Source organism: Tyto alba, unplaced genomic scaffold, assembly GCF_018691265.1.
Source record: "Tyto alba isolate M040663 unplaced genomic scaffold, T.alba_DEE_v4.0 Super-Scaffold_9, whole genome shotgun sequence".
In the NCBI taxonomy this organism is placed as follows: domain Eukaryota; kingdom Metazoa; phylum Chordata; class Aves; order Strigiformes; family Tytonidae; genus Tyto; species Tyto alba.
Genome location: NW_024881330.1, coordinates 32,308,473 through 32,380,303, shown reverse-complemented (window position 1 = coordinate 32,380,303; position 71,831 = coordinate 32,308,473). Strand labels below are relative to the sequence as shown.

Here is a 71,831-nt window from a genome sequence, read left to right as displayed (position 1 = left end):
CTGCAGACCATATCCTTTCTAAGATATGATGGCTGGTATGTTGTAGAACATTTTTTCTTCATACAGTGTAAAGAGGAAGGTAACTTGACTGTCAACACCATACACTGCCCAATTAAACATAATTATAGTAATATGTGTGAGATCTGTTGGAGGAATTCTTCATGGTTTGAATGCTTTCAGAGACATGACAGAGGATATTTAGAAAATAAAACATTTACAAGGCCAGTAGACAGCAGAAAGTGTGCACAGATATTGCAAAAACCTGATGCACACCATGCTTCTGGTTCATTTTCTGGTTTACTGGTTTATTTTTAAGAATAGGGTAGGACAGTTAGGTTTATTCTGCAAGGACATGTCTTACTGCTTCTGTGAATACCTTTCCTCAGACTTTCCCAGCCTGGTTCTTCTTTCTGAAGTGTCATTAGCAACTCCAGTTCCAGAAATGCTGAGCTTTATCTCCAGTCCTGCTGGTCACAGAATGTATTACCTTTCTGCTCCATCTGGGACTGGACCTCTCCAACAGCACACAGGCTTTGACTTTCTGTTGCAGCCCCTTGGTAGGTCTGAAGCAGCCAGACATCCCAGACTGAAGCATCTTCCAAGAACTGTACAGTCAAGTCAGAATTTTGTTTTCCTGAATAATTATAGATGAATTTTCTCTCTTTTACACTTCACCTTGTCCCACTTCATGTTTTAAGTCGTGCAAGCCTGAGTTATGAAGTGAGGGACTTTTCTTTAAGAGTTTCAGAAAGCCATTTGTAGTCATCTTTTCTGTAGTTACATAGCAGATGGGTGCAGCATAGCATACCAAGCTATGAAGTCACATAGCAGATGGATGCCTATTAAGGCAATCACAGATCATGAAAGTCTCTTCTTCCTCTTTTTTAAGAAAAACATTTATTTTCAAGGTTTTCAAGCATTTTGCTTGACTGTATTGCACTAAGGAAAGAACGTGTACAAAGCTTCTCCTGTAAGCCGTTGCTCTGCACCCAAAACAATCACGCATTACACTTGTGGGGACCTGAGTAGGAAGGAGAGGCAGCACTGCTGGTCAGGGAGAATTTCCTCTCTGGGCAGAAGCTCTCAGGCACCAGAGGACCCCACAGTCACTGTGCCTGTACAGGCTTTACTGTTAGCACTTTTATAAAGTCTCAATTGAAAGAAGAGGCTACCACACTGAGAGATCTGTTCTCCTCACACTTCTTGACCAAGTCACAGGCTAAGAAATTTAGAAGGACTAATGACAAAGCTATAATAAATGACTACAGTTATGGTAACTGTAATTGGTGATATATGCTTTTCAGCACCCTTTAGTGAGATTTGGATAGAGAATGATAAACCTCACTAAGTAATTAAATCTTACTGGTTAATTAAACAATGTAGAAACAGGAGAAGACTATGTAGCAATCCCTTTATGCATAACTAAAGAGCTCTGGGAGTGAATGCCTTTGTTGTTTAATATAATAATAGCTTGCATAAGCAGTACTGTAACAGGGCCTGCCCAGAATGTTAGGAGGGTTGTTAGGTAAACAGCACTACTATTTTTGAAATGGCATTTGACCACATCACTGTTTCACTTTCTACTCCTACTTACAAGTTTCCTAACTAAGCTGAACCTTCACAACCATAGGAATTCATACTTGAATAAAGCATAGGGGCACTTTTGCACAACTCCTTCAGGCAAAATCCTCTTTGAAATGAAGGAGAGGTTTGCATGGTAACTATAAGAAAGAATAATATAAGAAACTCTAAGAATGTGAGGTCGGATCTCAGTCTGATGGTTTTGGAAGCACATAGTGAGCATATGAAAGGATAAAAGAGAGCTTTAGCATCTACTATTAACAAAGGGTCACATTTTTTCTACACCAATTATGTGGGTGTAACCTCCTTAGTCAGAAAATCAAGCATTAAGGTCAACACCTTTTTAAAACCAGTATCACTCTTTCAGTTATTATTAAGGGAAAAGAAAAATCGCATCTTGTAAAATGAAAGGCAGAGCCAAATTATAGAACAATATTTGCATTCACCTCTTTAGACAGTGAAATATATATATAAAAAAAAAAAAAACTATAGCAAATATATTTACCAAACCCCACAGCATTTCTGTATTAGTCACAATATGTATATAAACATATTTGGTTCTTTTGTACAGAGCTAACATAATGACATTTAAAAAAAGAGCAAACAATAAAAAAAAAAAAAAGATTTCTCAGTCTTTTTTTTTGCCCTGTAAGCAGACAAATGAATAACCATAAACAGAATGATCAAAACATATAAAACTGATATTTTTCATCTACTTTCAATCATGGAGAAAAATCTACACCCTATTATTATTAATACTCCTGGAATGATGAAGTTACTGTGAGAAAAAGGCAGAATAAACTTGTTTTATTGTTCTGATACTCGATGACAGTGCATGCCCATATTGAGTCACCTAGTGTTGCTTCATGGTTGGACAGGACTTTTCAGCCTTTATTATTTAGCATCCAGCTGGACCAGGAAGTGCTTCCATTCACAAAAATGCTTTATACTCTTCTTTTAAATGAACTATAGCTAAAAATGAGTACTGGAAAAGGAAGAATCTTTCTTTCTGAAAATTAAGCCAAAATAGTTTCCTTGCCAAGTCCTACAATCATCTTGCATCATTTCCTACACCTGTAGAAAGCTTTGTTTCTGTCATTATCACTCCCCAAAGAATTACTGTAGCAGGATAAGGACATCAGTCACCTGTATCACAGCAGCATACAAATTCAGCCTCTGCTGCTTTCATAGTGTTTTAATGATCTGCAGGAGTAATGGAGATGTTTCATAACTAAACAATGTTTTCTATTAAAATGGTGTTTTCTTAAACTGGGAATGGCTGGAATTTTCGAGATGCAAACACAAACAGCATGATGGGATCTGGAAAGAAATATATTCTCTTAAGCAAACAAAAAAGAGAAGGATTTGCTTTGCAGGGTTTGCATATCCTATTTTGATAGTAAGCACAGGTGTCCAAATTCACAGTGTAAATAGGAACAATGCAGAGCTCCTGTAAATTCATGTATCAAGTAGAATACTGCATGCTGATCCATATCTCCATAGATATAAACAGGGACCTCAGCCCTTCTACTAGAACTGAAAAATCTGTTATGTACAAAAATAGCTACACAGTAATTGCACATCATTGGCAAGAAAAAACCAATTACCTCAAAGAATGTCAGTGGCAGCATTTGCTTCCAATTTTGTTTCTGTTTATGGCAAAAATAATAATCATTTTGTTAGCTATTACCAGATGTTTATGCATCAAGCATATTAACTGAACTGGCATATACACAACTACAGGATAAAATACACAAAAGATGACTGATTAAGATAATGGATGATTAAACACATCAGCTGATGGAAATGACATTTGAGATTTCTATGGAGGACTTACAGGGAAACACGAAATTGGGAAGAGCTAAAATGGTAGTTCAAATTCAAGGCCCAAAGTCCAAGAAGTTTGGGGTCTGAATGTAGGGAAACCGAAAGACCTAAGAGAAATCTACTCATCCATAATACACTGTAGTTCTAACATGGAAATACTAATGCAAGGGGATTTTCAGACTCTGCCAGGAACTGTGCTGAACTTGTATGCTTGGTATGAATTACAGAATCACAGGATGGTTGCGGTCAGAGGGGACCGCTGGAGGTCATCTGGTCCGATCCCCCTGCTCAAGCAGAGTCATGTAGAGTCAGTTGCTCAGGACCGTGTCCAGATGGGTTTTTAATATCTCCAAGGATGGAGACTCCCCAGTCTCTCCGGGCAACCTGTGCCAGTGCTTGGTCATCCTCACAGTGAAAAAGTGTTTCCTGATGTTCAGAGGGAACCTCCTGTGTTTCAGTTTGTGCCCATTACCCCTTCTCCTGTCACTGGGTACCACTGAAAAGAGCCGGGCTCCATCCTCTTTGCGCACTCCCTTCAGGTATTTATATACATTAATGAGATCCCCCTGGACTTTCTCTTCTCCAGGCTGAACTGTCCCAGCTCTCTCAGCCTTTCCTTGTAGCAGAGGTGCTCCAGTCCCTTCATCATCTTCATGAGCCTTCACTGGAAGGCCCAGTATGTCCATGTCTCTCTTGTACTGGGGAGTGCAGAACAGGACTCAGCTCTCCAGCTGTGGCCTCACCAGTGCCGAGTGGAGGGGCAGGATCACCTGCCCCTGACTTGCTGGCAATGCTTTGTTTAATGCAGCCCAGGACACCATTTGCCCTCTCTGCCATAAGAGCAAATGCACCAAGCCTTGAAGTAACTTCAAGTTGTAGGACTGGTCAGTAAGGACGGTATGACTATGTTTAAATATGGGCTAAAGGTTCACAGAGTGCTGACTGGTAAGACACAAAGCGAGCTTGCTTTATAGTGACTCAGCCACGATGCCCGAAGCAAAACTCTGCATTTGTCTTCATGTACTGCATGCACTTTAAAGCCCATTTAGTCACCTATTTGTCTGAAGTGCAAATAACCCTACCTCCCAAAGCCTGTACGAACAGCATCCATCTATCCCAACTACATGTGGTGACTTTGCCTGACATTGGACAGACCTGAAAACTTGGGGTACTTTGAGATGCCCAATAATAGCCTTTTATAAGGTCAAATCACATCTGTATGCAACTTTAGCTTCAGTTAGTTTGCAGGAGAAAGTAAGTACAAGTAGTCAAGTCTCTACTGTCTCTGCTCTACCAAATTTTGCTTATGGTGTATAAATTGTATACAAGGGATAATATAGATATAGTCATCCAAGCCAGATCAGAGATGCAAATGTGAAACTGGCCTCATTTGGTTCTGCTTGCAGTACAGAAATCAGCAAGGGCAATAATAACCAGAGGGAAGCAATAACCAGGAACAGAAACTGAGGTGGCAGGAGGAATTTTTGTGAGCAAAATTTTTGAAAGAAAATTGGAAAATTTGAACATAGGATATAGGAAATAGCACAATCCGAAAGATCCAGGGAAAGTCAAGCCGTGAAAGGAACACAACATACTGATTTTAAGGTATTCAGAGAAGTAATGGAATTCAGGGGGTTTTCTACTTGAACTGTCAGTTGCAAGACATTGCTAAACAATGTTTTTCTGTTCTATTGCTAATGAATTTAGGTCCACAAAAAGCAAGAATTTCATAGTGGTTGAAAATGAATGAAGTGGTCCCTAGAACCAGAGGGAGGCAGAGCTACAGGGAAGAGGATACTGTATTGCAAATTTTTCAGATGCTGTAACAAGTCAGTATCCTAGAGCTGTAAAAGACCTGTGCTCGTTTAGTAGCGGTTAGATACACACAAAAATCACATTCAAAAATGCAAACTTGGACTTGAAGCTCAGTTTGATTTCCTTGTTTCTCCTGTTCAGTTTTAACTAGACCTTTCAAAGAATCAATTCTCCAGAAGTATTTAAAGAAAAATCAAAGGAAGGAATCAATAAGGAGGGAGGAAAACAGCAGTGTCTGCCAGCAAAACAGCCCTTTTTCTCTCTCATTGCTACCTATGGTTGACCTCTGAATAACTCCTTTGGATTTTAATTTACAATACTTGGCATCATCTGATACATTTAAGATCTAAATGGCCTTCCGAAATGGGCATAAAAAGCTACTGAACAGAGCACTTAAAACATGAGCTAAAGACTAAGAAGAGGCACATAAGAGCTCTGGATGCACACATACAAAATAGAAAATATTTATATGAGGAATTTTGCCCTGCTCATTTTATCTTAACCTTATTTTATATATTATCTGTTGATAAAATAAAATTGAATCCCATTTAAAATTAACAACCTCCTTGAGAATAACATTAAAGTGATATAAGAATAAAAAAGCCTCACCATATTGCAGTCATATAGAGTGTTGTAATCAGTGTGGAACACCATCTTCTCAAAATCTCCTTTGGTACCGTGTATTAAATGAAAGCCAAACTCACATATTTAAATTTTTATTTGGCAAGCATTTAGCTTTCTTCATGCAAAAGGAAGATGATTGTGAGTAAGAGTCAGGAGACACAATTTCAGCCCTTCATTCTGCTTGTGATTTTTTGTGTGATTACAGTTCCCCTTTCCATGTCTTATGCTGCCTGTGTCAGTAGCACTTTAAGATCAAAAGTTTTCCTTAATTGCTGGCTATTATTTTCATAAGTCATAGCTTCTATATCCAAATAGGTTTTTTTTTTAGATTGAATATTTTAGAACAAATATCAACTTAATTCAGGCTCTGAGTTCAAATTGTGTCTCATACTATAGGATAAAAGCAGAAACCTTAATTTAATTTCAGTTTTGAGACCTATGTATGTAAATCTTTTAAATCAATACGAGATTTCATGTTTAAACAAAAGAGTTTGTAACATTAAGCTATGTCTAATCAAATACTCTCCAGTGAATCAAATAATCACAGATTTTTGCACTTCTACATGTTACAGTGTCCTGATTAGGGTTGGAATAGAGTTAATGTTTCTTTTTGGTAACTAGAATAGTGCTGTGTTTTAGATTCAGCATGGGGTTTGGTATGAGAAGAATGCTGATAGCACACTGATGTTTTCAGCTGCTGCTGAGATTTCAAGGACTCTCTGACTCCCCAAGTCCTGCCCGTGCACAAGGGCACAAGAAGCAGGGAGGGAGCACGGACAGAACACCAGACCCAAACTGGCCAATGAAATATTCCGTATCCTGGAACATCATGCTCACTATATAGAGGAGAAGTGGTGGGGAAGGAGCTCTCTCTCTCTCTCTCTGTCTTGCTTCCAGGATTGTGACTGCAGGATCTTGGTATTTCGGGATTGCTGGCCGGGAATGGGCTGGGTATTGGTCAGCGGGTGGTGAGCAATTGCGTTGTGCATTGCTTGTTTATATTTTCTATTACTGTCATTGTTTACATTTTATTACCATTATTAAACTGTTTCTATCTCAACCTGCAAGTCTCCCTTTACTCCTCCAATTCCCTCCCCCATTCCCAGTTTGGGGGGGGAGAGTGGGTGAGCGGCTGCATGGTGTTTGGCTGCTGACCAGGCTCAAACCATGCCATACAGATTGATCAAATAACACAAAGTATTTAAGAATATATTGTGAAAATTATTCTGAGCTAGTATGTGTCCCCTCTATTTCTGATTCCTATGATTAAAAATGGAAGTATGCCACAGCCCAGTTGTTGAATTAGTTCAGTATGATGCTATCAGGTTGATGGGCCCATTCCTCAAAGTGAAAACATTGACTAATATTTATGTGTTTAGATTTTGTTACTTTATAAAAACTTCACACCAGATGGTAAATTCAAATTAAAAAAATAAAATGAACATTTTATTAGTTCTTTATATTAAAATTTACAGTAATTATTAAAGTAATTCACAGGCAATTATTCATCACCATAAGCATTGTTTTACAATCTAGTCCATGCCAAGTGTGTCAAGACTCTTCCAAAATTATTCACATGAATCTGGAAGTATCAGTGGAATTGTATCATACAGTAAAATTAATTTTTTATCCAAACATCTATTAGCAAAGCCAACTTGTACAGAGAAAGCCATCTCAGACTTGCTCAGACTGAGAGCCACCACATTTACCATAATAACTTTCAGTTTGCTGATAATGCTCGGTATCCTGATCTATACCTAAGAAGCCATTTATTGCAATACCCTTTTGAGTTGGGTTTTAAAGAGGCTGAAGAGCCAATTTTCACTCTGCACCATAAGCAGATGTAATCACTGGTATTTCTTAATACTGGAAAACAACATGGTGCATGTGGATATCTGGCAACTGGAAAAAAAAATCACAGATTATGAGACAGAGGGAATTCTCACCATGGCAGTGCAATGCTACTGGTAAGAGAAGATAGAGGGAGAAAGGTCAAAGACACATATAGAGTGAGGTTATGTCTTTGGAAGGAAAAATACTAAGAAACAATCACTGGGAGATCAGCCATAACTAGAACAGGCCTGAAGAATTCATTGATTGGGCTCTTTCTGTTTAACTTAAGGAAAGCACATCCATATTAATGACACGGGTTAAATTAAGTAAAACACTCATCTAAAACTAAATGAAACTTTAATGTTTTCCTTTGCTATGTAAAATATGCACTGTACTATGCAAAAATGCTTTGTTTTAAGAAGGATTTTTACTACCATATCCATGACTACATATTCCCAAAGAGAAAAACTGCAAATGTGCAAATTTAGTCACATCTCACAAGGCGATAAGGGATGATACGCACTGCATAATCTGTCTAAGTTTTTGTCCAAGAATAGAGGAATCACAAGATCACATTCTGGGACAGAAAATGGCAGAAGCTGAGTACCTTAAGTGATAAATGAAAAATACAACCAATATGTCAAAATATTTTATTCTGAAATAAAATCTAAGTTCAGCCCATAAACTGTACTCTTTCTATAATTTCATATAACCTTTTCCTCTGCATAGTGAAGAAAAACACTATAAAATAACAAGTTATTACAAATATAGATTAAATTGTAATGCCTTTTTAATTTCTCAGTTAAAGAAAAAATCTCCTAGAAGGGTGAAACCACCTCATCACATCCACAGGACCATGGTACATATGCACCATTTTAATTTTAATTGCCATACAAGGCATTCAGAGAATTCTGGAAGAGTAGAATACTTCACCATCTATGTGGTCCATTTGTTTGTATAATACATAGATGCAACCAATTTTTACGTGCCTATCCAGCAAAGTCTGTCTTCTAAGCAAGCACTTACGAAAGAAAAACACACAAAGTGCTTTGGGGAACTCCCTCATATAAAACGGCTTTGCAAAATTAGGTTTGTCGTATTGCTTTGTCTCTCACTAATCTCTCAGTTCTGTTTTGTGCCGTGCCTTAGAAAACAAGATCATGTCCTAAACCAACAAGCTGAAGAGTGGATGCATGTTGGAAATGAAACAAATAGTGCAGAGGATTTACTAAAAATCAATCTATTTGGTTTACATATTCTGTATTCTGATTTTCCCACTCATTTTTAAGAACCACCCTGCTAGTAGAGCTGTGAAAACTAACACCCCAGCATTTGAAGGCTGTTATATAGGTTGCAAATGGCAATATATGGAAATAAGAAAGCAGCAGAGGTACTACATGATGTGAAACTTTAACTATGTCTCTAATCAGGACTTGGAAGAAGATTATATAGAAAAACTATGTGTATTTTGTAATTTGAAAGTTCAGCATAAACATTCAGAGTCATAAAAGACCAGAATTTCATGCTCAATGCATAAATTTGGAATTACCAAATTAGTTTTGCAAAGTAAATACAACTTCTTCAGATAGAAAGGTGCAGCTGGAGCAGTGAGGGGGTGATACACAGGCAATTCTGTTTTAAAAGAGAAAATGTAAGCAAATATGTAAGATGCAATGAATATGTAAGCAAAGAACTTGATAATCCTTCTGTTTCTTCAATCCTGAAACTTCAGCTTCTCAGTACTGGCTTTACAGATACCACAAGCATAGCTTAGTTCACAGAAGAAAGCTGTTATCCTACCTAGAGGAGATTGACACCATACCCTGAACAAGAAGGATTTGCTCTTGCTCTCTTCTGGAGCTCTGGCTTCTCCCCTCTGCTCTGGGCAGTGTGGGGTACTTTGAGGAGCGGAAAAAGGCTGATGGGAGAACATGTCTGGCAGAAGCACTAATAATTAGGGAAACCAACTTCTCCAGAAGTTCCTACTGTTCTAACAGTTTAGCTATTTTCCACAGCTGCTATTTTGGTTTGGTCTCTAAATATTCATCTATCCAGGGCAGCAAAATGTCAGGATTTCTTGAAAACACTAGGAAGAAGAAAGGGTAACGTGCAACAGTTAATATTTCAGCCAGACTGAAAAGCAACAAATAGGAATACCTGCTTTCCTCATTTTGTCCCTTCTATTTTTGAAATGGCTATTAAAAAAAACACGAAAGCATTTGAGCTCATTAAAAAAAAAAAAAAAAAAAAAAGTGCTCCTGTGAGACTTGTATAATGGAGCCATTGGAGCCATTACGGTTTCGTATAGCACCTTAGAGACAGCACAACCCAATCCTACACACAAGGCTGTGTTTTAAGTGCTGGGGTTTTGTGCTTCTGGATCAGAAAAAGAAGAGGTATTTTAATGGTCATGGGATATTTATAAACAAACAAACAACAAAAACAGAGATCAGGAAGGATATTTAACATCAGAGATGGGAGATTAGAAACCTGCAGTCTTTTTGCAAATCTTCAGGCTTATGGCTGGAGAAAAAACTCCATATTTTGTCATTGTATTCAACAGGCTGAGCTGGAGTGACTCTCAATTTTATCTGCTCTTTAAATCAACACAATCTACCAATGGAAGTGTCTCTTCTGTCTTCCCCGAAGACCCTGGCTATCCATTCTGATTTTGATGCAGATATTCTTTCCTGTGCTGGCACAGCTGTTCACATACCCAGAAAGATGCATAGATCAGACAGGGGGATGCTGGAGCTGGGTTAAGTTCCCAAATCACCTCAGCACATGAACATCTGGGCCAGCACAACAAGGAGGAGAAGGATGTCAGAGTGAAGAGCTGAGAATCCATGGTCAGCGGGGGACAACTGGTTTTGATGACAATGATGGTTTACTGAGCAAGAAGGTATGGCGTTACACCAGCAGTAGAGTGTCCAATGGAGAAAACAGTCTTTCTTTTGTTGTTTGGTATCCAACAGAAGAATTACAGACCTGGATAAAGTCCCAGTCCATGGCCTCCTCCCATTACTGGCTACTTGGTTTGAGAAAATATATCTAGCAGCATGGCATCCTAGAATTTCAGCTGTTATTTATCTGTGTTTTGGGCATTATTACATCATATTTGCTCTAATACTCCCAGTTTAAAATCAGCTTCATAAATTGAGCAATTCATGTTTGGAGAGAACAAAAACTGTTCACGCCAGCACTGCTTCACCAATTTCCATCATGGCCTCTGGTCCTGTTCTGTTTAATCTGGGAGTCCCACAGCAAACAAAACTATAAAAGTGTACTGAAAAAAAAAACCTCGGTTGCTGAAAAGATCAATAACAAAATCACAATACTCCTATCCTGAATATAAACTGGGACTATAACCCACAAAAGAACAAAAGACACTCTTGTAGTAATTCAATTGAGGAATTATTCTAGTAGGAGAGTAATCATTCTTGTCTGTAGTCCTCAATTAGTGTTAATTGTAAGAAGAAGCTTATTAGGAATATTTAAATTTTAAAGTACCCCTGTGCAAGTACATCTGAATTCCCAGTAGCAAGATATAGTGCAAAGTGTATTAATTAAAATGCCACTTTGGGAAATCCTTCTTTATCCAATGCTCATTATTAACATGAAAGATAGTTAACAGGTTTTGATTTTCTCTAAAAATTTTAGTCATCATGACAGGGATTCAAATGGTGAAGAAGAGCATTTGAAATGTTAATGAAATTCTGATCATTTTATAGGACTTAGTCCTTTTATGACAGTTCTGCACCAAACGAAGGATATTCACAGCTTCACAAAGGTCCAGGGCAATGTATTGTCAAACTCTGGATCCCAGCATCACTTTCTAAAGTGACTAATGGTTTGGATCGCTTCAGTTCAGGAGTTTTTCAATACTGATATATACAGTAAGCTGTATTTATTCCACAGCTTCTATTGGCCTGTCTGAACTGTTTATAAGACACATAGTCCATTTCCCACAGCAGCCCTCCTTACCTGAAGTGACTGTTGGCCATATTAATACTTCTAAATGCCAGAATCCTCTCCTCATTGCATTTTACTAACTGTATCCTGTGATCAGTATGTGTCCTTCAAACGATGCAAACCCAGGTATCTATCACATGAGGAGCTGCAGGACAAACAGGCCTTACACACAGGAGATGGCTCAAGTTCACTGTGTGACCAGTCATGCTCTGCCAGTCATGAGCATCACACCCAGGGAGACAACCTGACGTGTCAGTAACACACCTGGGACCTGTAAGTACAGTCCTCCAGTTCTGCAAGAGGCCTTGACAGATCCTGGCAGAAAGATTTTCTATCACTGCTTCTCTGCGTTTTGAAATTCAAGACCCTTTCAAACCATGATTCCAGCTCTCTAGGCACTTCTGAAAATGCTGAACTACGCAACCAAAGACCCAGACTCAGCTGTAACTTTTATCTATGCCCACAAACCCTGGGGAAAATGGCTCTTTGTAATTTATTACAAACATGTAACTTAACAATCACAACTTATCCTTGTGGGCAGGCTCCTCCTTTTTACCAACTAAAACTGAAAACCCATCTTTTTACCAGCCAGCAGAAAGAGACCTGCATCTTTTTGGAAACCGTGTCTGAATCTTAGATGGCACTGCTACACTCCTGCTTAATGTCTGAGCTTACTGTGGGTTAACTTTTACCTCTATTCTTTGGAATTCCTTCTGGAATTTGGTCAAGGATAGTCACGTCTATGTTAGTGTTTCCATTTAAATTATTTAAAACAAGCGTGAGCAAGGAAGATGTGACTTTTGCATTCAGGGCCATAATTTCTTGGTTCTTCTCAGAGACACTGAAGATTGCAAACAGAATATGTTCAGACTGTATTACTCTTTAGAGGCAAAAAATTCCTACCATCATTACTGCCTCTGCAAAACAACTGATATGGAAAAGGAGCTAAATATATACTGGTGACTACAAGCTTACCATAACATAGCAAATGTAACATAAGATGCATCAGTAGAAATATTCTCAGCAGAGGTGAAGAACTCTTAAGTGATTCAGTAAGATCACCTCTGAGGGACAGTGTAAGATTCTGAACATGTATGAAATACGGACTAACACGAAATAGGTGCAAACAAAGGGTACCATGATGTCTATGGAAATGGAAAGCATGGTTTCTGAGGACAGTCCAGAAGAGCTCTATTTTCTTTAGGCTAACAAGCCAAATACTGAAACAGAATGCATGCTAATTGCTCATAAATACATCAGAGGTAAACAATAAGGAAAATATTTAAGCCAGAAATCAAATTTGGCATAAACATGCATGCTGCAAAGTAGTAATTAATAAAATTAGCATCAAATTTGGATTAAAAAATCCTAAATGTTATGTGAATGTCACTGCAGAACAGACTTGCATTTGAAGTAGTGGGTCTATAGCAGAATAACACAGATTTGGGTTTTTCTTTTGGTATGGAGCTAGGATAAATTTATGAAGTCATTCTGTTACAACCTGGACTGGGAAGCCCAGGGAGTCCTAAAAGTTCTATGATCCCCTTGGGTTAAATTAAGGTGAAATGACACCAAACAACTAGTTAAAATGTTTTACTTGCGGTAGAAACAACTTAAACCTGGAAAAGGATAGTAAGCAATGTGGCCTCTTACTGATAAATCTGTAAGAAATAAAAACAAAAGAAGAAAATAAAAGGAAAGGAGAGGAAGAGAGAGAAGAGAGTCTGGTTCACCAGTCAGGTTCCAGTGGTGTATCAGGTCTGGTTATCTTGGATGGTGGGTGTACACACAGCAAAGTTTTCTGTCAGCTTTTAAGTTCATCTTTACCATCTGATTAGCACACTAGACCATAAGAGGCAGGTGCTCCACTAACCCATTTCCATGAGAGATGAGGAAAAGGTGGAGTATGGGTTCTGCACATGCATTGAGGGGGAATGGGGTGCACTAACCCTCTCGTCAATTGAGTCTGTGGTCATGCTCACACCCCCTCCCCCCCACTCCCTTTTATTTTTTCCTTAGTTTTTGCTTGGGTCCACCTGGTGATGATTATTTATCTATCTTATCAATCCCTTAACCCGAACACATGGTTTCGCTCAGTCCACGTTTCCTTCCTTTAAGGATTATCTAAGGAGTTTGGCAATACAGCCACCAGGGAGTGAAGCTGTGCATCCTTTGATACACTCCGTGCTTCCTTGGGCAGCATTCCTTAGACTAATCACTAAGGCCACAGCTTGTGGCCTTAGTTTTCTGTGTTGATGAATGTTTGAGGCATTCATTCCTTCAGTTCCTTACACATTCATGTAAGCACAGCACATACGGTAATAGAGGACTAGCCCCGTTTCACACACGGACACCACAATTAAAAGGCAGTTACTTTTCAGCATCAGGAGTCTTTTAAGGTATGCTGTCCATTTGCATAGTTACTCAATGAATGTTCATACACCAGCCACAAGAGCCAGGAGCACCTTTTAGCTTTGCAGCAGAATGGTCACTTGCCCAGTTGTTTTATAAGCCAGCTTCTACTTCTTTCACTTCTTAGATGAGTAATGGAATGACAAAAAAATGGCACCCTTGCAGAGCCCAACTAAGCATTAAGTCTGTTTTCAGTACAGGATTCAGCCTGAAGAAATGTAGAGTAGGATTTGACTACTCTAATGCAGGTGTTGACTATTTACTTGTCTCTCATCCTGAAGCGCACTGCATTTGGCCAGGTGGATTGACACCTCAATCCCGTAGACTATATTAAATACAGGAACAAATCTCTATAGGCTATACTGGGAAACTTGACAGGTTGCTCAGACGTGAGTACCACGTTGTATACACTTGGAGATGGCTGAGCTGAAGTTATCTCCTGCCCCAGTTTTTAACAAAAATAACCACAGATTTCAAAGAGAAACAACAAACCAAACCAAAATGCTCCTCTAATGTGAAACCCTTCACTAAATTGAGAACACAAGGTAAAAAATATGTTCGTTTTCCTTACAAAGTACTTGCCTGCTGAGAGATGAAATCATCCTATGCCTCTGAGTTTGCAGTCCAAGTACAGAAATACCATGCAAGGCAGTGCGCTTCTGATACACTGCCCTAGTGGTTAAACAGCAAATACTGTCTAGCTCCAGGGTCATTTAAATTTTATGTCAGATATAATGAATAATTTGCAAAGTTTAGGACTCTGCAAGATGGTGGCAAACTAGTTCCTTCTAGCATGGCCTGTAATTTTATAAGCATAAGTTCTATACATCAAAGACAACTTGAAATGTATTTTTTGTATTCTTCTAAACTACCTAGAAAAATTGCAGCTAGAATTGCCATATATATTCAAATTTTTGGTCTCAAAGGATGGTTTTAATCATATATTAATCATGGTTTCCATGCTGGCTGTTTGGCATGCAACATCTGGATCTATTTGTCCCATGCTAAGGGGATGCAGAGAAGACATGATCATCTCGGATTTAATTTAGATTTTATGTATTTGTCTTGCTTTCTCTGAGTTGTATTCCCAGATGCAGTGTGATTAGGACAGTAACTGTGATTCTATGGACAAGCAAATCTGCATCAACCAACTCGTCTTGAATAAGCAGAGAAATTATTTGCACGTGCCTGTAAAGGCAGTAGTTTCTGTAAGATTTATTGCAGTTTATATAGAAAAACTTTATTTGCTGCTCACAGTATATTGCTACAAGGAAGACAAATAAAAGATCTTAAGAATTAATTCTAAAATAATGTATGGAAGAAAAAAAATCTTGAAATGCTTTTGTTGCTAAAAATGTGGAAAGCTCTTGTAAAAGGAACGGAAGAATTTCAGTATTCCTCAGAATCATTAGTCAACGGCAATTTAGCAATAGTTTTCCCAAACCATCCATTACTCAAATGTTACCCTGTAACAGGAGATACCCTCGGATACTGATTTTACATTAGCATCTCTTTCACTTCAGGAGATACCGGGAGGGAAAAAGGGCGAGGAATCCATTGCTTGCCGTTATTTTCAGGACACGAACCCGAAAACCATTTTTGGTGTTTTTCCTGCGACTGCCCGTAGCGTTCCTGCAAGCAAGGGGGCACCCGCTCCAGCCCCCCCCCCCCCCACACCGCGCTGCCCCCCGGCCCCGCGGCCGCGGGCCCCGCCGCCACCTCAGGGCCCCCCGCGCCCACGCAGCGGCGGGCGGCTCTGCTCCCTTTTCAGCAGCGCGGTTACTTCTTCCCCACGCGTCGCAGCGCAGCCTCAGCGTTACGGGCTGCGCGACGTGTCCGGGCGTACCCGAGTTGCGCTGCGACTGGTTCTTGCGGGAAGATGCTGAGCCAGCGCCCCGCGCCCTCGAGGAGGACCGGGGGCACCGCCACGGGCGGCTGCCGGGAGGGGGCGGGGGGGAACACACGGCGCAGTACCCACGAGGGAGGCCGGCCCGCCCCACCCGGGTCCGTGTCCGTGCCTGTGAGGGGCCGCCCGGCCCCGCCCGCCCGCGCCGCCCGGCCAATGGGAGCGGCGGTTGTTAGCGGGCCGGGAGGTGGCGGCGTTGCCACAGCAGCGGCGGCGGCGGGGCGGGCGGTGGCGGCGGTTGGGGCGCGCCATGGAGGGGCTGGAAGGTGAGGGGCAGCGGGGGGGGGGGGGGGGGGTGTGTGTGTGTTTGGGGGGGGGTCTCCCCTCCCTTCACCGAGGGCCGCCGGCGGGCGCCTGGAGCGGGCTGAGCCTTGTCGCGTCGCGCCATTGTGCTGTGGCGGGGCGTGCGCGGGCGGCGGCCCGGGCGCCGCCTTCCCCGTTCTCGGAGCCCTCTGAGGCGGCTCCGCGGGCGCGGATGCTGGAGGGGTGTGGGGGGGGGGGGCGGGGAGTGCCGCAGAAGGGGGACAGCGTGCTTTTGGGTCAGCGAACAAAGGCGGGAGGCGGCGGGGCCCTGCGCGGAGCCCGGGGGGGGGGGGCCGTGGGGCGGGCAGGGCCGGCCTCGCTGCGCTTTGTTTGGGGCGCTGCCCGGCGCCGGCGGCCGAGCTGCGGGGTTGGGGCCGGTTCCCGCCGGCCCCTTCTTGCCGCATCCGAGCTGGGACGGCGGGGAGGCTGCTCGGTGATCCGCCGCGGGCAGCGGGTGTGCCGGGGTGGGCACGGCACCCAGTCCTGCGGACATCCTTGCTAGGCATCCTGGTTTGGGTTTTTTTGTGCAGACGGATGGCTGAGGTGGGTGTTAGGACACCCTTATAATGCTGTGGAAGTGATCAGTGCAGTGAAGACTAGGTGTGTATTTGCTGACAGAGTATTTGCAACTTTATCCTGTGCTGGTTGTGTTAATGAAAATAGGATTGCCCTCCAGAGTATCCATCATAGGATAGGTATCAGGTTGGAATTTATGAAGTTAAGGCTTGTTATCTGATCGTTTCGGTAGGCCTGTCATTGCTGTGTTTTGCAAGCTGCTTTATCTGCATTACTTAAGAAAAAATACAGACCTGTTCTGAGGAAGTATCACAAAAAGGTCATTAAGTCCTCCATGCTCTGATTCACTAGAGGTAACTGAGTGCTTAAATAGGGGTGAGAACAAAATAGCCTTTGTTCTTTATCCTTTCTATCACATAGTTCTCACTGAATACCTGTCTTCTGTCTTCAGTAGATTTTACAGGCATTGGACTCTGTTCTTATGCCTAGTGACTTCAGCAAGACTAAATTTGGACAACGTGATTTGGCATTAAAATCCCAAGAGGTTCTCTTTTATTTGATTTGCTATGCTTTGCTCACTACTAATGCCTTTTAAATTTGAAAGGTGGTGTTCAGTGTTTATCAAATAATGCTTTATCAGGCACTCTTGACTTGTGACAATCCTGTGGCAATCGTATGTTGCCTGTCCAGAAGGGGAAAGCTTGCTGAAATTTTGAGTCAGTTATGTGTTTGACTGCAGTTGGGACTGCATATCAGCTGCAGCCCATCCATCAATTGATTTGGATGTGAGCTAATTTAGCAAGGCCAACTATGCCAGCTGTGTTGTGTAAGCTCCAGCACCTTCATAGCAGAGGGTGGGAAGAAAGCAGATCTATGGATAACAACAGGAGGGGGGAAAACCACGTCATTCTTGCAGTAGAATTTGTCCAACTTCTGCCTTTGCTGGAAATACTTTACATTTTGTTTGTATTTCAGTAGGCATTGGGAGTGGTGGGAGGAAGAATTGCTAAATCATAGGTAAAATCTCATGTTTAGTCTGTGAACCATTTCTTGAAAGTACTTTCAAAAGCTAGAGCTTATCAAAGAATTTTTCCATGATGTGAAATATTCCTTCTGGTTATACAAGATTAATTTGGAAACAGCAGAAGTTATAAGCTATTTCTAAAAACTAATGCCCTTGCATTGTGAACATTCATATCCCACACTGTTACCCTGTATCCTTGAATGCTAAAATTCTTGAAAGTGAAGAATACAGGATTGTGCATTTTTGTGGGTCACTTTGTGCTGTGTTGTTCTTTCTCAAAACAAATTGACACAACATAAAATACCTTTTTTTTTCTTTTTTCTTCAAAACATTGGAAGCAAGTGGTTTTGCTTTTATTTACAGTTTTTCTGTTTAAGCTGTCTATCTTGATGCACATTAGGTTAGGCTCAGATGAAGTTTCTGTAGGAAGGTGTCCCCAAGACAGGAAAAATGCTGACAAAACCAATAACAATAATAAATTATTTCATTGGATATTACTCTTTTCCAGTCAATGCTCCACTGGCAGCCCAGAAGAACGTTAGTGGTTGCCATTTTAGATTACACTTGTGTTTAAAAGCACAGTTGCACAGTCATATCCATTCAACATTGAAGCATGGGCAGCTTCTGAAGTCTGGCTCATCCTGCTCCCACTCTCGGTTGGTTCTCAGCAAAATCGATTCTCAGAGCTGATTTGTACAGCAGGTCCTGGCAGTTGTGTGTGAGGGGTGCGATTATGGTGGAGGGCAGGACTGGCATCAGTCTATTGGTCTATTTTTATGACTGTGGAAGACCCCCCACAGAAGCTGGTGCTTTGCTTTTCTTAAGCTCGGCATTAGAGATGAAAGATCTGTTTTATTTCTATAAGCATGCTATTAATAAGAAAGAACTCTACCCAGTTTACAGGGCTTCTTTACATAACGTGGAGAGTTGAATGTGTATTAGTTGGCTTGTGGAGCTGCATTAAGTGACATTTAAAAAGCTGAATAATATTTCCAGTGTTGCAGTTGCATTTTCTCACTATGTGCAAATTTAAATGTTCAGTGAAATGTCAAAGTAGGTTTCTGTGGACTTAAATAGCAATAAAAGTAAATTTTAGAAGAAGCTTTTAAGTCTTGATTTATTTTAGTTGCATATCAGTATTGTTATATTACTAGATTGAAACTGAAAGCAAAATTTACAACTTCAAAGTTTTGTGAAAGGAATCAGGGCACACTTGTCAATACAAGTGACAAATTTGATGTTAAATCCAAAGTCACTAGGTCAGCATTTGTTACTTTGCAGCCTGTGTGCTGTTTGGCTGGTTTTCAGTGTTCGTTTCATTTACTGGTAAAAATACTTAGAGCAGTAGACTGTCTGTGCCTGAAAATATAGTGATCTCTCAGATGAGTTTAGAAATCTGTTCCCAAGTAGTCCACCATGTGCTGAATCTCAGGACCATTTTTGATGGATTAACACGCGCTTGTTGCTTTCACTGCTGAATGGCAAGAAAAAAGCTGTCACATCGGCATGGTTTTTTGCTGTTTTGCTTGAAGAAGATGGAGGAGGGGATCCAAGCACTGAATTCCTGACTAGATTTAAGCTGGAGCAGTCCAATGGTGGCATTTGATCGGCTTCTCTCGAGTCTGTTGTTTTTTCTGGGAGGGTGCCGGCAACAGCTGCTTGAGCCGACGGAGTGCTGCTTCCCACACTTGTTCACAGCCCAACCCAGCGGGTCAGGACTGCTGCTGCTGGGAGAGTAAAGGGCAGAGGGGCAGCTGTGTCCGAGGGCAAAAGTCCAGCTCTCTGTGGTAGGTAATGGCAGCGTTTACCCAGCCCCAGCGTTCTCCTTCAGCCTGCGCTTTGGCAGCCGGGGAAGGCTGGTTGTGGTTGGAAGGGGATGGGTGGCTGCTCGCTCAGGAAATAGCCTGCAGTCTCAAACCCAGAGCTTTCCCTTGCACATGCCAAGCAGGGACTACTGTGATTAAGCGTTTAGACTCAGAGCAGTGTGGGTGTGCCCTCGAGGTCTCCTAAGGCTTGCTATATAGCATCTTCGGCTGAGAGCTGAGATCTCTGCTGTAATAACATTTGTCCCCGGACCCTTTACTGGCACTGATAATGTCTGAGACACCCCACTCCACCTCAAACAGTGCAAGCATTCTAGTTTGGGCGTTTATTTTAGTAACATAACTGTTGAAAGCAAGTGCTTATGCTTGCTTTGACAGAATTTCTGCATAAGCTAATGCCCAGTCTTTTTTTTTTTTTCCCCCTAATAGTGTAGAAAATTATGTATGTTTTGAAAACAAAGAATAATATTAACATGAGGCTTCCTTTCCCTTTAGTGTTCATCGTTTTGCCTCACAGCATGCATATGGAGTGGCTTCCTTACTTTGGCAGCCATTTTCTTAAGCTCCTTTTGAGAGAGCCTCCTGCCTTTTTGGAACACTTCAGGTTTTTTGTTTGGTTTTGGTTTGTTTGAGGTTTTTTTAGGTATCTTATCTGTCCAACAGAAGGAAGAATTAATTTTATGGTACTGTTCTTAAATCAGCAAGTTGGAAACTATTAAAGGTTGAAATGCAAAACTAATATTAATTTGTATTCTTTTGAAGAAGTTGTTTGTCTCCAGCAGCCATTAAAACACAATGATAAATATGACATTGCATTTAGCTGCTGTGTTTTGCTAGACATATTTGCACCTCTGTTAAATGATCCAATTTTGACATTTAATACACTATATAATTGTAGTCAATGTATTTATTTTTTTAAAGGCAATTATGTTTTTATTTTTTGATTAATGTTCATGTTTTGGTGAAGAAATTGAAGTTAAATGTTTTACTTGAAAAATTCTGAAAACTAAGTTTAGGCTGATGTGATAGGGGAAGTGTACTATCAAAATGGGTTTCACCTTTAAGGGAAAGGAAGTAATACGTGTAGACATGAATTTGAGTATTTCCGATTAGTTTCTTCAGCATTTTAGGACTAATAAATCTTATAGCCTTTTCTATAGTTTTTGTAGAATTCTTGCTTTTTTTAAGTTAAATTGCAAAAACTAGATTGATCTAGTAATTGAACTCAATTGTTTGAATATAGCGGGAAGATTAATGTATTTTACCTGCACACACACACGACGTGGTTATTATCAAAAGCAGTTGTTACATTTCAGTAAAATCTAGTGCCAGCAGTATGTTAAAGGGTTGACTGCAGAGGGTGAGGAGTGAACTTACTTTTTAAAGAAATTCCAGGGGGAGGGAGCAAACTAGGAATCAATCCATTATAAATAAAGTTTATTGTCAATATTGTTTTTAACATGTTATTTTATTGTTAGCCAAGTAATATTTTGATAAGCAGATTTACATTGGGATTGCTCTGTCCAATTACATTTGCATAGTAGAGTAAGTTCAGGATTGCTTTGGGGGTCACTGTTGCAAAGCAGCCTTGGTTTGAGGGTAGTGTGAGCAGGCTAGTCTTTGCTTGACTGCCTGCTTACAGTCATCATGGTGCTAGTAGCCTAGTACAGGAGAATAGTGAGTTTCTGATGTCAAAGCAGAGTTGTGTAACATGTCCATAGGTTTTGCAGTTCACATGCTTTCTCTAGTGGTTTTAGTTGATTTTAAAGGTTGTTAATAAAAGACCAGATAATGTATCTGGAAGTCAGATCAATCAAATAGCGCTGCTTATTTGCCTTTAGTTCTGTTGTGGTTCCATATGCATTACAGGGGTAGATCTCATAGATTTTTCTGGATAATCATCATGACTGAGTGCCTCTCTAAAGTGTCTGTACGTTAACACTCACAGCGTTGGGAATGCATGGGAGGAATTGGAGGTCTGCATATAGTTGCAGGGCTAGGATCTTGTTGAGATCGTGTGTAAGGTGGTAGGACAGCTCACATCACTGCAGTGTTGTGGTGGATGAATTCAGGCTCGTCCAGAAGAACTGGCTAGTCAGCGAGGGGGAAGTTGCCCTTTATGTGGGAGAGCAGTGAGAATGCATGGAGCTTTGCTGTGGAGCCGACCGGGAGCTTACGGATCAGGGTTAACAGGCAGACCAGTGTGGGAAATATTGTTGTATGTGTCTGTTGAAAGCCACCTGAGCAGGAAAAAGATGAGACCTCCTTCACGTGGTTGGAAGAAGGCTTGTATTCCCAGGCCCTGGTCCTCATGAGAGACTTTAACCACCCAATACCTGCTGGAGGGACAAGTCAGCCAAGGCACAAGCAATTTAGGAGGCTTCTGGTATGAATTGATGACAAATTCCTCACCCAGGTGATCAAAGAACTGACAAAGGGAGACACTTCATACCTACAAACATGTGAGATGTGAAGGTCACGGGCAGCCTTACCTGCAGCAACCATGAGATGATTGAATTCAGGGTCCTGTGGAGAGGGAGCTGGGCAAATACCAGTATATCAACCCTGGACTTCAGGAAAGCAAGCTTTGACTTATTTAGGGATCTGGTGGGAAGAATCCCATGAGATATGACCCTAGAGAGGAGTCCAAAAGAGCTGGTTATTCTTTAAGGATATGTAGTGGGAATTTGGCATGTTTTCACATTAGAAGTTACACTTCATTTGAGGAAGGAAGGACAGGCAGTTATAGAAGAGAGGAGTACACCATGATGTAAGTTGTGTGTGTGCTGTTATTACAACCAATCTTGACTGTATGCAATTCATTTCTCCGTCACAAAAAACCCCAACTTCTTCACAGAATCCTCTTCCAGGTTGTCACTTTGAAGCAGTCGGACTTTCTTTGATATGTTATTTTCAAAGAAGTAGTACTGAACTCACCATCATCAGAATCCTGTTCAATGCAATAACAGTGATTTTTACAAATATAATGCACTTGCATTATCAAGCTGAAGAGCTGATATAAAAACATGCAGAGGTACTATGAAAGTCTTACTCAAGCTTTTCAGCTTGAAGGAATGAAAGTTATGCTGCTTTTTATTATCTTTTTGGAAGCAGAAGTGACAGGTTTATACAAGATTAGACTGCATTGTCAATACAGAAATAGCAGAGAATGCATGAGGCTTTCTTTTAAAATTAGGGGTAGATAGATAATAGTAGATTTGTTTGCTATTTGTTATACAATTGCGAATAACCTAATTGCATAAAAATTTCAAAGCATGTGAATAGTTGAATACTAAGAGACAGAGCTTACTATGGTTTCTTATTCCTTTCTCTGACTTTCCCGGCAAACTGCTGAACAGCATAGCTGAAAAGGGATTTGACTGGTGGAGTAAACCATGCATGTCGTCACTTATCAAGCAGACTTTTACCAGTACTGCCTGTTGTTAAGCAGCATGGTGTATTTGTCTGACTATCATTTCCATTTCAGGATTCCTTTTGGGAAAATAATGAAAATTTGCACAACTTACACCGTTAGTGGTATACTTTTTCCTACTTTTGTACATTTGTCTTTTCATTATTGTATTTAATGTTCTTTACGATTTAGAGACTTAAAGAGAAATTTTATTGGTCAGTTCAAAGAAACATTCCCTACCTATGTTACTGCATCAGTATCATTTTTAGGTGACCCTTGTTTATAGTATTTGTTATAAGTCTTTTCAGACTATTCTTTGTTACTGTGTTGATCAAAAAATATAACCCAGTCAATACTGATTAGTGGACATATGTTGGAGACTGACAGTCTCCAAAGAACTAGATGCTGTGGCTTGATGATACAGGTTCCAATTAATGTGGGGAATGCACATATTTTTCCGTATCTGAAGTATATGGAACTCTTAAGTGGAGAATAACTTGCTTTTGAAGATGAGAGGGGAGTGATACCAGAAGCAATAAAAACAATTTTGCAGAAGAATTTGGCAAGCACTCTTCAAGTAGTAGCTTTCGACAGTTGTAGCTTACGTCCTGGTTTCAAATAGGTACCTAGTCTCAAGGCTGGAAATCTTACCAAAGTGTTTCTGCAAGTTTGAATTCAGTGAAGCTTGATGGTTCTGATTATCATAGTTCTCTGGCCCAAGTCATTTAGTACTGTCACTGCTGCAGGTAAATGAAAGGTTTTGAAGGGCAGCCAGACTGATTTTACAACATGACAAAATACTGTTACTGAGCCTAAGTGCAGTCTTGTTTCCTTGAAGCATTCTGAACTTTATATCTAAATGCAGACACATACTTGGGTATACAAAGCTCTCCAAAAGAGAAAAATGTAATAACACTTCAGTTAATAGTGGTTCAGCGGTACTGAAGACTTCTGCTCCCTCAAGTTGTGGAGTTTATTTACACAACTGCTTAACTTGTAAACATGACAGCAAGAGCTAGCATGGTGCCTGTGACTCTGTCAGATCAAACTTGTATGTATTGATGGGTCCACACATTGTACTGAGAAAGGTAAATCTGAGAATTGGCACCTTGCACTTTTCACTGTAAATCAGTTGCTGTATTTGAACATGAGAGAGGAAAAAAAAAAAAAACAGTTGCTCCCCAGAAATCAAGGTTTCCAGAAGTCTAAATTCACTTATAAGAGTATTGAAAGCACTGTACTACATCTGAGAGACTGACTGTAGAACTGTGCTGTCAGACTTTACAGCTAAACTCCAAGATCAGAAAGTATGGGTAACTAGACTGTGACTATATTCGAAAGGAATGTGTGCAATAACTTCTGTGTAGGTAGAAAAAAATAATTTGGAAGGTGACTGTACTCGAAGTAGCCAGAGGAGGAGGAGGAGCTCTGACGGGGGCAGTTTAGAAACACAAGTGATGAGATTCATTGTAGTGCTGCCAACAAAACTTCTAATCTAGTTGTTTAATTCAGGTATCCAGGATCTTAGTAGGTTAAACTCTGTGTTTTTATTTGAGACTTCATCTCAGGCAGACAGTAGGAGTAGGGTGTAAAGTTTTGGCATCACTTCATCTGAAATACTACTTCTTCCTTTGGTGTTCACATAACCATTTTGAACATACTTTTCCCTAAATGTGCTTAGATAAACAGTAATAACTGTGTCCATTCCTTTCCAAGTTAGCTATATTTGTTCATCTTTAATACAGGCATGTAAACTGCTGGTGATTAGTGGTGTTAAAGATGGTAAAAGGAAAAAGGAGTGTAGCTGCTGGATCTTGGGTCTTCTGTGGTTGTATAACCAAAATGATGGTAATTCCTGCATTGTTGCTAGACATAAAGAGGACTGAAGAAAATGGCCATGACACCATCTTACTACTAATTTCTGTTCTCAGACTCATTTGTCAAGCAAATCCTTCATCCATTTCTTGATCTGAGTGATCCCTTTTTTTTAACCGCTTTTCCCCCAATACATCTCAATTTAACAACCATTTCTGTTAACTTCTGTTCAGGGAAAAAAATCAGGCAGTCCATGACTGACTGCATTAGATATCATGCACGAATGCCTTAAAAAACAAACAAACAAACAAACAAAAAAACCCAAACCCAACTCTTTTCCAACTTCCACAATTTTATTGCCATGTTTTATTTTTAAATTATCAGATTTCATGTTGATGACATTGCTAACCCTTCTGTAAGGGAAGGCTTATGGGCTCCTAGAGAGAAATGTTAAGGTTTTGTGGGTTTGTTTCATTGGGTTTTGGTTTTTTGACTTTAAAAGTGAGGAAAATCACAGATGAATGATGAAGAAATTTAAAGGGTAAGCATGCAAATCTAAAGGAGTGTAGGCTTCTCATTTTCAACAAAATTTAAGGAACTTTAATTTTTTTAAATAACTTCCTTTTGTGTTTCAGGTCAGTGATTTGTATTATGAGGAGGAGATGTTGGCAGTAGAAATAGCTCTTGGCAAATGTGATTGAGTACCTGCCAGCAGCAGAGGAGGGTAGGAATGCTGTAAGGAAATCCAGCTCTCTAACTGTAGCTGCAGTGAGTGCTAATTGGCATTAGTTATGCATTGCTATGTCGTATGTAAATACTGCTTGATCAGGTGAACATCTATCAAGTCTACTTCTTTTAATGGTGAATTAAACATAACCTCAAATTCCAGAGATCAGTGAACAGAAAAGAATGGTGGAAAGTGTAACGTCTCTTTTACTAAGGCAGATATATTTGTAAGAATTCTTCTCTCAGTCAAATCCTTATTCTTATGCTATACTTTGTTCTGCAAAGCTGAGGGTTGTATTAGACTAATGTGATAAAAGGAAGTTGAACTCTTTAGCAGAAGTGAGTTTGCAGTGATGTCATTTAGCATTATTAAGAGAGCTAAGAACACTGAAGACTGAAGTAATGAAACAAAGAAGCAATACATGTGTGCATACCTTGTAATTTTAGTGGGAAAATTGAGAAAAGCTTATTACATATTGGTTCTAGAAATTTCACTCAATTTTAATCTTTACACTTGAAAAAAAAGTTTTTCAGTAAGATCCCTGCTGCCTGAGTCTGTTTGTTTGCCATGAAACATTTTGTTAAATTACCCATTTTATTTAAGACTGGTCCTACAGTTAATTGACAAGTATGTGTGTTTAGATGGAAAATGGTTTTCTACTGGGAAACTGGGAACAAAAACTGATCAAATCATTGAACATTGCTGTTTTCTTAACTTCATTAAAGACACTGGTTCGCCTAAAATACAAGTCAATTCAAAGTGGGTTTGTTTCAACTTTGTATAAATAGGGGGGAGCTGTATTGTCAGCAATAGTCAGACTGAGTACAGAGAAAGCAACTAGTAACTCTCAAACTTAATTCAAACTTACTGCCCCTTTATTGACGTATATGTGATATCAAAATATTCCTGTGTCCCTCTGGTACACTACTAAATATAATAGATACCTGTTCTTGGGAAACCCTGTGGAGTTTTTCATCTCTGCCATGACTCCATTGCATAAGGCATACTATATGGATATATTTGCTTGCATAGACTTGGATACTTTGATTTATTGGTCTTTTATCTGATTCTGTGAATCTGTATGTCAGATATACCATTTACATTTTCGTTACCAGTGCACGAATGGCAACATCAGAAATGCTTTTGTAAACTGTTAATAATAATCTGAATAAAATATAGTAAAAATAGGATTAAAGGTTTTTTTCTTTACAAGAGAATATGGAATAGTTTAACTTAGTAGAAAAAAATAAGTGATGGGATGTGACTTATATTTGATTGTAACAGGTGATTCCCTTACATAGACACACAAATACCCACTAAATATCATTATTCTTGATGTGTGTTTGGGCTTTTGATGTGCCTTAGAGTGAATCTGTCATTTGCACGTTGGCATACAGGCATCCTTTTAAAGGTGCAGAATTTCGTATTGTAAGTTACCAGAATCAATGGTGACGTGTTACTGGGCCTGACTGCTTCCAAAAGTATGTAAGGACTTGTGTATCATCTTTTTCATTCTGATCTGCATAGTCTCTGCACAGTTCAAAGAATGTATACTTTTACAGTAACAACTGTTGTTACTGCTAAGTATATGAAGTTAGCAATCTAGGAGGAAATTTTTATCACAAATTTAAACAAATTTTATTATGGAAGTACATTGTAGGTTTTTTGTTTTGTTTTTTTGTTTTTAAGGTGAGGTTACAGTGCAAACTGGAGATCTGTTACCATGTAGGATTTGTGGAAGGACTTTCTTTCCAGCAGCACTGGTAAGTAGCATGATCATGGTTGGCTTTTACATCTGATAAGATGATATGAAAGTTAAACTGTGGTCACTGTAGCTAAATAAAGTAGATCTAGATGTTTTGTTTTGGTGGGGTTTTTGTGTTGTTTTTTTGTTCAGTTGGTTTTTTTCCCCAAAAATAATTATCAATTCCAGTGTTGTGGTTTGGGCCTGATTGGCAACCAACCCCCGCAGCTAATCACCCTCCCTGCCCCTCCCCACCTGGGAATGGGGGAGGGGATTAGAGGGGTGAAGGGAGACTCGCAGGCTGAGATAAGAACAGTTTAATAATGGCAATAAAGTGAAAACAGTAACGATGATGGGGGAAAAACAAAAAGAAATATATAAACAGGCAATGCACAGCGTAATTGCTCACCACCCACTAACCAATCCCCAGCCCGTTCCCGGCCAGCGACCCCGAGATACCAAGATCCCACAATTGTAATCCTGGAAGCGAGAGAGCTCCTTCCCAACCACCCCTCCTTTATATAGTGAGCATGACGTGCCATGATATGGAATATTTCACTGGCCAGTTAGGGTCAGGTGCTGTGGCCGTGCTCCCTCCCTGTGCCCTGGCGCACGGGCAGGACATGGAGAGTCAGAGAGTCCTTGAAGTCTCGGTAGCAGCTGAAAACACCAGTGTGCTATCAGCATTCTTCCCATACCAAACCCAAAGCTAAATCCAAAACACAGCACTCATCTAGTCCCTGAAAAGGAATATTAACTCTATTTCAGCCCAAACTAAGACATCCAGTTGTCCCAGTTTTGAAGCTACTTAGAAGGAGGTTAATTTTATTTCATCATCCCATCACTTTCTGAAAATACATGCTTCTAAAAGCAACTTCTCTAGGGTCACGGGATCATTCCTTACCTCTGCAGGTGTAAGCCCTAGCATTCTGCAGTCTCAGCTGGTAAATTAAGTGTTTTGTTAGCCATCTTCAACCTATTGTGTTTTTCAGTCTTAATAGAAATTGACCTGTCCTTAAATATGAATATGGATTTCAGACACCTCTGATTTGTCTTGCCACTCAATGCAAATGCTGCTTACCTACCATCAATTTTTTATTTGCAAGGAGTAAATACAGGTGCCTCCTATTTTTCTTCTTCATTGCCCAAGTTTTTGTGACATGTATATACATTCATGAATTCCTGTAGTTCTGTTTTAGAAGTAATGGCTGGCATAAATGTTTGAGTGAAAGCAGTCTGATCTTATTCATCAAGAGTTGGGCCTTGTTTGTTGATTGTCATATTGAGAAAGAGACAAATACTATGTTAATAACATAGGTTTTCAGAACCAAGTTCTGTATTGTCCTTTTGTTTTTCATGCTTTTAGAAAAAGCATGGACCCATTTGCCAAAAAACTTCTGCCAAGAAAAGGAAGACATTTGATTCCAGCCGCCAGAGAGCAGAAGGAACTGACATTCCCACAGTAAAACCTCTTAAGCCACGGGTATGTTACAATTTACTCTGCATATGAACATTTTAGGCAAACTATGCATGCGTTATAATAAGGCTTATTTCTGCTGGCAATTTGTGATAATTAGATCAACTCAGATTTGGAAGAAAACTAACTATAATGTTGTGTACTAAAATAAGGCATGTACTTAGCTTGAAGCAAGAGCTTCAAATGTATAAAGCTCTTTCTTTTTTGGCTTCTCAGCCAGAGCCACCCAAAAAACCTTCCAACTGGAGACGAAAGCATGAAGAATTTATAGCAACTATACGAGCAGCCAAAGGACTTAACCTTAAAGATGGTGGAAAACTCCCTCCACCACCTCCACCATCATATGACCCTGGTATGTAAAGCAATTGAGTCCTTCAGAGATTTCTTTTTTTAAATTTAATTTGTAAAAATTTGAATTGGAAAGGAATTTGGTGGAATACAATATTCACAAGTTCTTGAAGTGACTGATTATCCCAGATTAAACCAGATGCTGGTTTGTGGCTATGGGTCTGGCTAGTATCCTCTGTAGCTTTCAAAGTCCATGACTTTGTTTTTAATGCATCAAAAAGTAGTTGTGTCCAACTTGCAGCTTGCTACTGGCTTATGAACCATAGGCTGGAGAAACTGTTCTGACACCTTGTTTCTGTCCACAACAGTGAAACTGCTCAGAAAGAGCTGCCCATGCTGGACATCCACGACCTATTTACATTGTAGGAATGGGTGTTGACTGTGTTCTTCACATGTACTCTTTCCTATTTCTTGATGAATTCACGTTCATGCGTGCAGTGTATGCTCTAGTGTGCATGTGATCCTTCTTCATGTGGTGGGGATACTTGTGTTTTGGGTATGAGATGTGTGGGATTTGTATTAGCAAGGGAGTGATGGTCCTTGGGTGTCTTACTGATGCCGGGTAAAGCGTTGAAGCAGTCCGATATGAGTGAGAAGGAAATATGCTTTTCAGTTAACTTCTGTGATGTGGGAGTAGGTGGAGAATATATTTCTTCCTCTTGTCCTAAGAGCTAAACCATTTGATCATCTCAATGGCTATTTTTCAGAAAGACTGGGAAAAATGGAAAAAAGCATCTGTTTGCTTCTGCCTGTCTGTGGTCAAGTGAGGATATGTGTTCCCTGCCTTGTTTCTCTACAGGAAAAGTGTTAGTCCAGTATTAGGATAGTAATGGTGCATTCATAGTAAGAAGTGAAGTTGTATTATTCAGCATTTAGTACACACTATCTTGAAATGTCATATGCATTTTAAAGTAAGCCCAATAGCTAATGCTGAGAATAAGAAACATAAGGCTCGATTATGGAAAAGGTCATTAATAATCTAGTTGTATAGGTTCTGAATTACAAGCAGAAGAGCCCAGAACTAAATCTGGCTTGGAAAAGCTGCTAAAATGGTTCTCCCTTGGTTCCAGAGATTGCAGATGAGTTTGAAGTGAAGGAAGTAACTCTATTCAGCAAACTTGAAAACAGATAGGAGGTAAAAGGAAGAGAAAAGATACTGTGCCTCCATTTCTTCCAGTTTTTACTTTTTCCAAACTGAGTCTTACCAGTTTTAGTCTCCTGGCTTCATCCTGCTGCAGTGGATAAGACTTAGGAAGAGGGAATGAGGAATGAATAGAAGATGAATGAATCGATCAGTGGATTTTCTTTTCACAAGTAGAACAGAAGTAGGGCAGGGGCAGCTACTGTTGCTCCTTTTCTGCTTTACATGTAGGAGAGAGGGAGAATTATGTATGGTATCATGGAGTGTATTTATCCTCTCCTACTCAGCTTTGTCTTTGGCATGCCCGTATCTAACTAGCTGCTTGTCTTTCTCCTTTAAAAGGAAAGAGTTTTGTATTAATAGTACCTACTTAAGGGCAAGCTTTGAGTTTGCAGACAAGCAGTATTACCGGTTCTTCGATCTCCTGTTCCATCTTTTCCTTAGAAGTGTGAAATAGCCTCGTGATACCAAGAAGGACCTTAAGTCATGCCATTTGCATTGAACTTGTCTGCATGTGTGTGTTGTCCTCCTAGTTGAATTAGTTTCTATTTTATAAAGCTTACATTGAATACTAACAGTTCTTCTGGACAGTACAAACAGTACTTCCAGATAACCAGGTGGCTGACTGGTGCTAAGCATTTTACAAAAGAATGAAGATACAATCCCTGATTCTTAAGAGTATACATTAATTCTCTATAGTCTCATCCATTTGGTTTAGTGGGATTTGAAAGCCTTCATGGGAACTGAGCTGAATAACAGCTAGAAATGTCTATTCTTATTATCTAGAGGCTTCCACAGCTGCTTTATTAATCTGTTTTGCTTTTTTTTTTTTAACCTTTTATTTAACTTTGTTTGGGCCTATCTTGGCTTGACTACATAGATATTATAGTGGTTCTGCTTTTGAGTTTCTGTCTCTTAAGGTATAGTTTATATTTGAGTATTCTGACTGTAGTGGAGTTTGTGTAAAATAAATAAATCATTGTTGTTATCACATGAGGTTCCCCTGGTGTCTCTTCTCTGAAGGATTCCTGTGTTCTTCCTGTATCTTTTGCTCACACCTCTTGGGTCACAGTTCATGGTTTGGTGGCCACTACATCATTTGACTGACTCAAAATTGTTTGTTAATTTAAAGTCATAACTACTTAAGCCAGATCTGCTGCATTTGGAGTAGTAACATGTAATCCAAATCTTATTTTAGATTGCATAATACCTAGCTGTAATCTTGGAGGCAGTGACTGTTGATTGTCTCCTCATTTTCTTCAATACATTTCTAAAATCACCTAGGAACATACAAATTTAACCTGCTTGGCAGTGTCCAGCTCTTCTGAAGTTGATATTTACATGATTTTGAATACTGTAATGTGGGGAATTCAGCATCCATATCTCTAGACACTAAAATGTCTATCTGAAACTGCAGTCCAAACATTTTACTTCCTAAGGGCAGTATATTTTAAGGAGTATATTTCCAGCATACAGATGAGGGATCTTTTAGTATTTTAAAGACTACATAGCCTTTCTGTTTTTTCCCCTAATGTTAATAATAATATTTCCTGCAAGTAGTACTGTTTGAGATGTAACTAAATTTATCTTGAAAAATAATACAGCCACCAATTACCCGGTTTCACATGTCTTTATAGATACCTCCTAATTTTGCCTGATTTCCTCTGATACTTTTTTTTGTTAAATTTCCAATCTTTTTTTTAATGATCATGCCCAGTATTGCAGTTAGTATTTCTTGGTCCTTTCAAAATTGCCAGAGGAAACAGATTTTGTTGACTTTCGCTATTTGCATGGGAAAAGTTTTAATGCATTTTTGTATCTTGAACAAACTGAATTGTGTTTGTGATTTTTTTTTTTTTTTTTTTGGTGTTTCTGTGCTTGTTTTTTGTTCAGCCTCTTTTTTCCACCTTCCAGCTGATATCCTTGCCACATCTGTATAACTCTCTGGCCACGGGCTCTGCTGAATAGCATCTCTCAAAGTGATTCTGATTTTGCTTAGGTTCTTTCTGATCCTCAGTCACTCTTCTCATTTATATCCATCAAACAAGAAACATCTTTTGTGTTACATGTGGACAGTATTCTTTTTCCCAGCTATCTGTACTTAATTTTCAGATTCAAGAGGCCTTCATTTTTTCTGGGGTGGGGCCGGGGCTGGTCTTTAAAAGACTTTAAAATGCTTTATTTTTTAAAATGCGTTACTAATGTTAGGCTTTTATGTTTTTAAGATTACATTCAGTGTCCATATTGTCAGAGGAGATTTAATGAAAATGCAGCTGACAGGCACATCAATTTCTGTAAGGAGCAAGCAGCACGTATTACTAATAAGGGGAAATTGGCAGCTGATACCAAAGGGAAGCTTCCTACAAGAACACAGGTGAACTACAACATTTTTCTTAACTTGAAGCTTGTTAAATAGTGTGTTGCTCTTAAATGGAATTAACTATTTTATTCTGTAATTTTATTATTTGCGTTAGACTGAGATTAGACACTAAGCATAGAAGAGGTTTTTGCTTTCTTATGAGAGTTGCAGAGATCCATAAATCAGAAGGCAGCAGTTATAGAACCAAAACCAGTCATAAATGTAATTCAGAGATTTGTGAAAACGACAGGTAAGGGTAGTAGCAGGAAGTAGAGATGCAGTATTTGTAAAGGAAGTTAAAATTTTGTTGTGCAAGTCTTCTGAATCCAATTCAAGACTGTTCCTTAAGTGGACAAACAAAGGTACATGACTGCAGGACAATTGACAGCAATATTTTGGCTAGTTAGAGGCTTAGAGGAATTCAGGTGTATTAAGGTAAGAGCTGCAGTAGTTAATTTATGATAGAAACAAATGAAAGGTTAAAGTGTATGTGTGTGTGTTCTCATTTAGTGGTAATGCTTTTTTTTTTCCGAAGGCTGTGAAGAGTTAAACATCACTAAATAACTGCTTGTGTCTTCTTACACTGGATTCTGAATCAGTGCAGGGACTGGTCCAGAACATACAGGTGTAAGATTTGAAAGACAGAAATGATCCTACCCTTCAGTATTCTTTTTAAAATTAACTGGTAATGAGGTGATAACGTTAATCTTAAGAGACAGCTATGGAAAAAAAGATGAGAAATGCTGTAGAAAAGTGGAAAATACACAAAGACGTAGTTAAAAAACAAAACTACTGAGAGAATCTTTCCTACTGGTATCATCTGTATGTATAAGAAAGCAGACTAGTGGAAACCATTTGCATGATCCCGTAGTGGAAACAGTTTACCTAGCAGATAATCATCATCTGTTTTCCCACAGTACCTGAGATAACTACCTATCGTGTTACATAGATAGTTTGATTTAATTGCTTAAATTTCTAGGTTGTATTTTGTTACAGTACAAACCTGCTGCAGTTAAGAAGATGCCTTCTGTAGGATCAACACCACCATCGTCATCACGCTTACCACAGCCAAGCAGTGTTAGCAAAACTGTTGTAGGTATGAAATGAATGTTATGAATTTTCCTTTCTAAATATCGGTTCTCAAACTATGCAGTAAAAGTAGTATAATTTTAATAACTGGAAGGATTTCTATAACATTGCCCAATGATTTAAAGTGATGAAGTGAAAAAATTCATAGGAGTTCAGTGTTACATGAGTGGATAAGATCGTGTCTGGTTTTCATTATACAATGTTTTTTAAACCATGTTTTTATGACTTGATTTTTTTGACTTCATATATATGGTGGCTATATACTTTATTGTTAAATTTGATATAGTGGTTTGTAAAAACTCATTTAAAGTAAAGTTGAAAGGGGCACTGATTGGCATCTGTCCAACAAGACTTGAGCACATAGGATTCTCTTCTGGTTTATATATTGAGTCAAATTTTTTTCTGAATTGAACCTGCAAAATTATTCTGTGTAGTAATGCATAATTGTGTCAAATACTGATCTCTCACCTGAGATTTTTCTGTTGCTTAATTCTGTAACTAATTTGTATGCTGAATGTAATTATGAATCGATGAAAATACACAGTTAAGCCATGTATATTATATTTATGCAAACACTGGTCTTACTCTGATTTCACATATCATCAGATGTGAAACCTTCTTTTTGTACATACTTTGACAATCTAGACTTCTTTTCCTTTTTGAAGAAATTAACTGAGATGAAATGTTTTTTATTAGAATAGAACATTATGTCTCAATTGCATATTTTCTGTAAATTTTGGGAAACGTACTTGCTTTTTCCTAGTATCTTGATATTTCTAAAACTCTTGTTTTGAATTTTCCAGTCAAAAACTATATAATGAATTGTACCATTCTAGCAGCAAAATCTTGAGTTTTCTTGTATTTCCATGCTTGCTTTCATCTGCAAGGTGCCTCTTCAAGTAAAGCACTCTCTTCGTCTGGATCCAGTGTGAGCAAAATCCAGACATTGTCACCAGCTCATAAAAACTCATTGGGAATGGTGAACCCACAAGCAGGGTAAGTTTCCATTTAATGTTGTCGTTTTTACTTAATATCCTATTTATGTTGTGCTAGTTCTGGAAGTCTCTGTGGTCTGTTTCACTTGCATTTTTTTTTTTCCCTGTGAGCTTCAGAAGTGTAGTGTTCTGAATTTACTCTTTATTTGTAAACACAATTAATGTTTAAGGAGCCTTGGAATAGGCGAAGATGCATTTTATAATGTTAAAATAACAGCAAAGGAGGTCCAGTGATAAAAACAGATATAAAGTAGATTAAAAAGTTATAGAAGTGGTTGGAGTGTAAAAGTGAAAGGACATAAAAAAGGAGAAAACAGTAGGCATAACTTCCTGAGATTCATGGAAATAAAAGAAGGAGACTTCTGCCACAGACCACAAGCCAATTGTGACAGGATCTTCCCTCTTAGCACGAAAGGTTGGATACTTTCTCTCTTCCCTTTCCTGTCTTAAAATACCCAAGAGACAACAAATAAATGAGCACAAATAAGGCAATGGAAACCAGTGCTCTACAACAGCAACAAGAAGTGGTAGATGTAAATTACCAGAGTTCAGTGAAAGTGTTAGTGTGATCAAGGCTGCTCTTGATATTTTGCTGGGGCCGTTAGTGCACACTATCTCAAAGAAGAAATGTATAGAAGAGATTGAAGTAATGCAATTTTAGAGAAGTTTGAGGCACACCAAGGAGCACTGAGAGAAAACGTAAAAAATACAACAAAGTGATTGCAGTTATAACGTTGGTGATTGAAGATTACTTATTCCTATAAAAATAAGTATCAGATTGGTGAAGGCTGTATATGGTGGAGAAAAACAATGGCTTAAGTTTGTGAAGAAGGAAAGGGACATTCTGAATGAACTGATGGGGATGGACAGCTTTATTAATTACACAAAACTAGTCATTTTTGGTTTATTGTTCTTATGCTTGTGCATAACTTGTAAGACTTAAATTACAGCTCTGTCATACCTCCCTCCTAACACCATGTAGCATGAGGGTGCTGTTCTGTCTCTCCTTGCTCTACCCACTTACACTAAGTCTTTCGGACAGAGACTGGAGGCAGAGTCCATGAGGTTGTCAGAAGTATTTTTTTTTTATTATTCTTTCTCCCCCTACCCCCAGTGTCCTAGTAGTCTTTGGTCTACAGGTCAGCTTCACTACTGTTTGCAGACATCTATGCTTCAAGTGTCAGAAAATTCCACCCTCTGTTATTCAGCGACTGATTTTTATATCACATTTCTCCATGTTCCGAAGTTGAATTAACACCTACTGACGTGTGACAAACAAGTAGGTCTGCACCTGCAGTAAAAAAGTCAGCTGAGATAATTTGAAGGCATGTTTCTGACTCCTGGGGTGAATCCCAGTTGTCTGGGAAAGGCTTTATATTGTTGATGGAGTTCCTGATTGCTGTCTGTATTGGTTTGTGAAGGGACACAGGTTTTGATTTTCACTTCTTAACAGGGAAGTTCTATTTAATTTTACCAGTCAGTTGCCCAGTGGACTTAGTGCTTGGTATTCTGTAGTCTTCCATTTCCTCTTCTGAAGCTTGGAGGAAGAATTGTGATGTGACCAAGCCAAATAGCAGTTAATAAATGGAGGGATGTTTGCCCAGGTTCTCTGTGTTCAGACATGCTATTAACTGCAAATAGATGACTTCTGGTTGGCAATGCTCTCCGTTAATGCTGTCTGCTGAGAGGCAGTGAATGTTAGCTTGATTTATAACCTCACTTAATTTCCAGTTTTTAAGAGTATGTATGTGATGAGTGTGTTTCTGCTTGCAGTCCTTCTCACTTCCTTGCTCTAAAAAATTTGCATTCTCTTCTTGTCCTCATGGTTTCTTGCTGGTCATACTAACCAGTCCTCTCAGAGATGGCTGTTAAATGTGTCTCTGCAAAGCGTTATACCTGAGACCTAGCAATTCTTTATTTTTCTTTTAGCTACTTTGTGTTCACTTCTGAGACCAAGTTTCTCAGGAGTTAATGTTGAAGCAGCCTTAGAACATGGAACTGTTAGGTGCCTCAGATGGGTCACTAGTGACAGTTTTGGCCTCAGCCTTAGTATTGGTGTGTGAGGGGGGGAAATATGTAGGGTTCTGTTGAAATACCTACAAAATTATATCAGAGCAGGGACAGAGACACTTAACAATCAACATCCCAAATCAGAGAGTGAGAATAGTTAATACCGTAGTGACACAGATTTTAAACATTAAAACATCTTGTGATTTAGGCTATCGCTAATTGCAGCTTTAGGATTATTTTATAAACTAAAAGCGCTTTTAAAATTTTGTAAGAATAGCCTTCATTAGGATGAAACAAGACGTATTTCACTTGCTACATTTATGGCTTAACCAGTGAAATGACAAGCCATAGCATGAGATCTGGGGTTCTGTTGTACTTAAGTCAGGCAGAGCTCATGCTGTAAGATGTCATGCTCTTTCTTCTGAGTTGTTAGTGAACTGATTTACCAAGCAGAGTGTTGCATATGTATTGTTTGAAGGGCAATCTTTCAAATGGAATGTTAAGCAATCATGTGACTTTTTATTTTTTTTTTTCCTCCCTTGGGAAATATTTAAGAGCCAGGTTAAATTCCATTTTTTTCTGTAAGAAACAAGCTCCTGCAGTTTTCCCTAAGGGAAACTAGTTTGGGGTTTTTTTACATATTAAGTGAAACCTTCCATTTTTGCCTAGATTGTTGTAGTTCCAGATTTGGCAGAGAGGTAGTGAGGCTTAACAGTATAATTAAAATTATATTGCTCAATATCAAGGATTAATTATATGTATGTTGGAGGAGGGCAATTTAATCAGACATTGCTTCTTTCTGTAGAATCACGGTACCTGTTTTCTGTGATGAATATGCAAAGGATCAAGAAATGACTATCTGGTGGCTAATGTAACAGCCAGCAGTGATTAACATATACAGGCGTGCAGTTCCCCTGTTGCTCTTTAGGTGGCACTCTTGAACTGCCTGAAAATACAGTGAAAGGCACATGAATCCATGCATTTGTGTTAAAGATGAAGACTGAGACGAACTGAGTCTCTAAGGTGTTTAGTTCTGTAAAAGAAAGATTCTTGAACTTCATTTCAAATAAAGTTCAACTTCAGTATCTCAGTATAAATTTTTATTTTTGTATGAGCAAAAATGCAACCAAATTTTATGAACTATTTTATTTTAAGTCATTTTGATACGCTTTTTTTTTTTTTTTAATTTGAATTCTCCTCTTCTGCTCCCTGAGTAAAGGACTATTGAGAAAGCACACCACAGCATCCTCAGCATAAGCTAGGTTAGCGTTAGTGAGGCTTCCTTTGTACATGTAGATCAGGATGTGTCAGCTGAGCTCTGCTGTGAGAGTTTTCTTTTTCTGCCTGGACAAAGTAAGAGCACAACCAGTTACAAGTATTAATGGAAGTGTAGCATAGGGGCATAATTTCTGAGTCCTAGAGAAGCAAGTAAGAGTGCAAGAGTAGTGTGGGACTGTATTGTAGTCGGTAGGAAAACCTTCATTCGCTTGTGTGAAAATAGGATTAAATTTTTTTTATGTTGAAGAACTGGGAAAAGGAAAATTAATTCTACATAAATTCTAGTTAGGCTTATATTTTAATAGTGAATCATGTTAAGATCCTATGCTAGATACCTATTTTGTAAGAGTACAGAGTTCAACACTGTCTTACATTTCTTGAGGGGTAGGGCAGTTCTAGTAAGCTGTCAGAAGTAACCAGATCCTCAGGAGAAAAAATTGGGTAGGTTTTTCCTATCCTAAGGCTAAGCAGACAAACTCCACCCCCACATTCAAACTGTTTTGCCTAACAGAACTTGACACCACTGGTTGTGTCCAGCCAGGGATCTCTTACATGTACAGATGAATTGTTTATGCATGTTTCATTTATGAACAGTATCTTTTTTTATTATTTTTTGTTTTACTGGGACTTGGAAAATTACATTATTTTTTTCAATATGGCAAACGAACCCTTAGAAATTACTGTGTCATTTTAATTTTATTTTGGTGATTAAAACTTACTATTTAATGTTAAGCTGATCAGATTTATGCCTTCTGGGAATCATGTCTGTTAGTGACAGATCCAGTACTGTCTTACAGCTGAAATGCAATATGAATGGCACACCTAACCACTATCAGTAAATTTTAAATTTTACTTGTATTTTTGCTGTACAGCATGTGTAGCCTTTAAAACTGTTGCATTTTTAAAATAGCTTGTTCCTTTCATTAACACTCAAACAACTTTGTTCAGTGAAATCAAGGTAAATAAGAAGTTGTCTTGGTGGTCTTTGCATTTCAGAAGATTCTTATGATTCTGCTTTTCTTCATTAGTACATGAAAGGGCTGTCAGCTTTCGGTTTGTTTTTTAAAATGTGGTATACTACAGTTCTTTATTTTCACAGTATCATGACTGCTTCTAGGTTATTGCCTTTGGTATTCTATGCTGTAGGTGCCTGGAATTCACAGCTTTATATTGATGAATTCTTAAAGGTTCAGAAAAGAGCTAAGAAAGTCGTGATAGGTTGGAGTAAGTGTCTTGCAGTGCTAAAAGACCTCACTCTTGCTTCTCAGTCCTTGGGGATATCTAGAGTGTGTATTTGGTCAAACAGGAATTAATTAAGCATTTCCTGAGTCAATTAGTTTGAACTAGAATATCTGTTTGGGAGGAGGAGTGGGAAATGGAAATTTAGGAGAACTTATCTTATAGCTTGCATTATTTGGGGATAACTTGTCAAGACTAAAATCTGTATTCCCTGCTGACTTTATAATGAATATCACTTAGCAGTGCTGAATTTTTTGTTCCTTATGGGAAGATTACCTTTCATGCAGTAGAGAAGTAATGTGAATTTCAGGGTTCATACTAGAAGATTCCCAAAAAAGCAAATTATGTTGCAAACTTTATAGGTTCTGTGTCTTAATATGATGTTATTGCAGAAGGAATATGAAAAGTAGTTTGATACAGGTGGTGGAGAGGAGAGCCTGCCTCTCTCTTTATTTTTTTTTTTGTTTGTTTGTTTGGTTTTTTTTGATATATGGAAAGCTTTATTGAAAATAATATGCTTCCTTGGCAGCAATTAACTTTTTAGTAATTTTCTTGCCGTCGTAGCTTATTAAGGTTGCACGACAAAAAACAGAAAAATGCACAGTAATTTTAAGGAGTTACTTCTCTCGGTGTGAAGGTGTGTTTTTTGTTGGTTTCGCTTCTTTGGTTTTTTCCCTTCCTTTTAAGGGTGGGAAGCTTGCAGAAAAGTTTCAGCTACCCAGCCATTTCCATTAATCTCGCCCGGTTTGTTTATAGTTCTTTAATTTCATAAATATCAATAAAATGCTCTGTGTGTCCTCATTTTCCAGTTAAGGCTTAAGTTACTACACATTTTTGAGAAGAAGAAACTTCAGTTATGTAATTGAAGTAGGAGAGGAGATACAATGGGCTTTTTGCAGGTTTTGCTGCATTGTTTAAGATGATATAAAAGCAGAACTTTACTTGACATAATTTTTCGAATATAAGTTGTGACTTCTCAAAAACTACAATTCTCCTTATGATGATGTGTGGAAGGGATGGTGGTATGTTTTGTTTATTTAATATTTTAAAATTTTATTTTTGGTTTATTCTTTTAGGTTTGGAAATGTTACCTATAATAATAAAGTATTAAAGTATTGCCTATGATTATAGTACTGTCTGTTGTGAGTGTTTTTTTTGATACTAAACCAAAGTTGTTTTTCTTTTAGGCTTTCCTCCTCTGTTCTTTTTTCATCTCCATAAAAGAAAAGAGAATGGAAGGCATGTTATCCTCTCTGGGCACAATGTTCAGCCTTTACCAAAAAAAAAAAAAAAATGTGAAGAAGGAAAAATTTTCTTTCTTGCAAATTCTGAAGTTAAGGAGGCTTGTACTTACATCTCTGTTATTTTCTAACATCTTAATACAGTAACCATGACTTGTAATTATGAGCCCCTTTTCTAGATGTGATAAGTTTGACATTATGAAAGCTATTCTTAAAAGAAAAAAGGCCAAATGTGAGTGCATTGTGCAGATTGTGAGGATAACAGGCATTACATTTTTGTTTTGTTTAAATAAGAATAAAGAAAAAAAATGCACTCGAAACCTAATCCAAATACAAGTCTGGGAAATCCTCTTCTATTTAAAGTAAGAACAACCCTTTTGTTTGCTGGATTATTAAAGTTTGATACGTACATTTTTTTAGTCAGTGGGAATTCTTTGGGAATATAAATATTTAATTGTAAGTACTTTAATTTTATTGCAATAACTTGAATAGCAATCTAGCAATCTCCTTATGAGTACCCCTTTATATATTTTAGTAGTAAGATGGACAAGTTAGGCCCACCACTGCGAACTGGAAGAGATGTGCAAAGGTTTTATGACACTGATACAAAAACAGACAGTACCATCAAAAGACCAAATGAGTTGTTGCCTATAAAGAAGTAAGTATTACATATCAGTGTGGTTTATCTGTTTTGCAGAAATGTTTCTCCAGAGCATGGGAGTAGTAAAAGTGTGACTTTGGCAAACATCTTCTGCCCTATATGTCTTCAGTATAGTTGCTGTGGGAGAAGAGTATAATATGATTAGTACAAGTATCTGTTTCATGCTAGGTAAACAGCTTCATAGTAGGACAGGAAAGACGACTTTTCTCATATTTGATTTCTTCTGTCACTGATAATGAACTAAGAGTAATGAAATTCTCTCTTTGTAAACCTGAGATAAAATGAGTTTGATGTAAAGCTGAAGCAATCACTTAAGCCCAATAACTGTAGAAATATCTCCCTTACAGGCAAATGTTTTATGACAAAGTAATCTTATTTTCTTAAAGTCAATTATTCATCTGTCTCCTACTTCTGTAAGGTAGCTATTGTGATCCAAGGATGTAAGCAAGGCAGACTTTGTAATGGGAGGTAAAGTTTTTTTATTAAGTCCAGCTTATCTCATATAAAGACTTCTGAATATTCAGCAAGTTTAAGATCTAAGTTTGGAAGAAAGGGTATTCTGATCTTTTAAAAAGAAAATATATACTATATTGTAGTTAACCCTTTGATATAATGTGGAAGATGCCAAATTCAGATGTCCTGATCCTTCACAAACAATAGCTTAAAGCATATTGCAAAACATAATTTATGTGGCACATACATGGAATGTAATGCTTTAAACAGTAGAATTGTGTCTAAAACTTATTGCTGTTTTAGTGTTGTAACCAAAGCTGAAGTATCTTTGAGACCGGGCCAGAATATTTCAACTTGTGTTTCTGTATGAAGAAGCAAAAGGAATGAAAGACAAAGGAGCACTTTTTAGACGAACAGATTTTGTTGTTGTTTTGCGTATTTGGTTGGAGCTATAAATCCTGTGAACTATCGAGAATTAGGTCAGTTTTTTATAATACATTACTAAGATGTTGAAGATTTGCTTTAGTGAGTTACTAAACATGCTTACAATAGCCCCTATCCATAAAGCAGTCATTTGATTTTTCTTCTTGAGAGAACTTCTTAAAGAATATAGGCATGTTCTGCTCTTTATGACATCAGTGTTGTTCTTAATCAGATGTCCACTACGTTCATGAATTAAATCTGCCTCCCTTGCAGGAGGTTACTCAGTAAGTTATGTGCCAACAGCATTCAACAGATGTGAATCGCTACTAGCCTGCTGTGTTAAATTCAACATCGCAATGTGGATGGTTACAGTTTATGGCAAAAATTTGGACTTTGGCATGCATGCCATTAGTAATAAGGAACTTGTGTAAGATTTTGCCCAGAACTATGAGCTGTTGTGGGTGACAGTGATAGCTGTCAAGAATATCTGAAAACACCCTGTCTAGGAAGCAAGCTTAATATTTCAGTATTTTATGGCAAAATCCAACCATATTGTGAATGCATAAATAGAAAAAGACGAGCTTCTTTTACAAATCTCTTTTTGTTTTTCATTTTGCAAGCAGTGATAATTCAACTAGATGTACAACATGAGCTGCTTTACATAGGGAAGACCCCTTCAATCTTATTTCTTTTGAAATTGAGAATGGTTAATAAATGTCGTTAAAGGTATGCCCAGATTTTAAGAGTTCAAGGTGGCATTGTTACACAGCCTTGTCTGCTGTCAGGCTCTATTAACACTTCACTTGATTCAAATTACAACAGGGATTTATATAGCTTTGCAAAAACAAATTGAAAAAATCCAAACAGAAATAAACAGCAGAACTGGACAAGTAGATAAAGTGGCAGAAGTTGGACGGATCGAAAGAGACCAAGCTGTAGTGACAAAAGTTGAGATAATCAAGGATGTCTGACTTTGTTGGAAGACATCTGTCTCTAGAGATCAGGTTGCAATTTAAGGATGCAATTTCAAGATTTGTCATCAAATATACATGAAGCCTGATGCTAATTATGTGTCTAGATCTGGGATGAATAACGTAGACAGTGACAGCCTGCTACTTCTGTTGATTTACTCATCAACAATGGCAGAAATCATTGCAGTTAATTATAAGACTCATGTTAAAGTTTCTAGTCTGAAAATAGATTTGGGTTTTTTCATATTTTTAGAAAACTAATTGAGGAAAAAAATCTGCAGAAATTATGCAGAAAGCTATGTTTAAACATTTCAGGATGAAGATGTACTGTTAAACCTTTAACAAATTATGCTTTATCTATTCATGGGACTCTGCCTCCCTCAATAGGCAGGGTGGACAGTGCACTTCCAATGTGGCTTTTCAATATTTTGACCTCCCCCCGTTCAGTCAGTGGCCTGTATGCTGTACTAGACACAATGCAAATCATGTTTTTAAGATACTGATTTCCCAGAAATTCTTTAGTATATACCTAGTATTAAAGCATCAGGTGAATTTTCAGAGTACCTAATGGGATGAGGGTATATTATACATATTTTAGAGAATTGAACAGTTGAAATAGGGGAAAGAACAGTGGACAGGTTTTCATGTTAATTTATTTCAAGCATCTAGGACTCCTAGCATTATGTTCAAAAACGATTGATTCAAAGTACACCCTGCAGAGACTTCAGTTTAAGAAATTAATGATGTTACTTTTGAAAAAGTAGTGTGTTGGTCCCCAGTTGAAAATCCAGAGAAAACTGAGTTAGTAATACTTTTTTTAAAATTTGCTTTAAATTACTTGGAGTTGCCTAAACAGGAATTTAGATACAGTTCTGTTCTTTGCATCATTGTCTGATGATCCATAATGTTTCTGTGTCTACAGTTGAATTGGGTTTTCTAAGCTTTTCTAGCTTCCATAACAAGTAAAGTAACAGTCCAGTATGTTCTTTCTACTTTGAGCTCTTGTGAATTTTATTCCATATTGAAGTAAAGGTCTCTCTTCGGGCTAAAACAAGATGGGGGAAATAACACAAGAGAGATTATTTAGCATCTGTAGTGTTGTGCATACTTGTAACAGTGTAATTTAGGTTACATTTAGAACTTTCATCCCGGAATTCTGTAACTTCTGAAGACTGACATATCTTTTAATAGGTTTTAATTCTGATACAACTTTTTTAATGAAACCATCCTTAGAATCTCATTCCTATAAATAAGAGAGCAGACAGGAAAACGAATGGAGAAGGTTGATGTTCTTCTCAGTGAGCCAGAATCTTTGATGGTTCCACTCTACCTTTTGCATGTAGAAGCCATTCTTGTTAAACTTGAATATTTTAGCTAGATATTATTTCACTTAATTTAATCTTAAATTTAGTCCCTGATTTCCACTTCTGTGCTTAATCATTTGATCACTTTGCCAGTGAAGCGTTTAAACAATGGAAGGAGCTGAAAAGCCATTTTTAGCCTATGCTCATAACATGAAGGAAGAAATGTTTTATGCAACAGAACATGTTTGGACAAAAATTCAGGACAGTTGTGCCAGTGTTGCATTTGAAGTTACTGGAACTGAATGCATTTCTTTATATATACTTTGAAAACCAAATCAAAACTAAGTTGCTTATAATTCTGGAAGCACCAGTTAGGTTCATCTGAAGGGAAGGAAAAAAAAAAATATCACTTTTTGTTTTCTTGTTGCTGATTTGGCTCTTGGTGACTGATTTTAAAATAGTCTCGTTTTAATTTTTTCTTAATGACCATGAGCCAGTCCCAACTTAAATTTCAGTTATGCATCAGTGGTCAAGAATAAGAACTGAAAAACTTGGTGGGTCATGCACAAGACGTCATAGTCACTGAAATCTTGCCAAAGAAGAAGAAATCCCAGTGAATGGTAATTCTTTTGAGCAATGACAAAAAACTCTGACCTTGGTCACTGATGATAAAAGGATGCCGCTTCCTATCTCTTTCTTTCGTAGTACTACTCAGATTTTTCAGGGGATTCTGATGTTTCTCTACTCATCAAAGCAAGCAGTGAGATGTTCTGTATGTTTAGGATGTGCTATTCATTGCATACTGGCTTCTCATAAAACCCATGAGTCTTGAGGAAAGCACCTTTCACAGCTTAAGCCAACTTTAAGAACGCTGTGACGGGCTATTAAAAAATTAGGCCCTGATGCCCAGCTGGTTAGACTTTCTTTCCTCTTCTCCTTCTATTTATAAATACAGTATTTATGCTTTGAAGGATCTACAGCATTATCTGAGAAGTATGCATCCTAAATAAAGTGTGTGGCTATGAAGAAAAGTCTTGTGACTCACTTTGTATTGGTCACTAAGTATGGAGACTATGATATCCTTTCTACATTTTTTTTTAAACTGTGAAGACATGCAGTCAGCTATTCCCAATTTCTCTGAAAGCCCTGCCAGTCCTAAAAAGTGACTTGTCTGTCAAGGTAGACATTAGAACATACTAACAGACATTAACTAACTAGACATTAGAACATCCTGCACAGTAGTGCAGGATCTACCTGTATTTTGGTGTGATAGCAAGTGAAACACACAAAGGGACTTGCTTGTCATTGTAAGGTTCAAGTCATACTCAGTCCGAACCATGGAAGGCCATGCCAAAGCTCTTCTGTCTGATCTTGGTAGGAAATAAGTTATATTTTTCATACAATTAATTGATGTGTAGATAGTTGAACTAACTTTTTGCAATATAACATTTGTAAATGCATATTCTTGTATATATTTCTGTGTGTATATAAATCAGCAGTTATTTATTCTGTTTTAGAGGTGCAACAAAAACACGGACATCTACCCCTCCTAGTGTGGCAAGAACCATGAGCACGGGTGCTCTAACAAACAAAAGAAAAACTAACAGTTCAGACAGTTACTCAAGGTAGCTTTTAACTTTGTGGATTTTGTCAGCAATAGAACCTTTATTAAATGGGAGTACTTACTACAAAAGAAGTTGGGAAAAACATTGTTCTCTGTAGTTAATAGATAACTCATGGTCAATATTATTTTGCATGTTTAAGTTACTCAATATGTTTTGCATATTTATCATCTAACAGAACACCTTTGTCATCAGCTGTCTCAAATGTGCACAGAAGACAGTGTTAGAAATGTCAAAAACCTCTTAGGAGCTGTTAAAAGAAAGTGAATCGTCTTTCAAATGGGAAGTTAGTGGTTCATTTGAAATTGAATTAAATTTGCATGCTAAGCATACAAACTGTCTGTCTGCCCTTCTAAAGGGTAGGATAAAAATTGTATTGCTGTTTTAGCTGTCCTGACAAGCTAAGTTTTAATTTTTCAAACACTGCAGTTCATCTAACTAGTGAATCAAATAATTGATCCTGCTCCTAAAATGTTGACATTTTTTGTTTTCATGCAGGGAAGGTGGGTATCTGGAGAGAAGTAGGGGAGTCTGGGTAGAGTTAGAAGGTATACCACTGTAGATAAATAGGAAATATAAACCTGAAAATGACAATGACAGTAGCAGTAATTCACTGCAAGGATTAGAATTGTTTTGCATCAAGTTACACTGAACTGAGTTACAGAGAATGTTCTTTATCTGGGGATTTTCAGGTCTGATGGTAAAATTGGGTATGACAGTGGAGACTACCCATCCTCAGTCAACGGAGGAAGTTCAAAATGCAGCGAAGGAAATTCACCTGTACAGTTATCAAAGTTCTGCCATGAATGTGGAACAAGGTATCCAGTGGAATGGGCTAAGTTTTGCTGTGAGTGTGGAATTCGAAGAATGGTTGTGTGAACACATTCTTAAAAGCAAAAAGAAGATGAGAAATTGGAAGCATCCACTACGTACTGCTGCATGGAAAGCTAGAGCACTCCTTCCAGTTAGACTTCGTGCTGCAAACATGTTGAAACATCATACTGTAATTTTCTGAGTGCAATCTTCTGGTTACACAGTTATTTATAAACAAATATATATACTGTATATAAAAATAGCAGATACTTAAAACTGTGCCATTCAAGGAAATACTCTTTAATCTCTGTTGGAAATATTTAAAATTAAGGTAAAAATGTGTTAAGTAACTTAGGTAGCAGAAGTGGTTCAATGCTATTTTTCTTGTAAATCCTACTAGATAAAGGATTATTTAAATCACTTACGTAGGATAATACTTACCCATAGAGAACTAGTCATGAAAAACTTGGACTTCAAAAGTTTCTCTGTGGAGGCATTTCCTTCATATGGGACAGTTACATATATGCGCTATGTTCTAAATGAAAACAACGTGAGCAACTCCTTATAAATTCCTAGTTAAAAGTGAGAAAAGTCTGGATCCCTTTAAACTCCTTAACATTAATATCCTAATTGGACTTTCCAGCTACTTCCTAGGATTTTTCTTTTTTTTTTTTTTAAAGCATCAAAGTGGAAAAACTACCTGAAAATTCTGCTCACATGTAAGAAAAAAAGCAAGATTTTTTTTGTGGCTTTTTATGTTGTTTTCCTGTAAGAACATGTTAATATTTTTATGTATTTATAAGGACAAATATGGTATAGTCATTTTATTAAGTTCCTTTTGTTCAGAAATACTTATCTTCCTCCTCCTGTTTCACCATGACTATCATATCTAGAAGTTTTGTGCTTTTTGTCTTTTAAAGGTTTCTAAAGGTCCTGCTCCTTTTTTCTCTTCCCTGAGTTCCTGAAGGAGAGACAAAGTCTGTGCTTATCCTGCCTAAATGTTGAACTCTTGTTTTAAAAACAACCTTCTTGATCTATCAAATACAAAAGAGTTCAATACAAATCTATGTTATTAGAGCAGTAGAACTTGATGTAAGTAGTGACTGGTTTTTATTCTGATTCCTGTGCAAATAACACACCTTACATGTGAGTGCATAGTGGAGTAACCGTGCTCCATAGGTTTATATGTTAACACATTACAAGCTTTTTTGCAATTTTGTGTATTCTTGGGCTCTGAACAAGCAGCCTCTTGAAGTTAGTAACTGACTTCATGTTAATTCGTTGAGAAGGGTCAGACCCTGGAAGTTGTTACTATTTTTTTTATAAATTACAGAGGATATTAAAACCATTCACAAGCCAAATCACTTAACTTGTATCTGAATGTGGCAATTTTTGTGACGTTTTGCTTTGAAGTACTGGCACCATTTTAGTTATGCGTGAAAGAACAATCTGAAAGAACTTAATTGTGCCTTTCCCACAATAAATATGTTCTTTTTGTCAGATATGTTTACTTTCAGCTCACAAACACCAATTCATATTATTTTTTTGTAGCTTACGAAAAACATAATGTAGTGTTCATGATAGTATTCCAATCGTTGTTTGCATTCTCAAAGCTTGTGATTTCTATCAGTGGGGCCAATTTTGAAGAAAGCATGATTGAAGAAGACACATCTCCGAAGCAGGTACCAGTCTTGGAGGAGGAGAGGTTGAAGAGACTTGATGTAGTCGTGTTGCAGGCCACAAACTATTGGTGTTTTAGAATTAGTCCAATAGTGTGGAATTGTCTTACACTTTTGATACAAAATTATTTTTAGAAGTTATATTTCACTCAGTGTAGTCTTGTTCTAATTTGCGTAAACTGGCTACTGAGCATGGTAGGATGGATGACTGGTATGATAGAACTGACAAATCTCAGCCAAATTATGTTCTAGGTAGTTTAGGTTCTACGATCCATATTTTGGCATGTTTGTATCTGTGCTTGGAAAAATTGGAATCCTTCATCCTTTCTGTATGTAAGTCTGCTTTAGAAAATTTGCCCTGGGCTTAGGCTGTGGAGGTCTGCAGAAAGAATGATTGCAAGCTGAGTGTCCATCAGCAAAGGCACAAGTCCAGAATAGGTTTGATCAGGACGTAAGGAAGTAAGTACCTTCCAGGTTTCCCAGGATTGCTGTAACTGTAGGAAAAACATACTGCCTGTTTCTCCTTTGAAGTGTAAGTGGCAGGTTTCCTAGTTTCAAATCAATCCACATACAGTTACCATAATTTCTGCTTTTTCAGCTGTTTGTGTAACTCTTTGCTTCCATTTCAGCACTTAATAAATTACTTGAGTGACACGTCATTTACTTTATTTTCACTTTTATGATTTATAGCAAGAACTAGACACAGGAATAACCTGAACTGAAAGACAAATCTTAAGATTTCCCAATCTTTAATTTGGCCTTACAAGAAGGTCTTATGAAACATAAGTGACTGTTGCTAGTAACATTGGATAATGTGTACATGTTTATTGTAAATTCAAACACAGGCAAATAATGAAAGTATAACTGACTTTGCAGTTTACTACTGCATAGTGTGACTATCAGAGGCCCAGTATGCTTCCATTTTATCAACTGGCTTTGTTACTGAATGACATAGGTTTCTAAAGTCTCTGATGCTGGAGACCACAGGCTGTATTACAGAAATTATCAGCATGGATCACTGTAATTCCATCTCAGTGGAATGTTTGCTAGGAAATAATAGATTTGTTTTTATAATGCCCCTGCAAAACTGATTATGGGAAACAAATGTGTTGTATTTAAAATAAAAATAAACTATCAAGGGAGATGTACTCTGAATTTTGCATCTTTAGGTACAGTGCATATGTCAGGAAGTTCCCAAATTGTAATTTATTAATGACCTAGATCCAAACCCTATTGCCTTAGCCCTCTTCCCTTTCCTTTATGCCTTCATTTTCATGAGAGAAAAAAACATGGATACATATACCGAGAGTGTTCCAAAATGTTTCAAGAATTAAAATATTGATAATTGTGAAGATAGAACCCCTAGATAAACTACTATGCACTGGTGATGCACTACACTGATGAGTCTAAACATAAGTAGTGTCATCTTCTGGATGCCTTGTTGACAGATATTTAACTTAAAAGCCTAAATTCCTTAGAGTTCATGTGTAAAATTAGGATGATTACTCCATTTAGCATCTGTCTTTCCAGTTCTCTATGTGTATGAATATATAATATATGTGGGGGGTGGGGTGGTGAGGACACATGTATTTTGTGAGCAATCCCAAGTTACACAAGTGTAAAAAGTTGTTCCACCAAAGTAGAGTTGATACAAAACAAGACTGAAGGCTACTGGAAGACTGTGAAGCCACAGACTGTAGACTAATGTAGTTACTGTCCACTTAAAGTGAAATTTATTGATGTGATTAGTATAGAAATCATGAAAGCAATGTCTGACCCTCTGATGGGTTTTCTTTTTCTGTCTGCCACTCTGTCTTCCTAATGTGCCTACTATAGTTCTTCTAGTCAATTGAAAAAATTAAGAGGGGGAAAAAAAAAAAAAAAAGTAAAATTCCGCATAAACAAACACTTGGAAGGCTGGTTTTAATCTCTGGCCTGGAGGTGTTTGCATTCCCATTCTGCTTTTGTGAATATCTGTTATACAAGGAACATCTCTGCCAGAAAGGAGTGTGGTATCATTGGGACTATACTGATGTGAATGCAATGGAGTAATGAAAAATACCAGCTTCGGTAGTAAAAACAACATAGCATAAGGCTTAATCTTTATATGATGTATTTTGCACGGGTTTATATTTATGCATGGTACTCACTCCCTAGGTAGTTTCAGAACTGGAATCTCTAAATATACAGCAACTTCCATGGTTATAGGGGTAATTCCCCTCAGTCTTACATCCACTCCAGGGGAGAGGGCAGGAGGAGGTGCTTTGCCAGCCTTCCAGCTTGTACCTGTGGAACAAACATTGAGGCAGAACTTTCCAAATCCAGCGAAGAGCCCCCGGCCCCGCCGGGGGGATTGGCGGAGGGCCCCGGCGGGGGTTGGGGCCCGGGGGAGCTCTCCATGGTGCTCCGGGCCGGGCCGCCGGAGCGCTGCCACGCGTCCCGCAGGCAGCGAGGTTTCCAGGCTAGAACCTCCAAAACGTGTTCTAAGATCTGACCCAGTCTTCGAGCGAAGTCCTCGGTCATCTGAGAGAGGCGAGGTTCTAACTCGCCACTGCAGCTGAGAGTCAGTGCCTGAAATGCGGTGTGCGAAGAGAACAGTTTCGTGATGCGTGCTTCTGGGATCAGTGGAAGGAAATACCACCGTAGTAGTTTTAAATGCTAATAAACAAAGTATGAAGCAGTGCACACTGATGTAGGCAACGTCATTAGTCTGAGTATAAAATGAAATGGTATTGTCTATGTCTAAATTCTCAAGAAGTGCTAGTTTCCATCACATAGACTTTGTATATGTGCAAAGAACAAACTTGTTACAAGTTGGGGTTTTTTTAATCCTGGCTGACAAAACTGTGGTTTGTAAGAGCACTTTTTGCAGCTTTAATTCTTTTCAGTTTGACTAAGCTATGAATAATTATATAGGTTGTATGACAGGGTAGAATTTTCGTCTTTGGTGAAATTGGTTTTGGTGATTCTGGTGAAAGTAGTTTTATTGCCTTTCAAGTGCAGTACAGCTCATTCCAAATTGTGATGATTTTATTGATGGTTTTGTTTTGTTTTTTTTTTCCAACTTGCTGAGTAAAGTTTGGGTTACCTACTTGTGGTGTTGAAAGAAATATTAGGTAAAAGATTCTGTAGATGTATTCAGCAGTTACTTCATTGGTATTTTCTTTCCAGTGTTCACAATATAAGAAATTACTCTTGCGTTTGGTGGGGTGGGTGGTTTTTTTTTTTTTTATGTCATTCCAGAATACACATTTCTGGAGGATCCTACTTAGCCCCATTCCCTTTCATGTTGCCAGAAAACAGCTTACTCTGATTTTCTCTTAATTAGTGTTTCTACTTTACAAAAGTAATAGGGATATAGTATTTCTCCAATGTGAACATTAGCTTTTGAGTTAGCAAATCAAATATTCAGTTTAATATAGCTGAATATTGAACTTAAGTTCTTAGTAGTAGTGCATGGTTTATCATAGTTTGTGTCTGGATTTCTGGCATAAGCACGAATGGATTTGGGTCTGATCTGTAAAGTGCTGAGTATTCCACAACTGTTACAGTACCTACTTTACATGATTGCTCTAACTCTTGGTGTTCATCCTTCATATGATACTTAATATGTATCTTCATAAGTTTATTTGTTGATGTCCCATGTTTTTAAATGAAGTGTTCATTCATGTGTTTGAAGTGATTAATTTTGTCAGCATTGCATTTATTATGTTTGCCTTGCCCCTCAGTACATTGAATATGTGTGTTTGTGACCATCCAGTGTTTTTTTGCAGAATTCCTGGGACTGTTTGCATCTTATTTGGTATATTATGTTTATTTTAAAGTGTCAGTTCTGTTTTAATTAATAAACGTAAATCACCACCTAGTTCTAATTTGCCACCTGTTAACATAACAATAAAGTGAACATGCCAGTAAAACTTTTTGTGATGCATACATTTTTGTAGCCAAATGTGAAATTGCCTTAAATAAAATAGCATATGGATAAGTAACATAATTTCAACCTTATGAATATTGTGATGTCTTTGGTCTCAAGTGCACCAGATGTGATGCGAGGACCATCCACTGTTGTCTCCTCGTGGTTGGGAGTCTCCTAGCTATTCTTTTCAAAGGATAGTTTTCTTTTAATTGACTTGCCAGATGAGTCACCTTGAAAAATACTCTCTACTGATATTTAATATTTAAATCACTGTGATCTGCTTATATAAAGATAACTCTGTATCTCTTCTTTTTCACAACTCTATGGAGAGTTTAGTTTCTACAGAGCCTATCACTGTGATTCACAATGATACCTGTATTAAATATTTTTTTTTTAATAAGGCCATAAATTATATAATCTAAGCTTGATCTGGGTTTGTTCATGAAGTTAGAACATTGTTTTGTTGATGAAATGATTAAGCAGAAAAAAAGCAGAAGTTGTGTTTTTCTTGTGAAGTTCACTTATGTGAGCAGAAATCGTAATAAGGGTTTGGGTTCCTGATTTTTTTAGCTAAATACAGATAAGTAGAGACCAATTCCTCTTTTCTTTCTGCTTTTTAGGGGAAGATTCGTCCTACTGGGCTCTTTTGTTTACTTCACCACACCCTCTCTGGAGGAAGGCAGATAGGTTTCCCCTTCATTCTCAATGAAATTCATTTATGTGCCAAGAGCCTGCAAAATCACTTGTCACTGCTGATACTCCATCATATTCCTCATGCTAGTTTCCTCTTTATTCTAGTTCACCATGAACCATTCCAATCAGATAGTAGGAGAAAACCAAAAAAAAATAAGTAGCCTCTGGATGAAACCTGTCATAAAGCCAACATCTCTTTTGCCTCAGCACAAAGCTGAAGAGATGGAACTGAAAGGAAACGTAACCGGCCAGGAGAGGTTTACTGCTGCATCTTCAGCTAAAGAACTACAGCTGTAAACACCTGTTTGATGGTGTGAAGTGAGATTTGAACATTCTCTTCTAGTGGCCTTGATCTGGCGTCCTAAACACGAGAAATTCTTCCTTGTCATTATAAACCACAGAGCACCTAACTCATTCTTGCTGTTAGAAATGTGCAACATTATCTTGCTCCCAGGTGTTAGTGACCCCTTCCTGCTTTCTCATAATCCAGTGCAATAACAGTGCTAAAATTATTTTTACTAATTTAAATATTTAAGTTGTTTTCCCTTGACACCTTTCCATAGAATCCATGTCTTTCTAAATCATGGTTTTGACCTACTCCTTTGCTGTGGCCAAGTAAATAAATAAATAGATAAATGGAAGTGGCAGGGAGGTAGGCGTGGAGGTGATACCCTGCAAGGTTTTCAATCCTTCACCTGTTCCTGCACAGAAGTTTATTGTTGTCACATTTGTAATTTTGGGAGAGACCAGAGAAGGTTCTCAAACAGAACAAATCAAAGCACAAGTGACTGTGTTTAACAGTTAAGTCTTTGCATGTAAGTGGTGACTCAGGAAATTTGGCAACAAGAATCCAGCAGGCAGGGTATCTAGCAAGAGAAGCAATCAGAAAAAACCCCACCATTTCATAATCAGTTAAAATTTCTGCTCTGGATCTAATCTTGGTCTGTTCCCCAGGATATGCCTGAAACTGCTTGATTTGCCTCAAGATTTAAGTTGTAGACTGCTGCTAAAGTCATTTAATCTGACTGAACTTTCAGATTTGTAGTAGCTAATACTGCATCTCTGTGTTTTTCTTTAAATTCCCACTGACATTTCCTTGCCAAGTGGTTAACAGGAAATAAATCTTGGCTTTCAACTATTCCTCAGTCTCAGAGACAAATTTAATTCTCAGACTCCTGGGACTTCTTTCAGTCAAAGGGATTTCCAGAGAAGTCTTTACATGAGTGGTTACATTCCCTTATCTGCAGTATGATATTGGGAAACCTGTTTCCTTTTCCTATGACATAAGAGTTATGGGTTGGGTTTGTTGGATTTTTTTCAGTGGTTGGAGTTAGCTGCAATCTCGTAACATCAAGAGCTAAAGAGAATATGTGAAAGTCTCAATCACAGTTTTACAAAGATACTACTCCTACCTCAAGAAGTCTCTTCACCATAAATGGATGGGGGATCAGAGAGGACGTGTTCCAGGAAAGCATAACAGTTCCCTCACCGTTACCAGTAGGGCACACTGGGTTTCATGGATTCAGTACAGGGATTTTATTCCAGTCAAAGGAGATCTATACAGTTCTTTGAAGCACATCCCACTGTTTTTTTCAGGTCTTTGTACTGAATACCAAAAATTTTTCAGAGTAGTTCTATGGAAGATTTCTTTTAGCACAGATAAACCAATACCTGTTACTTTGCTCTGATCCAGGAAACAACAGGCTGACTTAACTAAAGATTTCCTTAAGTATTTAGTCCAAGGCAGATATCTGGTATGGAAAGGTTTACCTAAAGTGGCCAGGTTTACAAGCAACTAAGAAATTGATATTTTATACTGAGATGTCCCAAGCAGCTGGATGTTACATTACTAGCTGTGCTTTTAATGACTAGCTGTGAAAAAAAGCTAAAAAATAAGTAGTGACACCCAAAAATTCAACAGGCCAATTCCATAGAAGACAAATATTTTATTTACCAAAGGAGTTATGATATCAAAGTAAGAAACTGCAAAAGACTTACAAACAACTATAAAAATACTTCTATTTATCCAAAATTAAATATGAACACTTCATTAGTTAAATGCCAATATATTATTCTCTGAACATATTCACACATTTTAAGTCATTTTCGTCTAACATGTTAAACACGTTACATAAAATTGCATATAAGAAATCACAATCCGAAGGTAAGGAGTTCTAGCTCCTCCTGCAGCTGACTCTAGGATAACCAAATACATAAGGCTCGTGCTGTTTCCCAGCAGCTGAACAAACTTATGTTCAGGCATCTGCTTTTTTCACCTACCACCAGTCTTGCTGTCTTGCCTTTACTTCAGCCAGTAGAAGTATGCTACATCTCTCAAAACTCAGTACCCTCTCTAAGTTTTGCAAAAGCTAACCTTTTTACCTGTTTTTGCAAACTTAAATCAGTTTGCAGACCCATTAGATACCCACACTGATAACATCATTGCATCAGCAGAACAGACCCAAGATCAGCTGCTTGTTTGGTAAATTGCTCCTTCTGGTCCTTAATGCGTTTTATATAAAGAAACCAGCTACTTTTCCATACTGTTTTCTTCACCTGCTGCTTCTAAGATGGTTTTTAGAAATTGCAGTAGATACGTAAGTAGATTGCTTTCTTATGATGGTGTTACAAAGTTACTCGAAAGATCGGAAAATTCAAAGTAGTTTCCAGGGCACGAAGGTGGGACACAGCCTTCTGCAGAGTTCTTTATTTAAAATGCTGGTCTTTTATTTTCACTTCCTGGAATTCAGCAGCTTGTTTTAGCCGTTTCTGTTTATTCCATCTCCAGGAACAAGGTACAGTAGCTTTTCATCAGAATTCTGCCATAAAGTGTTCATATAAGCAAGCAGAGTTACTTGAAGAATGCATATAACATGCAAAGACACCAAGTAATGCCACTTCGAGAGAGCAGGATTCACCTGAAATCACCTGGAAATTATTTTTTCAAATTTATTCCAGCAGGATCGAAGGCTATATATATTTTCTTTCAGTTCACAGAGTTCGTGGTTACATTTCTTTTTGGACTGTTGGTTTGTATCTGTAACTTCTTGATTATGTGTATTCACCTGCGCGCAAACCTGAAAAAGATCGGTTTGTATTGTTAATTGCGAAGCGCTTACTCTTTTCCTATAGACATCTTTTGAAACAAACTGATTCCATTACTTCTCAATAAATAATGGAGGTGCCTTGGGTGGTAAGTAGGCCAGACAGCTGGGCTACTCCCGAAACGTGCACGGCCTGCACCCCTCGGACGTTCTCGCTCTGAGCACAGCCCTGCTGCCACCCCTGCCCGCCGGCCTGGCAGGAGGCAGCCTTAGCACGCAGCAAACATGGACAGCCGAAACCGGTGTGTGCAACTGAGAACATGGATGTCCTCTGCCAGTGGTTTAAAATTTAACCTCCATTATTTGAGGGACTGGAAAAAAACGAAGTCAATTAAATTGTGAGCCCCGCTTAGGAAGGTATGGCTGCGTGTGTGGTACCTTGAGACTGGTGGAACAAGACAGACCTGTTCCCAGGGGTTGGTGCTGTGGCCTGGTGGTGCTCAGGATCTCATCCAGAGACAAGAGTACTGTGGTTCTTGTCCCTGTTCAATGGACTTTTGTGATTTTTACCAAATTACTTTAATTGGTCTTTAAATAAAACCTGGCAACCACAAGGTTAGGCGGGAATTTCAAGGGGGACACTCTTTGACTTGCATGACCTAGCTGGGGCACCTCTTACGGTAAGGCAAACGTCGGGTTCACCACAGGTAGATGAGCAAAATATAGACACCAGCATGGCTTTGAAAATCTGGTCCTAGATTATAAGAATTTCTCCATTTCAAGGAGAAAAAGAATGAAGCAAATGCAATTTCAATCCAACTATTTAAGCCAATCACAAAGAATTATATGGTGCCTATGGGGAGGCTTTTTGACATTTTTGTGTTCAGTAGGTAACTGTGAGCCACACTTGACAGAAAACTCTTCCTTTGCTAGGGTGGGCTGTAAATCATTGTGATAGATTTGAGTGACACATCAAAGAGCAGATTCTGCCAATGACTAAAAATCCAAATATTTTCGTATCTAAATGTTCTTGTTGAGTTCGAGATATTGTGATTAAAGTAAAGATCCAAGGGATTATGGAGAGAAACTCCCACTAATTGTTGAAACAAACCAAATTAAACATTAACCTTACAGTAGAATCCCAATGAGAAGTAATAACTATGATTCTATACACTAGAAAAGTTCTTTGCACAAGTGTGGTCCTTGTCTTTTACTGGAGAATTAACTCTGATGTTTCAGTACTGAACCAAAACGTGTATCTTCACTATAGATTTCCACATCACTGTCTTAGTCTTTGCACTGGGCTTAAAGTCTATTACAAGACATACGCTATATAGAACAAAATTCGTCATGAGTACAACATGTGCATGATAGTTTTACCTTCGAGAGGTAGATACGATAGTCTGTGTGGAAGAGCTCTAAGGAGTAAGTCACACACTTCCAATAAACTGTAGACCATCGCTACCACTCACCTTTTCTTTTTTATGTCTTTCACATTTGCACTGCAGAACCTGTAATGTCCCACATGAGACTAATGCTGCTTTCCATCTGAAGTCTTTGCTGATTTTTTGCTTATGAAAGAATCTGAGCATGTTGCATGCCATACTCTGTAGTGATTCTATTTCCTGTAAAGAGAGCAAGAAAAACACATCCTCAAAAGTCTGCGAGCCATTAATTCTTTATAATGTTGTTTTGTCTTTTTAAAAAAAGCTCCATCAGTTACCATTAGTTTCTTTAGCTTTCATAGTGCCAGTCTTTTCCAAAAGAATACATGACTAATCTGACCTACCTACCTGCCATCTCTTCAAAATATTTAAAGGATCGATTTGTAGTAGTAATAATAATAGCATAAGGATGTTAGGCAGAAATCATAGCCGTAATGAAATCAGCTGATGCACTTAGGAAAACAATTAATGATTTCTGGAGCCAGTCCTTTTATCAAGTCATGATAAAATCTGCAGCAACAGCTAACAATTGTGTTTTCTGTCTGTACTGCTTTCAGCTGGAATAAAGTTACTTTTCTTCCTAGTAGCTGGTACAGTGCTGTGTTTTGGGTTTAGGACAGAATAACGTTGATAACACACTGATGTTGATAACACACTGATGTTTTAGTTGTTGCTGAGCAGCGCTTACACTAAGTCAGGGACTTCTCAGCTTCTCACAGTGCCCTGCCAGCGGCGGCTGGGGGTGCACGAGAAGCTGGGAGGGGACACGGCCAGGACAGCTGACCCAAACGAGCCAAAGGGATGTTCCATACCACAGGACGTCAGTGCCCAGTATATTAACTGGGAGGTGTTGGCCAGGGGGCACGGCGGCTCAGGGATTGGCTGGGCATCGGTCAGCAGGTGGTGAGCAGTTGTATTGTGCATCACTTGTTCTGTATATTCTCATTATTATTCCTATTATTATTTTCCCTTTCTCTTCTGTCCTAGTAAACTGTCTTTATCTCAACTCATGAGTTTCACTTTTTTTTTTTTTTTTTCCCAATTCTCTCCCCATCCCACTGCGGGGAAAGCGAATGAGCACACAGCTGTGTGGTGCTTAGTTGCTGGCTGGGGATAAACCATGACACTGTCATTTGACATCTGCCCAAACTATTACTTTTAAAGCTTTGACATCTGAAGTGAAAAGCTTAGCTAATATGTTTTTCTGTAGAAAAAAGAAAACAGATCTTGGGAAATTTTTATGTTTATTTCCACTGGCAAGATAAAATAAGTTTTCTGTACTATTTTGGATTAAAAATATAAAAGAATCTCTATAGCAAATATATATATATATATATATATATATATTTATTGGATATAGAATTGCTTCATATTTTAATTTTAAAAATATCAATTTACTTGACAAATTGTGTGATACCCAATTCAAAAAAGGAACAACCCCAAATATCATTATTTGATTGTTAAAAGGTAATATTACTCTCTATCACAATATGTTATTCAGGAACTGGATTGTACAAAGAACCCATCTGAGTTTGTATTGTCTAAAATAAATTCTGAGAAGTTAAATTTTACCTGAGTATCATTGCAGAAAAACACTTTGCTATTTTCATGTTTTTTATTCTTGCAGCACCTGTCACGATACTCTGCAGACTTATTTACCTGTAAAATATCATATATGTTTAAACATGGAAGTACATTTAATCAGGTGAGCCAAATTTCTCACAAACAGCTGGTGATGTCAACACTAAATTGTTCTGTAGCATCTCCTCAGCCATAGCAGGGTCAGTGTAGAACCCTGAGCTTTTCCTTGGCAAGCAGGCAAAGAAAACCCCAGTCCACCTACAATTTCTAAAGTTATTCACAGAATCACATAGAGTCACAGAATGGACAAGGTCAGAAGGGACCTCTGGAGGTCATCTGGTCCCACCCCCCCTGCTCAAGCAGGGCCACCTGGAGCCAGTTGCCCAGGACCATGCCCAGATGGCTTTTGAGTGTCTCCAACAGTCTCTCTGGGCAACCTGTGCCAGTGCTCGGTCTCCCTCACAGTGAAAAAGTGCTTTTAGTGTGTGCCCGTTGCCCCAAGTCCTATCCCTGGGCACCACTGAGAAGAGCCTGGGCCTGTGGACTCTCCCCTCAGGTATTTATACACATTGATAAGATCCCCCTGAGCCTTCTCCTAGCAGAACAGTCCCAGCTCTCTCAGCCTTTTCTCATGGGAGAGATGCTTCAGTCCCTTCATCATCTTCACGGCCCTTTGCTGGACTCTCTCCAGTAGCTCCATATTTCTCTCGTACTGGGGAGCCCAGAAATGGACACATATCTATTAATTTTAAACCTTTGTATTCTAAACAAACTACTTGGTTCTTTGGCATTTTAAAACATTCAGAAATATTTAAATCTTCCACAGACATCAAATACAATGTCTGTCAATGTTTGTCTTGGTAAATACATGCCCCAGGCATCTAAAAAGATTGTAGCACTCACTTTGCATATGCACTAAGAAAAGATGGACTAAGCAATACCACTTGCTCCCTTTGCGTGACCATAATCTTTTATCAATGGTTTATTCTCTGGGGTTTTTTTTAATTCTACTTTCATGCTTTTCATCAAGATGGCAACTGAACCCAACTCAACAAAACTCCTTCACTTTCTTCTTCGGCCTGTATCCAGATAACCTAATACAACCAGAAGGGGTTTTAAAAAGAATGCTCATGACATTTAGTGTTAGATCTGCTCACTTAGGCATGCATCTGAACACATTAGACAACTAAATTCTTAAAGATTTTCTGCAAATTTTTGTATAGCGTTGCCTCTATTTCACCCTGAACTGAAGTTCACCCAAGATGAATAGAACTTCATCGAGGAAGTGTTTTTTAAACCAAGAGTTTAGGGAGTCAAATATTCACTGACAAAAAAACCTCACAAACATAAACATTTGGAAGGTAATGCACATCACTGCTTGTACCACAACAGAATGAATTTTTGCTGCAGTTGCACAGCACCAAGTTTTTAAAATAAATAAACAGATAATCAACTTAAACCCTATATATCTGTGGCTTCATTTGCTAACTGCTAAGGGATTTACCCTTTCTCACCGACTTCCTCAGACCATCTTTAGTGTGACGTACAGTAACCATTTCTGAAGGCAGTTTATTGGCTGTGACTAAAGCAACGTATGGGAAATCCTGACGTCAGAAAAGGCATTAGTGAAAACCAAATTAACTTATGGAGGTCTAGTATATAACTCACTAGTCTTCTCCATTACTGCCCCCAAATATCAGGCTGAGGGACGGAAAGTCATTGACTTTGGCTCTGCAATTGCAGGAAAGTGTCTAGTGGGCAGTTGCTCTCACCCAAAAAGCACTGTCCATAAGATTTGCTGTTAGGTTATAGTGGTAAAGCTACACTGATTTTACATAGAAGACAAATTAATCTCTCCTAAACTGGGAAAAATAAAGACAGGAAAGTGAAGAAACTTGCACGGTAGTTACCTGTGAATGCCTGTTCTAGGAAATAGAAGCTTCAAAGTTCAGTACATTCCCATTATCTTTCACAAACAGTAATTCATTAAGGTTTTATTTATTTTTTTTTTATTTGGATAACAATTTTAGTTCTCATACAGTCTCCTAAAAAATTCTATCTCCTAAAAAACCCCTGTATAATATTTATTACAATAAAGAAGATAAAGACTTTCAAAATGTATCTGGAAGAATGGCATTGCTCCATTCAAATCCCTGATGTCACCCTGAGGCACCAAGTGCATCAAACTCCATCCTGCTACTAGGCAGTGGCAAGGCACTGCCACCTCCAGCCCAGGAACCCCCCTCCCCAGCCTCCCTGGCCCTGCAGCTCCAGCACAGCTGTGATGTGCCTCATGGGCCTCCACCACAGGAAGGCAGTGGGATCTGCGTCCCAGACGCTGCTATTCCTGTCCTACTGTTTTCTCTTACAGGTCAGCTATCTTGTAACTGCTCACCGAGAGGGTTTACTGTTGTTCTCTAGGAAGCACTGGTCTTTGTCAGAAACAAGACGACAGACTAAAGGGGCTACTTATGTCTTCTAATATGGCAATGAATATTTCCCCCAACTTCGGTGCCTTGTCCAGGATAAGGTCATTTATCTATGGAGAACTACCCTTCTCTCTTCGTAATTTGAACAAACACAACATGATCAGAATGTTTTTGAAGATCAAATGGTCATTCCCTGAACCTAAAGGTATTTTGTTTCCAGATGAGGGCTGATATGTCTTGGTAGAAAAAGGTTGGAAATCACCGGCATAATGCTCTGAAGAAGGATGGTAGATCCTAAGTGTGAAGAAATATAATGGCTCCTGTTTTCAGCTTTGGAAAAGCACTGTATATCACTTGTATGTCATGCAAATAGATCTTAAGACTGCAACAGAATGGTGAGTTCTCATTTAGTGACAAGCTGTCAGAAAAAATCCCATTTTCGTAGAAATGCCTCTGCGAATCCAACTATGGAAAGTACTTTCTCTCATGAAAGTGTTCTTGACAGACTAATTTAATTGTTAATAATTCAATATAAAGAGTTGGAAGGTAGGTTTTGGGCATGGATAAGTAAAATGTTATGATACTGTTTTGCAAAGCTGTAATAAATCTGGCTGATAAAGCCATAATGAAGGACATTCACAACTGAGAAAGTTGAGTTTTTCTCTGCTGCTATCTAGAAAAGTTGATTGTTGGCTAAACAAGATGTATTAATAAGTAAAATACAAAGAAACTTTTACTGTTGTATGAATTTTGTTCCTCTGTGCATTTGTATTCAATGGTCAACATCAGTCAGTAAGTCTACAATTAGTAGAACAAATATATACAAAGATATAAACAGAAGTAGTCATGAAATTACTTCAGAAAAGAGTACTTCTTATAGTAATATCTTACACCATTTAGGGCCAAATGGTACATGTGTCTAACTACATGGTGCACAGGCACAAATAAATGTACCACTGTATTTGTACATGCAAATAGGCAGCATCTACAGATTTCAGAGATTTTAAAGAGACTGAGTTGTCGCACCCTCTCAAATAAAGCCACCATTCCAGGATAATGTGTGATTTTAAATTGGTCTTTTATCATATTTTAACATTAGAGCTTTAAAAATTATTATTATTTGCTGTAATCTAAAAATAATCAACAGTTTTTGAAAGCCCAAGAGTTATTACCTACCAGCTCACTGATGTCATGGCTTAGTATATTCTCATACTTCACACGGATTTCGGTTGTTTTATTTCCCATTGCACAACTAGATGAATTCACTGGAGACAGAACAAGGAGCAGTGGCAGAACCCGGAAGGTAGATCTAAAAAAGGCTGGATTACAACAAGAGCAGTTAAATACAGATTAAATGCCATAGAGTGTATGCTGTATTAGCAAATAAATTATGCAATCTGTTAAAATAGTTTAAAAGGGATCTTTGAACAACCAAATGACATGTACCTTGAGGGGAGGATTCAGCTCCGGATTAAGACACTCTTTGGGTGTCTAAACTCCCTTATAGTCAAGGATTATTCAAACAGCGGGTTTAAGAGCCTCCAGCTATTGAGCTGACTAGCCACTTTGTGTCTACTTGGGCTGAATTCATCTCTAGGTTTCAATACAAGCTTTGACAAGGTCTCTCCATTGACCACAGTTGGACCATAACCACCTAGTACATATGTAGACAAATGTCTTAGTCAAATAGGTGTAAACATTCAAGTGTCTTAATCTGCAGCCGAATCTCATCCTAATTGTAGAATTCATCATATGAAAAATGGGTAAATGCCCACAAACACAGCTTTACATCAAAAGTGTGTTTAAACACATTTTCAGGCTGACCAAATGTACAAATCCATACTAGTGGCCACCACGTGAGATGAGCCAGCAACACACCCTTCTCTGCAAGTATTTTGCAATCTTTTGGAGCAAATCTCACTGCCCCACACTTTGTTTCTCCCTTCGGTAGACCGTCTTGCTTTGCTGAGACCCCTGGTCATCTGTCCTTGAATGACATCCAGGAAAATATGAGTTCTGTGAGGATGGGCAGAGAGAAAAGACCAAAATACCCAAAGAGCCTGGAGGGACTGATAGGGTAACTGGAGACTGCATGTGACTGGCCTCATGCTGGGAATGAAGGAGACTGGGTACAGGATAACTGGATTAGGAAACTCATAATTGGACTCTGGCCTACAGCTAGACTGGCTAGGATGATGCTGAAATGGAAGATTTGGGAAAAGAAAATAAAAGAAAACAAAACAAAACCAAAATCCAAAACAAAAACAAAAAAAAAAAAAAAAAAACAAAAAAACAAACCCAAAACTGAGCTAGAAATTTAGGTTGGAGGATTAGCAAAGATCACAGCAGGTTCCCGGACTAGTGTGAGCTGTTTCCACCCATCTGTGCTACTCAGTAAGAACAACAGCTGCACACAGAGTAGCTGTGGGGTTGCTGCCAGGGGAGGCAGAAGGGATGCCCTGACCCTCGCTGCTACTTTCCTTCTCTCCGGCGAGGGTGGGAGCTCTGGGTACAGCCAGTCCAGCACTCAGAGGTGGGTGCCTCTGCGCTTGGGCGTCACTAGTAAATCCCAGCCTCAGACAGAAATCTTGAATAACTAAGAAGGAAGCAACGAAACTTGACCAGAATCCTTACTGACCTACCTGATCTCTGTGATGCAAGAACCACAGTCACACCACATGTTCCTTCGCCATTGGGAGAAACGCAGCCCCGCAGAGCCCGTCCCAGCCACCCCCCACACACACCGCTGCTTCGAAGCAGAATTCATCCCACTCTTCCTGACTACCAAAGCCTTTTTTTCTGATAGGTTACTGGTGAACATGCTGTGATGTATACCTCTGTCCTAGAAACAGCACTGGCAAATTTCTACCTGTACAAGCTGAATTCCAAAATTCTTCCTGTGGCAAGCTGCCTGCCAAATTTTAATAGGAAATTTGATGGCCCGAAAACCAAGTTTTCCAACCTTTTCAGTTACTGATCAACTGAGGTCTATCAATATCTCCAAAAATCTATCCTGAAGAGCTAAATGGATCCTAAATGGATCCTACATGTAGTAAATACAAAGACTAGGTAAGGCGGACCTATTCTAATCTTCAAGCTCCCAGTGGACATCTGACTTCCACACGGCTTTACCTTTGTAAATCTCTACAGTAACTGTATCTGTGCCAAGGGAATTGTCAGTTTATAGGACTGAGATTTAATATTTTAGAAGAAGTTTACAAAAAATGCAAGAACTCAATTACAGGACAACATTTTTCCAATAAACTATTGCACCTCTTGACTCCAGAGAAAAAAAAAAAAAAAAAGGATTGCAGTGCTTGTTTTAATGTAAGTGATACAAGCAACTTGGATATGCTGCTTCAAAAGACACAACTAACAATTTTCTAAATTAAAATCGATCTAACAGACTCCATCACTTACAACTTTGTTTGTCCAGCAACAAGTGGAGATAAGATAGGTGAAAACTGCAAAGTTGCTTCTTTGATTTTTACCCTATCTGAATTGCACGGCTTGTGAACCTTTTTTATATGAGGAAATTACAGAATCAATGCAGATAATTCTGAAAGAGATGTTGCACACCCATGAAATCCCTTGACCCATCGCAGTATCATGATGAAACCTGTTCAAATGTTCCTAAATGAATCCTCTGGAACCCATTAGACGAGTGTCATAAATATTTCCAAGAGCTTTAGTCTGAGAAGTGGAAGGATTTTTCTTAAAGTTAGGTAACTTCCACAGAAGTGGAATGGATAGCGTACCATACAACCAGCCCTTCAAAAGCAAGGGAGTGTGTATTACTGGTAATACCCCATCCTTTCAGTAAACTCCCCCAAAACGCGTAAGTCGTATCTGGAAAGTCCCAAAAAATTCTCCCACAAAAGCTGGGAAGAGTTAGTATTCCAGTATTTCCAAATGTAAAAAAGCCCCTCTTGTTTGCTTGGTTTTTTGTTTTTTTTTTTTTTTTTTTTTTTTTGGGGGGGGGGGGAGGTTTGTTGGCTTAGTTTAATTTTTTTTTTTTTTTTTTTTTAATTAGAAACCCCCTCCTCTGCATGATGCCTGGAAGCGGCCCTTGCACTTGAGGGGCGCTGCGGGCCGGTCCCCACGGGCTCCCTGCAGCAACAACGCGCCCGCGGGACCACCCCCCCCCCCAAAACGCACCCGCACCTCCCCGGGCGGCACCCCCCGCTCCCCCAACCCCTCCGCCCCGGCCGCCCGGCCCCGCTCCGCAGCCCGCAACCCCGGAGGGGAAGCGGGAAACTTGCGATTTTTTTTTTTTTTTTTTTTTTTTTTTTGATCCCTCTGCACGGCTGAGCCGTTGCAAAGGTGCGGACGGGCGCGCCGCGGCTCCGCGGGTCTCTCCCGCCCCCCGCGGAACCGGGGCTCGGCCGGCCCGGGGCCCCGGCGGCTTTCCGGGAGCGCCCCGCGGAGGGGAGCAATGCTTCCCCGCAGGTTTTTCCCCCCGCACCCTCACCGTCCCGCTTGGCCTCTGCCAGCCGCGGGCCCCGCTTCCCGGCAGCGGGTGGGATGGGAACCGCGCGCTTTTACTTTCATTCTAAGGGGGAAAAAAAAAAAAAAAAATAGAAAGCAAAACTGGGAATTTCCCCCGCCGTCACCGCGGGTTTAAAAGGGCACCGGGCGGCACCGCGCTGCCACTGCAGGCGAGGCGGCGGGACCGGGAGCGCGGAGCCAGCGCGGCCGGGAGCGCGGAGCGGCGCGGAGCGGCGCGGCGGAGCCCAGCCCGGCCCGGCCCGGGAGCAGGTGAAGCGGGGCGCCCCGCGCGGCTTCGCGGTGCGGTGCGGTGCGGTGCGGTGCGGTGCGGTGCGGTGCGCGCTCCTTCCTTACCATGGAACATGGTCCGCGGGGAGGGTGGCGGGGAGCTGCGCCGGCGGCTCCGCGGTCATGGTGGCGGCGCCGTCCCGCCCATGGTGCTGCAACCCGCGGAGCGCCGCGCAGGGTTGGAGGAGGAGGGGAGGGGGGGGGGGGGGGGGGGGCTCGGGCGAGAGAGAATCCGCGGAGGTCCGCGCAGGGCTCAGCAGCCCCCCGCCGCCCGCCTGCCGCGCAGGGGGGGCGCGGAGCTGTCAGAGGCGGCTGCGGGGCGGCCGGGCTCGGCTTTTCCCATGGGGCTTCCGCCGGCGGCAGGTACTTTCACTTTCCGCTCCGCAGCCGCGGTTGTGTCCCCCCCCCCCCCGCCCGGTTTTCACGCACCCCCGCCCCCCCCCCCCTCACCTCGCCGCCGCCGCCCCTCGGTGTTCCGCGGCCTCAGCGCGGCGGGGCGGGCGCGGCCGGCGGGCCGGCTGCCCGGGGAGGGGGCATCCCCGCTCCGCCGCGGGGCGCGGGTGGGCAGCGTCCCGGGGCGGCCCCGCAGGAGCGCGGCAGCGGCGGGAACCGGCGGGTTCCCCACGGGCGGCCCGGAGCGGCTGTGGCGGGGCCGTGCCGTGCCGGCGGGGGTTACATAGAGCCCCGGCTACACGCCCAGTGCCGTGTGCGCGGCCAGGGAGGGAAGGATGGACCTTGGCAGTGAGCGTGGAAAGAGCCGCTCATCCGCGGGGAGGAAATCCTTAAAAAGAAAAAAAAAAAAAAACAAAAAAAAACCACAACCAACCAAACCCCAGCCGCGTCGTTCTGGAGTCGCTTAATTTGAGGAGAGAGGCTTGGTTCGTGAGCGGCCCCGCAGTGCCCTATCGCTCGCTCGGGTGTCCCTGGGTGGGTCGTGGGGGGGCGGGACTGCCGAGAGGGCTCCGTCTCCCGTCGAGGGTTACCCCGGGCTGCTGGCATCAGGTCAAAAGCGCAAGGTGGATGGTTTTCTCCACGCTTCGCTATCCATCCCGCCCCCCACCTCCAAAAAAAACCAAACCAAAACAAAACAAAACAAAAACAAACAAAAAACAAACAAAAAAACCCACAAAACAAAACAAAACAAACAAACAAAAAAAAAAACAACAACAAAAAAACCCCGCATCTTGCGAAATCTGAGACGATCAAGAAAAGAAAGTGAATGAAGGTGGTTTAGCGTACAGAGCTCAGAGCTGTAGCCAGATGTGGTTTTCTAGGCAAATTCAGAACACAAAAATTGATGCTTTGGTGCAGATGAAAAGGCTTGGAATAAAATAGGGTGTGAAATGTCTTTGTAGCATCCCCTTCACATCTCCCACCCAGCATACTTTTTGAGTTTTGAGTTCTGCATCACTTTTCCTGTTCTGCACGGGCACAGAGAACTGATTCCGTAGCCCCTCTCCCTTCTCATAAGGGGAGTTAGATACGGGGGTGCAAATGTCAAGGAGCAAATATGGAGTTGGTTAAGGTGTAGACTGCTCGGGATCGTTTCCTCCCTTTCTCTCATAGCGGAATGGTGCCACTTCACATACAAGGTGGTACTTGACCCTCTTTACTTCTCTCTGGACTACACCCTGCTTTAGATTGGGTGTACATTTCTCACAAGTTTTTCTTTGGGAAAAAATTAGTTCATCCTTCTTCAGAAGTATTGTGGCAAGGTTCAAGAGTGAGGGTGTTTTCCACGCTTTCAGCTTTGAGCTGGTTGACTTCAGTAATAATTTCATGTCACTACCGTACTGTTTGGATGAGGGATAGTGACTGATATCAACACAGCTCCATACAAAGAGCAAGGACCAGTCCTTGCTTGTTCCCTTGATGTGTGCCAGGCTGGATGTGATGGATGGCTCAAATCTTCCATTTGGACAAGGATTTTGCCTCACTAATAGCTACATGATCTGGTTCTTAGATGTGTCTTAGGTTCTCACTCTTTTTTTTTTTTTTTTTTTTTTTTTTTCATTTATTGTCTTCTTTTCCCTCTTCTGCCAAATACTGTCTAAAAGCATCCCTCCATGCACATTTGAATTTGCTGGTGTGTGCAGGTCAGAGAATGCCACGGGATTCTTCCTTTGGGGGGAATAGTACCTGGTGTTATGCAAACAAATTTATGAATGGCTGTTTCTAGGGTCCGGCACTTAGAGGCTACACTTTCAAAACCCAAAGCTTTTGAAAAAGCTGCACTGTAAAGCTCCAGTCATGCAAACCCATACCCACAAGATCAATCTTCCTTCTAAGCAAGTACTTCTTCAAATTTCTTACAAGAGCACATGTGTGCTCACAAAATGAGGTATTTTATGCAGATGCTAGTAAATTGTCAGGGTGTAAATATAAAGGAAGACTTTGCTTTGATTATGTTACTTTTCTGGATGAAACGTCAGGAAGATTAATAATTGCATCAACTTAAATTTTTAAAAATCAACATGATTGATGGAAGAAGTCAGCATAGTAGCTCTACATGTTAACGGGAACACGGCTCTGAAAGGTGATGCTGGAGTGTTAATAGGAGTTTTGCTCTTTTCTTCGGTAGTGGCAGGGTCTTGTCTGCTGGTTTTTAAGAAGATGAAGAGTCTGTCTGTTCGATGTATGTGGAACTTTTTCTTTAGTCAAAGTGACAAATAGATGGCGTGATCTATACTTTGTCCCTAATCACGTATTTAGAGCCAAATTAATTACTGTTATGTGTCCTAACTGGTCATACTGTGGCATACGCTTATGATATTGATGTTATTTTATGTATTTGTGTGTGAAAGCTGCTTAAATATTCAAGCTTTGATTTTAAATTTATGTGCTTTTCAAAATATTTTTAATTATTATATGTACTTTGTTTTCAAAGTACTTCTTTTAGTGATTTAGCAATGATTTTTTTCTGAAAAGATTACCTGCAGAAAGATCAAATGCAAGTCTTCAGAAGACTATGTTTAGCAGACGTAATTGCCTATTTCTTAAAGAAAGAACAGAAACCAACCAGCTGAAATATTAAAAGAAAGAATTGAAGACTGATTGTATGAATATCTTCCTAACAGCCCGTTTTAATCAAAAACTCATGAAAGGAGTCTTGAAGGTATAAAAGTTTATCCTACCCGAGACATACTTAGTCTAAACAACTGCAACCAGTTTGCCCATTTTGTGAAACGCAGTTGGTGCCGAGCTGTAGGAAGCGAGCTCTCTCTTGGGAATTGAATTAAGCTGCATCTTGACTGGGGCTGTGCGTAAAACCTTTGGGGAGAGTTTCGAAACTGAAATATTTCTGTAGAATTTCCCAGTCATTAGGTGTGCCACCTCTCTTTAATACCTTGACAATTTAAAGGGCTGTCTGTCTTAATAAGACAAATATTGGCTTTATTATGTAAATAATTTGTTTAAGTAAAATTCTAGATAATCCACTTCTGGAAAGACATAGTCTAATGCAGGGCATTAATGCAAATGTGTGTAGTTCTCTCTTTTATGATGCTTTCAAAAACAACTTTTAAAATTGCAAAAGAAGGTACTGCAAATTACATTGCTAACAACCTGAAAGGCACCAGTAACTTTATCTGTTCATGGATGAACATATTCCTTGATTCTGCTCAGTACATTTTCTGAGGATATTTTCTCTAAACAAGTTTAAATTTAAAGATCCAATTGTCTCCTGACCTGGTCAAATTTATCCTTAGACAAGCAGCTCTTTTGGCACTACATAATAACCTCCACCGGAATACCAGTATTCCTGGGTAGCTACATGATTGCAAAGCACATGACTTTTTGTTAAGATTCAGTTCTCAAAAGACTGAGTACTTCTGGGAATGCTGCTGTCTTTCTGCAGCTGTTGTTTGTCAACTTGAAAAGACCTTTAGCTCATGAATTTAGATTTGACTTTAGGCTGCTTGCAAACTTACAGTGCCATTAGTGAATAATTGTATTATTGGTTAAAATTAGTTGAAAACTAATTTTAAATTAAATTAAAACTAATTTAAAATTTTATTTTGGAGTAAAATGTCCATGCTGCAGTTGTCACAAACTGGTGCAACTCAGGCCACTGTTACTGATGTTCTTACTTTTAAGAATGAATGTGCCTGGTCCTTAAATTATTCTCAACTATGGGGGATGGAGGGAAGAGGAGACATATTCCCTCCTGCCCCACTCTCCGAAACAAACCAAAACCACAAGAAGATCCCTACTTAACTGGGATTTGGAGATGAGTTTATTGTGCACCCAAAACTCCCGTTGATACTCAGGTCTGGGAAGGTCTAATCTGCTGTATTTAAGCAAGACCAAGGCACTTAATTTTGTCATTGCACCAGAACACCCATTTTGTTGAATCCCCATTGCTTCTTTTTCTGCACAGATCATTTGTCCTGTCATTGGGGTGTGTGCTGAAACAAATGTGAACTGGATGATACACTGGTTTTTAATGCAGAATTATATCTTACTTTTATGTAAATGTAATGTATATTTCTTTTTTTTTCTTTTTTTTTTCTTTTTTTTTTTTTTTTTTTTTTTTTTTTTTGTGAGAATTCATGGTAATTTTTCCAATGGAGGTTAGAAAAGGGAAAAAAAAAAAAAAATTCCGGAAAACTATTAAGATAAGAATTATGGAAGCGTGGGAAGCTCACAGGAAATCTTTGTTATCAAGCTGTGGAAAAACTTATTCCTTCAATAGAAAGCAATAATTATTTTATCTTCCTGTCTTGCAGTACAGGAAGATGCCAATAAAGATTTTATCAACATGTCAAATAAAGGGATTTTGGGAAGGGGGAGTTTCCTAAGAGCAGCACTACCAGTGTCGAGGAGATGGTGTGGTGCAAGGCAGCAGGAGTGGGACTCAGGCTCCTCACTCCTGGCTGCCAGGGGCACTACCCACCTTCCCAGCCGGGACTCTATCTCAGAGCCTGGTGTGTAAGCCAGGCTTGGCCCGCGCTGGCCCGGCGGCACGGAGAAAAGTCTTGCACCCCTCTGGGCTTCCAGCCTGTGGGTCAGCACGCTCAACCCCAGGAGCAAGAACTTGCCACCAGCTTCTGGGCTCTCGCTGCCACCCCCCCAGTCACAGCTCTCCTACCTGCTGTTGAATTATTGTAACTGAGGTTTGGTTGCAGGTAGGAAGAGGCGCGCTAGTTCAGGTCACCGGGGAGAAGGCTCGGTTTCAGGAATGCGCTCCCAAACATCCATCTCTCTTTAGATGAAGCAGAGCAGCCTCGACACTTTCTCCCGGAGCTCCGGTCCCCGCTCACCCGAGGTGCAACAGCCTGCAGGCAGGCTGTGGGCACAGGGCACGGCCTCTGCCTCGGCCGGGCTCTTCAATGGGGGAGAAATTAATATTTCAGCCTGGGCAAATTATCAAAATCCTGCTTCTGCTTTAGTGAGCCACAGAAGAAAGACCGGGTTGGGGTGGGGGGAGTTTCTGTCAATGCATTTGCTCTTGCTTTTCCCATTTTAAAAAGTGCAGTTTCGGGGAGGTGGGGGGAGGTTTGGTAGCAGCA

At 39.4% G+C, this 71,831-nt stretch overlaps 2 protein-coding genes across 5 annotated transcripts; one reads left to right on the top strand and one right to left on the bottom strand.

Moving 5' to 3' along the window:
* Window positions 1-16,152: 16,152 nt before the first annotated feature.
* ZC2HC1A (zinc finger C2HC-type containing 1A) lies at window positions 16,153-52,354 on the top strand. 3 transcript variants are annotated; one of them, XM_033007931.2, is made up of 10 exons: window positions 16,153-16,236; window positions 27,280-27,353; window positions 28,701-28,817; window positions 29,028-29,163; window positions 32,526-32,674; window positions 33,656-33,755; window positions 34,636-34,744; window positions 41,047-41,169; window positions 45,841-45,948; window positions 46,638-52,354. In XM_033007931.2, exons 1-10 carry the CDS (start codon window positions 16,221-16,223, stop codon window positions 46,822-46,824), a joined length of 1,119 nt encoding a protein of 372 aa, XP_032863822.2. In that variant the 5' UTR covers window positions 16,153-16,220; the 3' UTR covers window positions 46,825-52,354. The 3 variants fall into 3 exon arrangements, with proteins under 3 accessions (XP_032863822.2, XP_042642056.1, XP_042642057.1); XM_042786122.1 differs by having other exon boundaries at window positions 45,823-45,948; XM_042786123.1 differs by lacking the exon at window positions 41,047-41,169.
* Window positions 52,355-54,205: 1,851 nt separating this feature from the next.
* IL7 (interleukin 7) lies at window positions 54,206-69,155 on the bottom strand. Of its 2 annotated transcripts, none has more exons than XM_033007976.2 (5): window positions 67,148-69,155; window positions 62,722-62,864; window positions 59,108-59,194; window positions 57,563-57,715; window positions 54,206-56,123 (listed from the first exon to the last, which is right to left on the bottom strand). In XM_033007976.2, the coding sequence occupies exons 2-5, from the start codon at window positions 62,788-62,790 to the stop codon at window positions 55,971-55,973; spliced, it is 462 nt and encodes a 153-aa protein (XP_032863867.1). In that variant the 5' UTR covers window positions 62,791-62,864; window positions 67,148-69,155; the 3' UTR covers window positions 54,206-55,970. The 2 variants fall into 2 exon arrangements, with proteins under 2 accessions (XP_032863867.1, XP_042642236.1); XM_042786302.1 differs by lacking the exon at window positions 67,148-69,155 and adding an exon at window positions 66,388-66,698.
* Between the last annotated feature and the right edge of the window lie 2,676 nt (window positions 69,156-71,831).

Bases quoted from the DNA above. Each gene is read 5' to 3' on its own strand.
- ZC2HC1A (XM_042786122.1), top strand. The intron at 28,818-29,027 runs GTATGTTACAAT...TTGGCTTCTCAG, and splicing joins TAAAACCTCTTAAGCCACGG to CCAGAGCCACCCAAAAAACC. The intron at 45,949-46,637 runs GTAGCTTTTAAC...GGGGATTTTCAG, and splicing joins AGTTCAGACAGTTACTCAAG to GTCTGATGGTAAAATTGGGT.
- IL7 (XM_042786302.1), bottom strand. The intron at 59,195-62,721 runs GTAGGTAATAAC...GATATTTTACAG, and splicing joins GCCATGACATCAGTGAGCTG to GTAAATAAGTCTGCAGAGTA. The intron at 56,124-57,562 runs GTGAGTGGTAGC...GATCTTTTTCAG, and splicing joins AAAGACATAAAAAAGAAAAG to GTTTGCGCGCAGGTGAATAC.